Source organism: Bradysia coprophila, chromosome IV (genome assembly GCF_014529535.1).
Source record: "Bradysia coprophila strain Holo2 chromosome IV, BU_Bcop_v1, whole genome shotgun sequence".
Lineage (NCBI taxonomy): Eukaryota > Metazoa > Arthropoda > Insecta > Diptera > Sciaridae > Bradysia > Bradysia coprophila.
In genome coordinates, this window is record NC_050738.1 from 8,627,986 (window position 1) to 8,695,785 (window position 67,800).

A 67,800-nucleotide genomic window follows, 5' to 3' on the forward strand; every position below is an offset into this window, starting at 1 on the left:
TATCACTCATCGTTGTTATCGAAGCAAACAAACAGCGTTCTCTAGTCGGATTTCGTTAAAAGGGAAAACTTTGAGCAGATTTTTGGTCGGATGGTAATTAACGAATTAATGATGCTTCTGGTGCCGAAGGGAGGTTTCTTAAGAACCGTGCGAAAGTGTGCGGTCGAGGAGTTTTCAATTTAAGATGAACTGAAGTGTCGACCAAACATACAATCACAAATGACTGACTCGTAACAAATAACCCGTTTTTACAGCATTTCATTTTCGAGGAAGCATCACTTAAGCATCCACAAATAATCGAATTTAAATCATGTCCATCCTCCATCCTGTCGCTAGTTCAATTTTAACTTTTTCTCCGAATGCTATAGAAACGAGCGAAATATACGATTCGATTCTTTCATGATAGGGTATCTTTCGTCCAACGTTCGATTGTTTTATCGGTGTATGAGATGACAATCCGAAAGGAATCAAATCATAAGCAAGCACAGCCTTCAACACAATCCACTCTTTTCATACAATTGACTTAGTGCGTCTAAGTGCTTCTAAGTGGTTTCTACTAAGAGATGCTTTTTTACATGACTACACTTATAGTGCGTAATCATACATAAATTACGATTTGTGCATGCAATAAAACTTGAAGCGATTTCTTGTCATTTGGTCAATTCGTATGGTTGGTTATTAAGCGGTTTTTGAAATTGTAGAAACCAAAATTCGTGCTCACTTCGAAAAAGAGTGCAAGGGGGGATTGCTATTTTTTAATCATCCTAGAAAAAATGGTCTATCGAATATAATCACTAGCTAGAAATGGTGAAGAATGACGATGGCATTGTATTTTTTCATGGTTAGTCAAGTGTAACAGGGTGTTCAGGGTATTTAAGAAATTTCAAGAAATTAGAAAAATGTTAAGTTCCTATCAGTCCCGCCCCTATTTTGATGTATATTGACATTTAGAAGTAAGCAAAATTCCAAAGTAATATTCACTTAATCGTCAAGTTATCGAATATCTAACAATTAGATATATGGCTACAAACATTTGGACAATACAGAGTGGATCAGAATGTTTGTGAAAGACATAAGAAGATGAAGAAATGGCAGCATGTTAATGGAAAAAAGGTGATTGCATGTCCTGAGAACTTAATCCGAAGCTTAGCCTATTACGAAATGAGACAAGACATCCCGTGCACCTATCATAGAATCGGGCACTTCCATGGCTACTGCACTAGTAGCAAAAAACGTTTTTCTTTTCTTTTCAAATAAAATTTATTTTTGAAATGCCCGATTGACCACATTTTTGTTTACTCTTTTTTTTTGCCATCAAGCGTACATTCAAATTTTTTGTTTACTGTTTCTATCGTTAAAACAAAAATTGTATCCCTATCAATGCTAAAAAATAAAACGAACTTTTATTATAATATAAAAAGGAGAAACAATTTCTTAAAAAAACAGTTAATTCTAAACCTAAAAATGTTGTGAGTTTTCCTATAACGGTAGCTACAAATTTGTTTTCAATTTATCATTTCTATTTCATTAGTAATCTCAATTTATTTTTTATCTTTTCTTCAGTTTTAAAAATTATTTTAATTAGTTTGAACATTGATGTATAAATTATAACGCATTTCATTTAAAATATAATTAGAAAATGGCAAGTGGTTTATATCGTTTTGTAAAACTCATTTCTGGAATTAGTTTCTGGAAACTGCTATACAATATAGTTATATCAATTTTCAAGGCCATTTTCACCACTACGTTTTTACTGTTTTCTTAAATTTCCGTTCTTTACGAAGAACATTTCTAAAATAATTTTTTGTTTCTGTTTCATTAAAATAAATTTCTCGATTAAATTACGAACTGTTTTAACATTAAACGTTAATTTTTTATCACAAAGTTATAATATGTAATTAGTAGTGTAGTTTAAAATGTGTTGCATTCTCTATTTTGCAACTCTGCCGAGTTCTAATTTTCTTTCCTTATTTTTGCTTGACTTTTTCATAAATTTTTTATTTGTGTTTAGGTTTTGGAAACATAATAATAGGGAATGTATTGATGACTGTGTTCTGTAGTAGATATTATAAAATGACCCACTAACCATGCATCGTCGCTGTATTTTGACGAAAGTAAGACATCATATCAGAACGATAAAAATTGTCATATTCATCAGTCACTTAACATTCATATGCACACTGCACACGCACTGGTCACAAATCATTTGTTGTTATTTAGATCCATTTGTCATGAATAAATGTTTCGAATAAAAAAATACCGAGATTGTCCTATGACTAAGCGCTCATGCGCCCGTCATTAATCGTTGATAAGCGTTAGCTTACATTGAGTTCAATGAGATTTTGTCAGTATAATTTCATTAAATGGATTTCCATTAGTCATTACTTTCCAATTCGGTTAGTTAATTACGTAAAGTTGGTTATTGAACTCCAAAGGAATTTTTTTTTGAAATGAGCTTTAATGGTTGCAGTGGGTCAACACTGAACATCTAAAAATTGTGAACTGAATAAATCCTGAAGCTACACATGAAGAGCAAATAAGATATCAGAGAGCATTTTTCCTGCTGAAAACCAATGCCTGAACAAACGATCAAAAGTTTCCATTTTTTTCTTTTAAATATCCAACAAGAATAAGCAGAGTGATTTTAAGTGAGGAATGAGCAACATATACCTGGTAACTCTATGCCATAAGATGAAAGTAATTTTGTTTGAAGGATTCTCATTAGCGTACTGGCGTATGCATAAATGAATTGGACAAAATTAATTCATGGCTACCTAACCAATCAATTTTGAAACCGTCAAAAGTATTGGGCATATGTACTGAATGTATTCTTTGAATGCTTGTCTCCTGTCTTTCAAATAACGTACTTGAAAAATAATATTTATTTCGAACAAAAATGTTTCCTCACCTCCAATTTCTAATACACAAAATTAATTTATCGAAAAGTAAAGGCTTTCTAAGCGAACATCGATCATTCGTCACCAGAAAACACCAGACGAAGTTAGTCTTATTCCAAGGACAGTCTCCTCTTTCGTTGGAATTTTTCAATTCCATTCGATATTCGAGCCAGCAGCGGTAGTTCTCTCATCGATACATTCACACTGGGTAGCGGTTCTACCTTTTTGAACATCTTTATAGGACTTGGTGATTTCTTAACCGGTGTGCTTGGAAGGCTAATCGGATTTGTGATGGCACTCTCACGCATCATCATCAATCGATCCAATTTGTTCACAGTGTCATTCAGTTCACTCTCCCACACGTCCTGTGTTTGTTGTCCGTCACCGCCTTCGACAGGTCGTACCGCCAACACCTTTACTTTTTGTCGTAACAATTCCAGATCTAAATCGTCGTCACTATCATCACCTTTCTCGCTGACTGCTGAACTGGTCGCTACCGACGTATTGCCGTGTGACGCTACCTCACACTTCTCCAGTTCAGCTGCAAAGTCTAACATTGGAAGTACATTTACGTTTAGTATGTTTGATCGGCATTTCGTTGTTTCCGGCACATGTGTAACGGTCAGTTCGGCTCCGACGCCAGGCTCACGTGGACCAGACGGTGCTACTGCACTCAGATCGCCACGTTGTCGATGAATTTCTTCGCTGATTTGTTCGAGATTTTTCAATGACGTCGAATACATCGTTTTTGCACATTGAATCTGTGTTTGAAGCTCCTGGATACGTTCCTTTTGTGTTTGTAGTTGATCTTGACATATTTGTTTCTCGTCGAAGTAGGGTCGGGACTTTTGAATGCTGCGCCGCACACGGTCTTCCAATTGTTGTACCTGAAAGCACAGACAAAAAATTAGATCAGAATATGGTTCTTCTTAAATACAATTCCTTATATCAGGCTCGGTCACAGTAATCTCTTCTATCAATTTTACTGCTATTTATGCGCACGGCTATGAACGTTTTTGTAAACATACTTTTTGACTAAGTTTAAATACGTCTCAACGTATGCTTCATACAACACACGTCAAAGCTACAGTTAAGCGCAAAATTTTATCAATCTTGAGATATAACCATAATGAGCCAAAATGTTTTAGGTAAGATAAGATTCGGGAAATGTTATCAGATTTTTAGGATTAAGTTATTTCCATGACATCCAGTCAAAGGTCAAAGCAGACACGATACGTCTTGGTGTAACAGACCTGGTAAAGATGCTAGGTTCGCAATATTAATCGGTTTCGTGATCCTAAGGATCCAATAAATAAATTTGTTCACTGCTAGATGTGAATCCCAGAGATATCCGAATATTCAGTCGAATTTATAAGGTAAAAGACTCGATCCATTGATAATGTGTTTAAAAGCGCAATTCTATTAGGTACACCTAGGTTCAATTGTTGATTTTCATGTTCGAAAGTCACGATGCATAACCAATAAAAAAATATTCATGTTGATGAAACAACACGACCTCCGTAGTAGTAAACCGACATTCACACATAAATTAAAAGAATATGAAAACAAATGAATAAAAATGAGACAGTCGAACAGGTATCGTATACGTATCAACTGCACGCACCTTTTATTTTTATAAATTTTAATTGCAGTTTATTAATACCTCAATTGGCATATTCGGCGGGAACGGAATGGCAAAATGTAAATGAGTTTTTGTCATTCGACTAATAATTCAATAAATTCCCTGATTAGATCACAGGTTTAATCACATTTTAAGCTCATTCGAAAGTCCATCTGTTATTTGTTAACGACGACTAAAATAAGCAATGAGCTGTGGCTAGGTTTGTCTTATTATATGGGAACTATGATTTTGTATTGGAGAACACATAATAGTTTGAACAATGAAAGTACTAGATTTAATATAAGCTGTTTGTATAAGGATGTTACTGCAGCTGGTAAGTTTCGTTTGTATGAAATTATAAATAAATCAATGAGGTCGACATATAGATTGAATGTTGTTACCAAAATCGTTATGTGAGAGTCCCAACGAATAATAACTGAATTCCGCAAACAATCAGTGAAGGTTCATCTTCTCATTCATTTCTTTAGTTTATGAATAAATGTCACGCATTGAAATAGCTCTGAAATGTGTTGAACTACACCCTCTTTGAAAATGAGTTTTATCGATGAACGTTACTAAGGACTTTTGGTAAGGGAATGTTGATCGCAACTTATAAACCAAAATGTTCGGAATGATTCATTTACCGAAACAATTTTTTAATAACAACATTCCACGAGTGACGACCTTCGGATTAGACTTTTTTAAGTCGGTGTATTGAGTGTATTGCACGAAGACGTTCTGTATAATGTTCTGTTTTATAAAAACAAATTTCCGAAAAAATTTACCTTCATTTCAGCCGCACTAAAAATACTCGCTTTCAATTGATGTTCTGCATGGCAATCGGTTTTCTGTTTCTCAGCATCCATAACCTACGATTACATTTTTGAAATTTTATTATTATTGTCATTACGCGATGTACACGACACAAAAACCATAAGTCTCACACAAAAAAAAAAGATAAGAATTTGCTTTCAGTGGTACACACATCAACACAATAAAATACCTTAATAGTAGCATGATTGAGCATTTCCTGCCAAGCATTGTCGAATTGCCACTCATGTGAATTGCTCATGAATCTCTGTTCAGCTAAGGCGACCGTTTCCTTTGCGGCAGCATATATTTCTGTGATGTGAAAAATGACATCAAAAATTGAAAAAAAAAATTGTTTAATGACGGACAGGTTGGGATTGAACACGTTGCAATTATCGTGAAACATGTCAGGTTAATAAATTTGTGTCTATTTTTATCGCACAAGATTGATTAAGTATTTGGCGACGCGACGTTGCGGTGTTTGACGAATATGAAATCCACCAAACACTCTCAAAATCTTTGAATTATTGCCAAAACGAATAAAAACAAATTACAGGACCGACAACAATTTCTTGAAATTAATGTTTCTAATTACCGTTAGCTCGTTGAAATTTTACAGCAGCCGCCTGGCACTCAATTTGCGCTAGTCGGGACTTTTCTTGAGCCTCATGATAAGGTCTAGCCTTTTCGATGCAACTACCTAATTTCTTTGAAAGTAATTTCAAGCGCCTTGTCGATTCGTTTAATAGTATGCGAAATGTTGAATTGGCTTCCTGTGAAAGTAAAAACAAAACAAAAAGTTTTTTATTTGCATTCTATTATCGTTTCACTTTTAATTGCAGGTTGCAACACAAAACACTTTCTTCAACGAGCGGAAAGTTTTTTTTTTTCTTCTTTTTTTCTACCACTGACTGATTGGCTTCCTCTCTTCGCGTCATTTAATTTATTTTTTATTTTCGCAAAAAACAATAGCATCACGTAAATCAGATCGCTTGTGAACTGTGTTCGGTGTGTTATTGACTTTGGTTAACTGAATTTGCATAATTCGAGATCAAGGTAATGGAACATGAAAATGATTTAATTTTATCACTTTCAATTACAAATTTCTCGTGTGCACACAGTATGCAAGTGCAGACTGGTTTTATCGATTATAATTGAATGAAAATACACGGGCACATACCTCTAGTTCGATTTCCAATTTATTTATATCGTCCGTAGCTGTATTTAGATTCTCCAACTCAACCTGGAAAGAAATGAACATTTCAATTACTAATTCGCAATCCATTTCTGTTATAGTGATAGGAGAAACAAGTTTTACATTTTTGTCAGATGATTTGCGGATCGTTTAATGCATTCATCGTAAAATGTTTGTATTTTAGCGATTTCATTCAATGTTTTTAATAGCTATTGACACGCCATGTTATTGGTAATTGGAAAAGTGAGGGCGAGGTGGTAAAAAAATGTCGAACATCTAACATGGATGTCCTTGGTGGCAAACCCCTAAACAATCTCTCTCTCAATCTAGCTTTCAATATTACGACTATTATTATTTCATTTCCTCGAACAATGATTACCTCTTACTCAAACGACTCCCCCTTGTAACCCCATAACCGATAAAATTATCATTCACACGCTTTGTGTCAGCTCTTCGTATGTTTCTTTTGAACCATTGTACTGCATCTACAGTATGGATTCTACAATTTATGAACAGAACATGCACGTACAGTGACCCCAATTTAATGGGATTCTAAAGAAACCATGAAAATGAATGTACCGAACCGAGTCTTATTATTTGCTTTTCTGAAACAGAATGCATAAAATAAAGTCTGTCGTGTTGCATAACCCCTGTATATTATCCGAGATATATTCTTCACTTAATGTTATTAAATGAAATTTGTAAATTTATTTTTAAAAATTGTTATCATCCGAAGTGTGTGTACATAAACACGCATTTCGGATTATCAACAAAATTTGAATTTGGTTGGTTGAAGTTTGTCGATAAGACTTTTTCTTTAACTAAATTATCTCAAAGCATTTTATGTTGTGTTTAGTTGTTTATTCAGGTTTGAACTTAACTATGATGATTGTTACAACTGATGTGTTGGGCCGGTAAAACAGAATCGTAAAAGAAGATGCCCTAATATAATGAAATCCATAATTATACAGTTTGGCGAGAATAATTCTTTCATCAAAACATGTTCGATCCAAGTTAATTCTACCATTATTGTGCTTCGAAGCAGATTCTCATAGACCTAATTGCGATGTAAAGTTTGCAGATCAACTTTCCTAATCGTTACCTATATACTACTAGGTTTTAAGACCATTCACACCACAGCTAGGTCGGAGATCGATTTTCACAAAAAAAAGTTGTTTCCTGCTTGGTATGGCTAGCAGGCCTATTTATTGTTACATTTATTTACCGAACTTACTTAAATTTACCGACATTTTTCAGAAATTTACTGAAATTTACCGATAGATTCGGTAAATTTCAGTTAATGTTGGTAAGTTTTGGTAAATTCGGTTCATAAATTTTCCTATAACATGGACTCATGGTTAATCTAGCTTCACATAGCGACGCGAAGGAGACCTAATTAAAATTTTTCCTTTGTTGATCTGTCAAGTTAGACGTTATAACAAAACAAAAGCTTGAATTGGGTTGCTTCAGCGCTGCTATGTATACCTGCTGTTCGTATATAAATTAGTCCCATTGCCTGTTTTGGTAATTGCGAGGGTAATTGCTTTTGATTGTGCAAGTCTTTAGATTTAATCGTAACTCATCTACAAACAGAACTACAGTGATTAAATGATTGTGGAGTGCCGACCGCAACAGCTGGTTTTACATCAGCTGGTGAACATTGTTTACTTCGTGTTTATCTTGCTGTTGTCTTTATATGCGTGTATGTGTGACGGGTAACAAACGATCAATGCAAATCATACTAACAATGAAATACACTTAGCCAGGGCCTAATATTTGTCAAAAGTTTCACAAATTTTGACAAATGTTTCTCAAATGTTTAACAAATTTGTGAAACTTTCGACAAATATTAGGCCCTGGAACCAGCTGATACAAAACCAGCTGTTGTTAGATCGGCACACCGAAATTATTTAATCGCTGTATTACAATTTCAGATGAAATTAATCAAAATCGACCCCTTCGGCGTGGGTTAATTTGGCACACGGTGCAAAAAAATACCAAATTTTCAACTGCGTAAAATGTGAACTCGCACACAGATTTACTTCATTAAAATTTCGTAAAAGAGGTAATTAAGTTGATGACAGAGCTAACACATATTTAAAGCATTAAATTTGCGTGTGCGAGATTGTGAGAATGTCATATTTTAACATCTGCATGTAGCATTAAACAGACTATTCCGTTTCCGGAATCCTGATTCGCAATACAACTATCGGCATCATAAACCTTTAACATTGTACATTGTACAAAGTAGGAGACAAAGAATTAGTCATCAAGTTAACTAAATGCGGAAAACCATTAGGACGACCGGAACTCTTGAGAAATTTCTATAATTTCGCAGGTAAGAACAGAAGAATGTTAGCTCGAAAGGTGTTAGACGTAAAAATTATGTGTCTGCTACGGTCGTAGAGTATAGAGTTGAAAGCAGTTAAAAAATGTGAAAATATGATAACGAACGGATGTTTGTCATTCCATTGCTACAAAAATCTCACCTAAATTTTCGCAGCAAACAAAATTGCCATTTCTATTGACATGAGTTGTTAATGTAAATTTTACGAAATCAAATATCTACAATACACCGATCAAACAAAACGCAACCTAAAATTGTATTAAAACAAATTCCATTCACAATTCACCAGCAACAACATGTATACACCTAAAACTGGTTTACGGGCATCGCTTTCAACCATTTAAAACCGGAAATGTTGAACGTCGTAAATTAAAAATTGGTTTAAATCATATACGACCATAAAAGTCTCAATACGAACTTCGTATTACGAAGTGGAGAGGAAAAAGCTTAAATCTTAAAACTATTATTGCAATTGATTGAAGACGATTCGCTTTGAAGGTCATCTTCGTTTCATTGTGCGAACATTTTTCTAGTAATCTTTACCACTTGACTGGGACTATTGAGACTATAAAAGTAAATGGTTGGTAGAACAGGCAATTAAAGCTTATTCATACAGAAGGTGTACAGTGTGTACGTACATGGCAATTGATAAAATACGTCGATTAATACGTAAAACTCCAAAATAAGCTGGGTTTTTCGCAGTTGAAATACAAAGCACACAATCAATTACAACCTATGAATGAAGCTGATTATTTTATCAGCTCAATTACAACGTTCCTTATCTCTTTGTGCCTATAATGCATGCAAGCCACTCATCACTCGACATGGTAGACAAAGTTAATTTACTTTTTTGTTTTCGTTTTTTATTTCTTCAAATACAACGTAATGATTTCGAATACATTTTTTTTGGAATACCTGCGAGTACTAATGCTGGTTCTACCAGTTAAATCAAAATTCATGCTTTCATGCTTTGGTAAATTTTCTCCATGGGGTCTGCATCGGGCATGGCTAATACATTTTTTAAGGTTTATACTCAACCGACACTCATGTAAGAAAGGTGAAATAACGAGTTTAAAGACCTTTCGCATGATGTTGTTATTGTTTTACGATACAAAGAACAAGTAATGGTTTGCAATAACACACAAAGGTAAAAGCTACATTCACAGATGAGTACAACAGTGCAGGGAGAAAACGATACTTCTGCTTGAGTTAATATCTTATCAACCGTTCGCATCTAACTACTCGCAAATTCCATGAATAAATAATTAAATTTATTTATACTGAGCGTCGGCACTGACAATTCGATGACACAATGCATTTTATTGTTTTGTATCGTAATTTCCATATGTCGACAATCAAAACAACGAACAGAAAATTATAATAATTTTTTCCGAAACAAATGTATGCAAAAGTATGTCACTGTTAGGTACGGAATATCGCAATTTTTTTCGCTAAAAAAAACATACAACACAATGGCGTGTCGTCACTCAGTAAATAAAATTGAATGATATTCGGTTGTTATTGTAAAGGAAATACACATGGAAATTGAAAATTTGTGTGTACAATGTACGAATGACGAGTATTTGCTCTCAGTGACGATATGTATGCTGATGGATTGGCGAAGTCTGTACAGTTTGTTACGATGAGCAGATTCAGACGTCAAAAACTGGCGTCAAATACAGAAACCATAATAATAAATATTAGCGAAACATTTAAAAATGTATTAAATCCACACAGGTCGAGGTGTTCACGTACAAATATTTTGCTCGTAAATGGAAAAATTATTTTTCTAAGCAACCGATTGTGATGCTGAAGTACGACTCGTCTAATTAGTAAAATTGTCCATAATCGTAGGTAATTAGCACGCGTTTAATGGAATTACTGATAATGAATGATATAATCAAAAGCACGAGAACAACGAAAAAACGATTAGCGAAGTTGATTCGCACGAAATATTTTGATAAAAAATCGACTTTATCAAAGTTCATAACAAAATAAAAAATTCAATTCTCACCTGAATCCTTGGATCTAGTTCCTCGGAATCCATGTCTCACAAACCAATATTTACTGCAGCAGCACTAAAATTATTAATTCCTTATTTATTCGTCTCGGATAGTTCAAATTATCATTTTGAAAACATTGTCAACTTTGCATGAGGGCTTTAAACATGAACAACTTATAACACACAAAATGAAATCACAAAATTTTCACTGTGAAGAGATTTTGAAGGAAAAAAAAGTTCGCTTCATGAAACACTATTTTTGTAATTTAATTTATTTCTTGTTCTTAACAACACAATCAACACACAATATTTCTATTCACAAATCCGTTCTAGAACCGTAAATGAATAATTTTATGTTTGCGTCCAGTTCAATAAATTGTAAATGGAAATTTTTTGTCTAATTTTAATTCCTCATTTCCAAAAACACTATGCAGAACTGTCATTCGACTACAATTTTTATTTTGTCAGGTGGATGAGGCGTATGAAACAGAACAGCCAATGAACGTTATGACTATGTTGTTGATGGAGGTTTTTGTTAGAAAATTGGCGGTAAGTTTAAATTTACGGGCAATAGATGTGAGTTGTACAATGAGGCAACACTTTTATTATTTTTGTTTATCAATTGTACTTGGTATGCAGGGCATCTTGAAATTCTTGAAATTTCGTGAATTTCTTGAAATTTCTCGATTTTCTTGAATTTTCGCGAATTTCTTGAAATTTCTCGATTTTTTTGAATTTTCGCGAATTTCTTGACATCGTTTCTCAAAAGAAGGCCCTAGTATACTATCGCAATGAAAAACTTTGGGCCGTTATGTTCTTCAGTGTTAGTATTTTGAACATTTATCATTGAACCTTTTCCGTTAGAAACTTTAGTTCAAATGGAATTGATTTTCGTATAATTCAATTACATTCGGACTTTACTTAACATTACCAACGTCAGGGCTTCGATTCTCATAATTTTTTTAAATTTAAGAAATCGTCTAACAGTTCCTATGGGATTTTATACGTACATAATGTAACTGTCAACTTACGAATTCTAAAAGTTACGAACGGCATGAGAAGCTCAGGCCAGAATTATTTTCTTGTGAACCAACTTCACTGCTACGGCATGGATATTTTACTAAAGTGATCACCAGAAAATAGAGCGTAAAGAATGAAGTACTGAAAAAATTGCGTCTCACCAGGCCAACCGACTTCCCAAGGTTTCCAATTAGATGATGTTGCAGGTGATATAATGTCAACACGTAATGGGCGGACGACACCCAAGTTTCTAAATAACAATTCACATCTTCATATTGTAGGTGAATAGTTAATAAAAGCTGGATGTCAAACTAGAAATGGCTACCAACCGGAATGGCTAACAAGCGCCTTTTGGGGGGTCTTATGAAGAAAGTTTCCCATTCCTTCATTCATCCAAAAATAAAAAAAGCTTCGGGCATCACCCGAATCCCCATAAAAGCCGGCTCGGGCGTGTATTTCAGAAAATTGTTTTTTTTTAGCTTTTAAAGGCATAGGACTGGGTCATATAAAAGAGTCATTAACGAGTGCGTGCGCAAACGAGATCAACGTGTGGTTTTGGAATATTTTATATGAATGACCCAGTATCTATGGAAGAATCGATTCAAAAACAGTAGACGGGACAGAAATCAATAAAAATGAAGTCCGATTTAAATTGGTTCGAACCTACATTGCTTGTTGACTAGTAGTTGCTAGAACCTTTAACTGGATGATGATTTTTATGCTTCTAATCAGATCCTATTTTCGTGATTCACGAAATGCACGAAATTTTATAAAATTTCACTAAGTTTCAAGAGTTTCATCTCGTGTATGTTCGTGAAATCGATTTCACGAAAATGGGCCCGGCTTCTATTGCACTTTAGTTCGTAAAAACCATTTAAAATTGTTTACTTCAAATCCTTTTTTGTTTAAAATTTTTTTTGCGCCATCTTATAAATCAAGCGCTAAGGTGAGCGCTAATGCAAACTATCGAACCTCACACTGGATGGCGTTGCGTTGAGTAAGATGATGCTCGATATGAATCTGATGGTCGTGTCACATCTGTCAATGTAAAAAATTAAAAATTAAACCAACGTGCTGTGAAGGAGTTAGATGTTTCTGACGAAACGATTAATCGAAGGAACAATAAAGTATTCTCTGACAAACAATAAAATATTGAAAGGTAAATATGCAATCCATCATTGCCTGTCGTTGTCCGAAAGCAATAACTAACATTTTATTAAACTAATTGCAATGAAAATTTTTCCACTACACGCCATTTCGTTTCCAAAAGTTATTCTTTTTACTACGAAAAATACGTAAGAAATAATTGTGCCAAAACATGCTAACTTTAATGTATTTAGTGACCAAGGGTGAGTCGAAGACACACATTAATCAATCATTTATATTGATGTTTGCTTAAGACATTTTATTCGGTTAGTCCGTTTCTTTTGTTCGACGAAAAGAGAATTTAATTTTGTTTTGGTTAAAACGCATAACTTCCCTTTCTTCGCTGATATTATGAGTTCAGTAACTGAGCTTCAGTTCATTGATCAACTTTGTCATAGTAAGAACACGAACCGAAGCCGGTTATTTCATTGAGACGAATTCATTAAACGAAAAAAACAAAGAAAAATTATCTCAGAGAATCTTATGCAGGCGGAGAATCACTGCTGCTAAATGCGTAATTTCGATTCCTTTTATCATTGACTCTCATTGTGTTGTTTACATGTTTACTGGTTGCACGACTATAATGCCACCCATCCCATTTAATTTAAAATAATTTTTGATTTAGCGGTGTTCATTACTCGCGCGCGGTATACACGTAAATTGTGTTTATTATTGTCGTTACATTGCTATTTTTAGTAGAAACAGTTTTTTTTTTGTTTTCTTCTTACGTTAAAAGAGCAATTCTGATGTGAAAGAGCATACTATTCAGTTGTAGTTTGGTGTTGATTGGTAACGCTATTCTTAGTTCTAATTAAGTCATCGAGTTGATTCGGAACAATTTTGTGAACAGAATTTTTAAGTAGGTCAGTGATATTCGGTTGTTGATTTATTGCATTTTGCTAACATTATACGATTGCTCCTAATTCTGTGCTGCCCTACAAATGTCTCTTTTTCATACGAAATCCAATTTTATAGTTAATGCTGTTATAGGTTAGTGCATGCATAAATAAACGATAGTCTCTTAGTGCGGCGGTGTATAAATCATAATCACTTCAATTTAAGAACGTCGGGTTAAATGCCTTCATTTTAAACGTTTTTGGGATCCTATCCCAAAAGCATTGTGTCGTCAACTATGAATTGAAGCTAAAATTAATTTTTGATGAGGCCATTAAGATTGTACATATCATTATGTGACAACATGATTTACCGGCTCTATTCGTTATCGAAGGCCATACGTAATTATTAAGGTATTAGCTCTCACCATTGTCATTACATTTTCCTTAATGGCTCTCCACGTAACCAATACCAGCGTCCATTAATATTTTAAATAGAAACCAATTTCTATGGAGAGCAAAATCTTCGTTTAACAACCAGTCGAAAAGTGTCAAAAATTTGCTTATTCAACGAAAACTCTCTTCAAAGAAAAATTGTGAAATCAACACAATGTTTGGTTCCCGTTTTTCTCATACCCTCTGTTGGTATAGTTCTTCGGTCAGCATTTGTATTTTACTCTTCTTAGATTCTGGCATCATTGGTCTTGGTTTGTATGATTGTTGGAAGAAGTTTTTAGAGATACTGACGAAACTCTGCGCTGATGATGGAAAGAACTGTGTTTAAAAATAACAAAAGATGGGAGATAATGGTTTTCCAGTGAACCACGGCTTCCGACGCTGCGGGAAACGAAACACTTAAAAAAGAAATCAAAGAAAAATTGCATGAACTCACTTTTCACAAAGCCAAACGTATCGACACAAACAACGGTTGAATCTTTGTTTCAAATATCGCTTAGTATTAGATATCAATTTTTTAACTTCTTTAGTTGTACTATTAAGAGAACACTGGCCAGAGCACATTGCTTATTTTAGTCGTCGTTCTCGATAACCGATGGCTAGCCGTTTCTAAAGATCTAACTTTCCAATGCATTTTCGTAGCTTATTCTACAGTCATGGTGAAACAAGGACCACGTCCATTGGTTATTTGTGGGCCGTCTGGATCGGGAAAAAGTACACTCTTAAAGCAACTTTTTAAAGAATTACCAGAAACGTTTGGATTTAGGTTCGTAAAATTTTGCTTTTAGTACTCAAGATCTCAATTTTACTAACACAAAATCCATCCAATCCATCCAGTGTATCGCATACGACTCGCAAACCACGTCCCGGCGAGGAAAATGGCGTCCACTACCATTTTGTCAGTATTGAAGAAATGCAGGCTGCAATAGAAAGGGGTGACTTCTTGGAACATGCAACATTTAGTGGAAATATGTATGGAACAAGGTCGGTACATCAAATGATGCAAATGAAACTAGCGACGAAAATGCTGAAATTCTGTTCAATTTAGCAAGCAATCAGTTCGAAATGTTCAGAATATGGGCAAGGTGTGCGTCTTGGACATTGAAATCGAAGGTGTGAAACAAATACGAAACTCTGATCTGAATCCGATTTTGGTGTTCATCTATCCACCATCGCTACAGGAACTTGAGAATCGATTGAGAAATCGAAAAACAGAAACCGAAGAAAGTTTGCAAAAGCGTTTGAAAACAGCCAAAACTGAAATGGAATATGGTAATTGCAACCGTGTGAAATAAGAGTTCCCGATGAAGCGAGTTTTAATTTATTTTTCTTTTGTGCAGGTAAAGTGCCCGGCAATTTCCATATTGTCATACACAACTATGAATTGACGATGGCTTATCAAGCATTGCGCGATTTTGTCTTGAAAGAACTTGAGACGCAACGTGACGAAGGTATTAATGTGACGATGGATCGTGTGCAATTGATTGAGACGCCATAAACTGTGTTGTTATTTCGTGTGGGGTTCTGTTGGTTGTAAATGTGGACGATTTTAATTTTTTATTTAGACGAACGTTCGTTGCAAACGGATGAAACATCTTCCGACGAAACGTTTGATCAAATTAATTAATTTGTGGTTTTTTTGTTATACTAACCTCCTAGGACCCTATTTGTCCAAGTGCTATTGCTTGGACAATATTTTTATTCCATCCGAATATGTCGTTACGTTTTTTTGCATTTAGGTTACAGGCGCCGATGGAAAAACGTAAAAAAAATGTTGCAATACGTTTTGTATTAACCTAAGACGTCCTTACCCTAACTTTTTAATTAAAATAAACACAGCAAACAAATTGATGGATTATATGGAGACAGATACCTGTACTAAAATGTAGCTAGCCTAATTTTATGACTTATTTACAACCCAAACATCCTTACCTTATCAATAAAACATTAAAGTTCTTGTCAAGTCGCGCTCATCGAACCATCTATAGCATTTGAATCAATCGGCCCAACATTATCCATTTTGCAAGTCAAGCACTCAGCTCTTCATTGCGAATTAACAATGATCCGGAGTCACCGGAATCTTTTGCATCGAAGTTAAAACCACAAATCGAATGAAAGCCGTATACTAGAACAATGTTTAACTTGACTTAACTTAGAAACCGACAGAAATGATTTTGCGCAAACATTTCATGTCATAAAACACATCACATGTTTACATCACAAAAGCTCGGTAAACCTCGTAATAATAACTGGCATAACATCCGCCGCGGGTAACAGTGCTATAGATTTTTCACACTTTCACAATTTCTTGATGGCAACAAGTTTATAGCTTGTCTTCGAATGTCTTTGTCACCGTTGTCAGTAGCTAGAAATTTGTGTGGTTATTCACAGGCTGTTAATTCTCTCCCATAAAGCACCACAGTGCATGACACCTTTTTTTGTGTCTATCATTGATGGCACTTCTTTGGTACTAAACAGTCTCAATATTACCAGGCACCTGTGATGACAGTGGGCGACTATAAATTTGATATTTGATATAAAATGGGTTGCTGAAAAATTGTTAGTTAGTCTTCCGATGGTCATGCCCCAGAGATTTTAGTAAAGATAGAATTTATCACTTGCTTGACGGGGATACTGTTGGTCGTATAATGTGTTTTGATAATTGCTTACGCTGAGGCTGTTTAGTTAGATGCTAAACGTCGTCGTGAAATGCAAATTCCTGTGTTGAAGAATCAAAACGTTTTTTTAGAGCAATAGAAACGGTTGTTCGGATGTTGTAAAAATGGAACAAAAAATCGTGTAAACTAATTTGGCTTGGCTGTTTGTTCTGTGTTTTTTTTTTCTGTTCGACCGTTTATCACAATAATTATTTTAAGCAATTGAAAGTCTGGCGGATATATATTTAAGTCTTAGGTGAATTCAGTCCATTCCATTCAAAAACAAAATTTAATTTTAATTTCAAATTTTAACTATTAATTGCATGTGTAACTCTTGATTTACATACCAATGTACAAAGTTAACGACACATTTCTTTTGTTTTCAGCTCTTTTCGCATTGTCATAAAATGTCAAACTTCCATTTGCTAAATTTTATGAATTGAAATGAATCGATCAACGAAAATTGGTAGTAAATTGGTTGCGAAAAGAGCTCGAAACAAAAGAAATTTTTCGTTAAGTTTACATTGCTATGTAAATCAAGAGTAACTTGAGTCTTTCTTCGTTCTTTTTTTTGTTTGTTTTTATTTTGATTTATTTTTGTACTACTTGTAAACTGCGGTGTTTTATTAGTTAATTTAATTTATTTTTTTATTTTTCTTTTCTTTTTTAATTAGAACGAAATGCGAGTATAACTCCAGTCATAAGATACATAGAATTAAGTGAAAAAGACAAGTAAATATTATGAAGCATACCGATCTATTTCTATAGCAATGTCAAAGAGAAATATATATTAACTACGACAGTTTTTTTTGTAATGATAACGTTAATCTATTGTTACGCATAATCTCATCAAACATCAATGACAATTTATTGAAGAAGAAGAAAAAACCCGGTAAGGGTTTGACTATTTGAACAATTATTAATCTAACAATACGATTCATTGAATTTAACTTTGAATTTAACTTTTTTTTTCGTTTTCTTTAAGCATTTTTCCCTCCCCTAATTTTTCTCGTCTAAATCAAAATAGAAATAGAAAATGAGTATTGTGTAAAATGTTTGACGCGCTGAATTAGATGAAATAATAATTTTCGACGTATTTTAGTCGTTAGATTTTACGATTTATAATGTCATACAATTCCTGATTTTGAATGTATTTTTTATACTAATTTTTTTTTACAAAAAAAGGATTTCAAATTGTTGTATTCGATACGATTAGTAGGTAACACACACACTTAATAGAAATGTGAAATCAATAAAATGTTTGGTAGAATTTGATTGAATTGAAAATTCTTTTTTTTTATTTCGATAAGAAAGCCCTTCAGGCAATCAACCTCCGTCTGGACATCTCTTTCTTTCTGCGCGTTCCCTCCCGAAAATAGAAAAAAAGTTCAACCCAAAAAAGAGTCTGTTAAATTTTTCCCATTCCACATTCGAATGTAGGAACAAAAAGGCTGACTCCAGAAATGCTTAAAGAAAGCTACGACAACAAAATGAATATGTGCCCTATACCTAACGTCGTCTTATCTAGTAAAATACATGTCGAAACTAATAAAGTGAAAGATTGATATTCTATTGATATGTTTGCCGTCTATGAAAAGTACTGAGTTGCAACAGTTTGAGAGCTGTAATCCCTACCATCTAGGACAAAGCCATAAATCTTCGCAAACTCCAAATTTAAGTGTGATCTATCCTGCGATTAACGAAATTTCTTTAAATACGTTGAAACCTATAAGACTTTGTCAGTTTGTTTTTTACCTAATACCGAATCCAGAAGAATTCAAGGTGGGCTTAAAAAAGTCTGACGGATTAGGAGCTATTTTGATCTGAAGTTTCATTAGTCACAGGATGGGTCAAGAATGACTACATACATATATACTGTTGGAGACTACCATCACAGTTCACAAATCTTGGTCAAAATGCTGAATATATAGATACAACAGTCATAATGGCTTGGATACTAGGGTGGATCGATTTTACCAACTTTAAAAAGTCCACAACAAGTGACATGTTTAGCTTGAGAAAACTAAGCCTTTTGCATCTGAACTTTTTGTTTCCACCAAAACCAAATTTTTAATATGGAAAATCAATTCTTCGTACAAAGTTTGGTCATCCTATCCGTGGGGTACTCAAAAGTGCATAACAACAAAACAGTAATGTTTTTTCAAGCTACACAAACCACTGGGTTTTAATGTTAGTAAAATCTATCTACCCTATAAGATACTTATGTAAAACGTTTTAAGAACGGCAAGCATACCAAAACATGATCGCTAAATCTTTTACTTCAATTATTCAAACAATTTTCTAACGTTTGATACTTGAGTACCCCCTCCGCTAAATCGTCTAAACCAATGGCATAATTTGATTGAATTTTCTATGACTTCGTTGATGACAAAAATCTAGCATCGTCGAATTCCAATGTCCATTGTTGCAAAGAAAAACCGAATATTCTTTCAAATATTCGGGCATATGGTACTGTTTATCACAATAAACTCGACATATGCTACCACTCGGAGTTCTTGGCTCTGACTCGTATGTTTCGATCGTATTAACTTCACAGCTAAATCGACCATTTTTTGGTGGAGATGGTAAATTACAGGTCGACTTGTCGATAGTATCGTCTGAAAGCGAGAGATGGAAAGTTTGTTGGTATCCAAAACAAGTTTATTTTTTGTTGTATGTAGAATATACCTTTAAATGAGCAAACGGGTTCCTCACCGGACCAATTGAGATCATCGCCACAAATTACGGGTGTTTCGTGACTGAGTTCGCCACCATGCTTACAAGAGAAAGCGCACCTTGAACCCCAAATATTGTCTAAGTCACATTTGACCACTAAATCTCTTGTGTTGATCAGCTGGTATTTGGAACACTTTCGCACAATTACTTTATATTTAAGAGAACATCTCATCTCTTCCTTTCTAGTTTTTTTGTTAATAATTTTTCCAATCAGTTGATGCGTTCCCTGTGGCAATACGAACAAGAATTCTGGTCCGAATAACGTGTGTACCTCGAAAACACTTCTCGAAAACGGTTGATTTGTGACGCAGGACAGAGCCGGTGGAGGCTCAACTAAAACCCCATCTAATCGTTTCTGTGCAACCACCATACGGTCGAATGGGCATCTAACGCAATTCTTTTTTATCGATTGCTTAGAAACGATTTTGCTGTATCGTCTCGGATATAAAATCTAAATTTGGGTATAAAACTTGTAAAAATGGATGGGAGTGAAGAATAGCATTCCCAAATGGAAATCGATTAACTTACGGTTGTGTCAATTTTAGCCAAGTATGATTTCGTTTGATTATGGTCAGGTCCAACATATGTATGACTTCCTTCTCTGTATGGAACATCTACCGAGCCTGTTTGGACGGATTTGTATTTGTATTCCGTATGAGTTGACGGAAGTATTTGGTTGCTCCTATCGGTATGTATAACTCAGTCATATAATTAAGGTCAATAACAAATCTTCAAAGTGCCTTACTTCAGAACGTCATTATATTCGTCGATGTCTCTGAGGATGGAAAAAAGTTGAAGATTAGATTGGAAATTGAGATAACAGTTTTGTAACAAGACAATTGTAATTAAGAAAAGGAATAACTTTTCTCAAAAATCACTCAAAAAGTAATATCAAATCTAATCACCGTTCCAGTATGATCAGAGCGAGAGAACCGAAGACTATTAAATTATAACTTCCCTTGGGGTACTTGTCAAAATATTGCTTTCTCTTTCAACATGTTACGTTGAGAGCGAGAGGGCCGATGACCAGTTTATTATAAGTTGCCTTGGGGTATTTGTCAAAATATTTCTTGCTCTTTCATCATAACACTCTATTGAATCAAATGAACGTAGCCTGAGTAGTTAGGTATTTTTCATCAATTTGTTGTAATTTTTCTCTCTAGTTTAGGGTGCTCCAAAATGTTGTCGATGTTAGCAGACACCAAACAAAATGTATTTCAAAATTTTCGAATCCATACGTCTACGAAAACTCGTGGATGTATCCAAAAAGAGCGCGTTAGTTAGAGTGAACAAAGATGTCTCTATCACCCTCTTACCAAAGGGAAGAAAATCATTGAAAATCCTAAGAGGATTCACTTTTGAACGTTCCTTTGTCAATGAAGTTCTGGTACCACAGACAACATTTTATGGATCTTTAAACTAGAAAGACAATATACCAGCAGCAGCCCTAAGTGTTGCTTATATTATAATTTGATAAATTGAGAGGTGGTCATTCACCGTGATATAGAACAACCATATCATTACAGAGAACCTAAATTAGATAAAATTATTTGCGCACTTGTACACTCGCGGAATTTTGAAAACCGACACATTTTCTGTTTCGTGGTTTACTGGTTTTTAGTGAATTTTACATGTATTTTGATGTGGAGAAATCAGAAACAGAAACAAAAAATGTGTCGATTTTCAAAATTCCGCAAGTGTACTTCGTTCGGAGCTAATTTCAATTATTACAAGCTGTTTTTCACTCACTTTAACCTTTCAAAACAGCTAAGTAAATCGCGATACATAGAGTTACACTCTTTGTCGCGATATGATCAATAATTCCGGTACGTCTTCTGTTTGAACAAGGCAGCTCTCATTCATTACCTTACATTAGTCTACATTTTCATACTAAACTACATTTATCTGTCTAGAACGATAATCTCGAGCTTATCCCTCTAGGGAGTTTTTGTTTATCTCGATATATCTGTTCTCGACAGATAAAATATGATATGCACCTATTGCCAGACTGTTATTTTGACGTGTAGGCATTATGACCCACGCCTTCGGCTAAGGCAATAATGTCCTACACGTCAAAATACCAATCTTGGCAACAGGTGCATAATATATATTATCTCCTGCAAGCTGATATTTCATACATTACGCGTTTCTGCATATAAACACAAACATATACATAACCACAGCCTATACGATTGGATAATTCACACATAACCCACCTAGGGTAAATTTACTTTCCATCTACATATTTGAAAAAAAAAAAAAAACGCCGAACGGCGGAGGCGAACACGGGACTAGCAGCATATCAGCCAAACATGCTGACCACTACGCCAACAAATCACATAACGCGATGCAATTGGTGTCGGTAGTGGTTCGTTAGTCACTTCTACATCGATCAAATAATCAGAGTAGTCGGAATGCGATGTGATTTGAACGAAATGTTGAGGTGGATAGTATATGTGTGTGAGTAAGTAAATAAAGGATTCTCTGTATGATGTTTTTTTTGTTGTGAATGCGTTTTAAAACAACATGCTTAATTAATTAATTTTAAATCCAAATTTTTGTGGTTATTTCGCTAATGTATGAAATATCAGCTTGCAGGAGATAAAACATTGTTCTACCTTGGTGTATATTTCTCGAATCACTTCTTATGTACAATTGTATATACACTCGCTGGCGCTCGTTATATACAATTGTACATACGAAGTTATTCTCGAAATATACACCAAGGTAGAAAATGTACTATATTCATTCTTATACTTACTAAACCAGTCGCTTGTGCCGAATCAGCAACATCTGAACATCTTCAGCTGGTCGACAAAGACAATGCCTTTGTGTTGAAATCAAGTAAGCTATATGGAGTGATTGTGTATACATGCGACGAGGTCACATTTGTGCGCACATAACACGTATGACTGCAGTTAACACGTTGTTGAGTATGTGTTTTGATTGCATATAATAGAAGGAGAGTGTATTTGTTGATCATCTGGTGAAGTTCAGCTGTTGCTTATTCAGCACAAGTGGCTAGTTTAGCGATTGTAAAGTGTTTATCATATCGCTTTCTTTTGTGGTTGTGAACTCTAACAGAAAGTCTTTGCTCTCTAACAATTCACAACTTTCGAAGCACTCACCTGTGCTGTAATCTGCGTTTATTTGAACTCCAGACTTGGTCGCAAGATCCTGTACAAATCAAATTAAAAATTAGAAATAAACATCGACAATTTTATAGTCTCTTATGTAAGTTCCAACAAAAACATTAGCGTATGAACGATTCGTCAGTTAACACCATGCGATGTAACACAGACATGTCCTTGAGTATATATTGTATGCATTCTTGGACAAAAATAGATTACACAAGACAGACAAGCCAGAGTCATTAATAAGACGATGCAACTATACATTTATGGTGGAATCTGCTAATTGATTCTAGTTGAAAGCAATCCATTTTTTGCATTTTAATTTTCATTTTCTCGTAAGTATACTACCTAACATAAAGAAATTGATTTTATTTTAAATTTTCCACCAAAATTAAACCCATCCCAGACTTGAACATATTCGAATTGAACTTTTAGAGCGCGCATCGCGCGCATCATCGATGGAAAATTTTTAGTGTCACAGGTGTCACATCAGATGTATTCGATATCTGTGTAGCGCAGACGTTTTGAAAGATATAAACATTTAAAAAGAATCAAAACAGAGGTCATTTGTGAGTGCTGTTCCGGTTCAGCGTATATAAATCTTGTAAAAATTTTCATCGGTTTTCATTGACAAGGTGCAGAATTATGTCACAAAATTTTGATAAAGTTACCCACTGCCTATTCGATATGGACGGGCTATTGCTTAATACAGAACACTTGTACACAAAACTCATACAGCAAACGATTGAAGAATTCGGCTCGACGGGGCGTTATACCTCTGAGATGAAAGTGTCTATGATGGGTTGCCAGAGTATGGAGCTCTCCAGACGCATCATTGAAATATTTCAACTGAATGTAACTCCTGAAGAATATCATGAAAAACACAATCAATTGGGCGAGAAAATCATGCCTACGGCTGAATTACTACCAGGGGTCGAACGCTTATTGCGTCATCTGCACAAACATGATATTCCAATTGCATTGGCGACTAGCTCCAGCAAGGAGTTGTATGATATGAAAACGGAAAAACACGGCGAAGTATTCGATCTATTCAATCACAAAGTGTACGGTTCTAGTGATGCGGAAGTGGTAAATGGTAAACCGTCACCCGATATATTCATCGTTGCGGCTAGCCGTTTTCCTGACCAACCAGATCCGAAACAATGTTTGGTATTTGAAGATGCACCGAATGGTGTGAAGGCAGCAATAGCTGCTAATTGTCAGTGTGTTATGGTGCCGGAAGACTACGTTACGGCCGATTTACGCAAGGAAGCAACATTGGTGCTGGATTCGTTGGAAGAGTTTCGGCCAGAATTGTTTGGACTACCACCGTTCGACGATTGAAGGAGGATACTAAATGAGAGATTCAAGTACAAAAATAATATCCGGAAGCATAGCTCAACAGGTGTTACGTTGGAAGACATGTTACTATGCCGTAAATATCATTTTATTTTTCTAACTATATCCTCCAGGCCAAGCTTAAGTCACTAGATATTGATTATTGTTTGTTGATATTCTAGAAATAGTTGTTAGAATAAACGAACCATTTAGGAAAAAAATGTTGAATAAAAATCTTTTTGTTAGTGATATTTTACGGATCTTCTTTTCTCACTAATGTAAGGAGTCTCTGTCGACGGGTACGATTTCACCAAAACCTCGACCAAAACAGAAAAAATTCGAGACGTTTCCAAAGAAAATACCACTTAGACCTCACCAGAGATTCGAAGTTTCGATGTAGACAGTCGACACTGTTTGGTTTCATATGGGCATCGTAGCCCGTAACCTTCTTAGGAATTGGAAACTAGAAGTAAAGCTACTTCTCGAATAATTATACCGGCAGCCATAGCACTCTACATATGCACTACTTTATGAAAAAGAGGTGATCCGTACTAATAGTGTCAGCAATATAGATAATTGTCAATAAAAGTCATATATCTTGGAACAACACTGCTACATTGAACGTTTAAATCTCTCCAGTTATAAAGATAAGTATAGAGATATCCCATTAAAATTTCTTACACAATTGTAAGACAGCCTTGAACGAAGTCGAATTTAATATATGACTATTTGAACAGCTAGATTTATAGAGTTACGGATTCCATAAATAGGATGCCTGAAACACACCCAACAAGAACAAATTACTTCACTGTTTACAACAACGCTATAGTATCATTTTTACCTGCCTGGGTCTCAGGTGAATCACATAAAAAATTTTAATTCGTTTTTTAACCTGTTACAGACGGCTGTCATCTGTTATCGACAACGACAGTAATAATAAACGACAAGCTCTGACTAAAGTGGTCTTATATAGCAAAAAGAATGTTCAAAACAAATGATGTAAAAGATTTCTGAAATCAATCTATGAAAATTTTTGATCAAATGAAGTAATAGATCAGATACTAAAACTGTTATTATGCTTTCCGTTTGTGACAGGGTAAAACAATTTCAACTTTAATTTACTCAAAACGAAACCGGAAATGGGAGAATGGAGTTTAGGGTAAAATCAATTACAATTTAGTAGTTTTCTTCATCAATATAGTCTGCTGTCACTGAATTCTTTTTTCATGAACAAACTTCACTGCAGTGACATTTCATAGGAATGAATCAATGTGAAGTTGTAACACAAAAAAATAGTACAGTGAGAATGAAGTACTATAAAAAATGTGGCGCCTCTACACTGTAGAGTCTACAGGCCAACCGACTAGGCGAATAGTGTAACGACTCCAACTATTCTTATTTATGTACTGTGGTGCGCATATATATTATTTTCGCGTGCGTAAATATTCATTCAATGAAAGTTTAAAATTGCCACAGTACATAAAATCTTGTTGCTGACTTATGCCTAAACTGGAATTTTGCGCATACGATGTGTGGCCAACCTCGGCTTTGCCTCGGGTTGACACATTTCACATCTATATTCGATGATCTGTTGTGCAAAATTTTTATTAAGTTGTACAGTTGCTCAATTTGTAAATTCTAATGTCTTAGCTATGGCTGATTGTCCTATCTTTTATTTCAACTTTAATTACTTACCATTTAAGTTTTTTTTTAGTTTTTTATTAGACCAATAAAACTGTGGTTCCTATCATAGCGAAATGTATAACCGTCTGCTGTTTTTTCTACGGTTTATTAAACTAGATAAACTTTAATTACATTTTAAACATAAAGTGGTCGACTGAAGAATTTTTTGAATTTTATGACGATTAGTCAAACACCTTTATATTATCGAGTTGTTCATTAATTCTTTTAACTGGAGTGATTTAATGGACTAAACAAAGAGAAATGTTTTTGATGGAATTTGATGTGCTTGCATTATAAGCGCTTCACATTTGACACCTTGCACAAACAACTGGTCATTTCTTATTTTTTTTATGCGTCTCCCAGTGCATAGAAATTTGTTTAGGTCTTTTTTCTTTTAGAAAAAAACCCTATTGTGGACACTTCATCTGTCCGTCCATGTGTCTGTGTCACAAATCAAAAATGAGACGATAACAGAATTGTTTTAAAATTGCAATGCTACTATGAGCAAATCAACACCAGGCAAATAATAATTATTTGTTATCTGATAACCAATCGCTCATAGTTGCCATTGTAATTCGAAAATTTGGTAGTTGGTAGCTAAGAGCTAACTACTAAAATATTATAATTTACTACCAAACGTAATTTTCGGCAGAGATGTTTACTATTCGAGAACGGCGCACTGACTGACGAAATTATTCTGCCTGCTTGCCTATTTAGAGCTTGATTTTTTGGTAGTAAACTACCAAAACTGGTAGTTGACTACTATGCTGATAGAGAGGTGGTAGAGATGTTAACTGTTTGAGAGCTGCACACCGACAAATGAAATTATTTAGGCTGCTTGCCCATTCGATAATTTGGTAGTTGACTACCAAACTGGTAGTTTAATACTGAATTGGTAGTTGAATACTAAATTGGTAGTTGACTACGAAGCTAATAGAAAGTTGGTGGAGATGTTTACTGTTCAACAGCTAAATATCGACTGATGAAACTATTCTTCCTGCTTGCCTCACTCAACAACTCACTTATTTGGTAGTTGGTAGCTCCAGAATTGAGAAAATTGAGAGAAAGAAAAAAGACCTCACTAGGCTTATAGCAGGTCTATTCTTGTTTGACTCTGTGGCCTAATGTTGCTACTTTTTGTCCTTTTTCGGCAGATTTGTTAAGTTTGTCAATAATTTTGTTAGGAATTTTAATAAATCGACTAAATCTTGGTAATTGATTGATTGGTCATAATTATAGATGTAAATGATTTTGTTACGAATATCAGACGACACTTTTAACAAAAGATGTAGTAGATTCAATAATTAAATTGTGATAGTTTGCCGTATGCAAGAGACACTGAATATTATTGCACTAAACAAAGGCGTACATAGTAGGAGATCCATGCATAACATACCAAAATAATTGAGCGATCCAATAGCGAATATCACCGCAAATTTAAGAAGGAACATAATGGGATAACGTTATGTTTCTAAGATTATGTCAAACAATTTGGTAATTTTTTTTTTTGTTTTATGATTATTACATAAACACTTTCCATCAACACAATAAAAATAAAACACCGAAAACCGTCAGCAATCGCGGTCGAAGAAAAACTGAAGATTCTCTGGTTTTCAAACAGACAAGTTTTTTTTTGCTTCTATGAAGTTATTTATAATAAAATCACTTATTCACTATACGGCTGATTATATGTACTCATGTGCAATATATCTGCGTACGTAAGTTACAATTAACGATATAATAGTTAATTTAACGTTTTAGTTTGCAAATATTTTGGTCAAATATTTTTTTTTTCTATTTTTTAATGTTTATTTGTTTAAACGTAAGTTTCGTATATGTTTTCGCGGTTCTATTAAAACTAAATGAAATGTAAAAATAACTCTCCAGTCCAAATCGATGTTGTTATGGGATATAGATCAATGTCAACATTTGATTTTTGAGTGTTGAAATGCTTTTAAATCACGTGTAGTAACAAATTACGATCGATCAAATTCTAAGGCAATATTTTTGAGATGTTGAATTTGAAATGATAATTGGATGGCATTAATCTGAACATGCTAACTAAACGTCTTATTAGTTAGAATGAATATGTGCATGAGTAAAACATGTACAAAAATTTAAATCAGCCTCTTGGGTTTGAGATTTCCAAACTGAGTACCTACCAGTATCCAAAAAGCTGTAGTCAAAATTGTAGACCTACCTTTGGAAATAGGCTTCGAGTTGACTGTATTTAATGTGCGTTATTAGTTATTTATGCAACCAGAATTGTAAAATGGCATCTTGGAGTAATCATCAGGTCTTGTCATAGTCCGAACTCTCCAAATTCATTCTGAGACTCCAAACGTCTTTTTTTTTCGTATCGTATTTACCAAAGAAACCAAAGAAATGTTAAATTACAGCTCTAACTACCAAGACCATACGAAATTTGAAATGAAACTACAGAGTTTTGTGATGTTGAAGGTTTAGGTAGCCTTTTTAATCGACTAGGAATAAAATTCCTGGTGTTAAGTTCTAAGATAGGCTATAACGGACAAGTGATCTCTGTGATATTCCCAAGAGGATTTTGTCTCTAGGCTTGATAACACGACAACTCGAGTAATTCTTAACAGATTTCTAAAAACATTTTTGTTCGGCGACGACTGAAACTTCTGAGGCTGGTGAAAAGTATCGATATAATAATCTAGGAGTTAATTTTTGAGACTGAGGAGAATTTTTTGAGTTATATCGTGGTAGTTGTTCGTATTAAAAAAATTAAGCGAGTGTGAACTTTGCGATCAGAGCGAAGCGAGGACAGACAATGGGAAATGGGAAATTCGTTTGAAAATTTTTGTTCTGTTTAATCTGAAAATTTGTCTTCAATAAAATAAATTGAATGGGTTTAATGATATTTTTGTAAAATCAGTCAGTCAAGGGCCCTTCCCACACAAAAGGTGGACCTAGTTTAGGTACTTAAGTCTGAAGCAAAACCTTCAACTGGAAAAAATGTTTCACTCCAAAAATTTCCATTTTTTGGAAGCACCTCTGTGTGCGAATTTTACTTATGCATACAAGTTATCAACGGTGCAATGGAACCCCGACTATGAGGACAGTGATGTAGAACTGATTGAGACTGTAATAGGTAAGGGATGGAATGCTTATGATAATGGTACACAAAATTGGTCCCATGGGTGCAAGGGAAGCTGGTAGAGAATCGTTAAAATTTAAAAGTGGAGATTTTTGCAAACGGACGATTTTTCATAGTAAATAGTTACTGTAGTAGAGAGACAGTATCCGTCTCACTTAAACTCATTTGCCTAATGTAAAATCAATATTTAGTCAGGGGTTCTGATGTAAGCTATTTGACAATACAGTCAAGAGAATAATCTACTGATCTACTAAAGAAGTCTGTTCCGATCACTTTTTTCCGAGTGTCTTTTTCATCTCACCAAAGCCATTTTCACTTTTCAGCAGCCAGGCCATTTTTGTCTGATAAACTAATGAAGCGACTCGAAGAAATTCAAAGCAAAACTCTGACGGATTGCAACGGAAATGTATTTCAAAATATTGTATCCAAATTAACGAAACCCGAAAATGTATAAATGCTTAGCCAATTCCAATTCCGACTGATTCATTGTTCTGATAGTCGAATGAATTATTTTAATCAAAATTATAGCGAACGTTAAACGTAATCTCCAATCTTCTTTTCTACACAATTAATCTGCTGTTGCATCTGGATGTCTTTCTAGTACCATGGCAACACCTTGTCCACCCTGAAAATATCAAAAACAAAAAAGTGAGTTGGTTGCTCGTCTACATTTCATTGTCATTTAGTCATACCGCTGCACAAGCCGCAATAACACCAATGTGACCATTTTCTCGTACCAATCGATTAGCCTGAAAAAGAGTGCTGTGAGATGTTTTCCATTAATAAAAATGCCAAATCAATTTTACCGTATGCATTGCCAAACGAACGCCAGTAGCAGCGAATGGATGTCCAATAGATAACGATCCACCCCAATTGTTCCATTTATTCAAATCGGGAGTGCCGACCTTTTCCTTTAGGCCAATATGAGTCTTACAGAACCAATCAGAGTCCATGGCTTTCAGATTGGCAACGATTTGACCCTGGAATAGGAAACAAGTTTGAGTAAAAGTGCGAAATTTCCCAGAGTTTTCACGGGTATCTTACAGCGAATGCTTCGTGAATCTCCCATGAATCGACATCGGATAGTTGGAGACCAGCTTTGCCGAGAATTTTCGGGATTCCATAGGCTGGACCTGAAATTGGTTTATTTTATCACAATTCGTTCTCCAATTCCGTAATGACTTTGATAGTGTACCTAACAGCAACTGATCAACGGGATCCTGGGACACATAAGTGAAATCTCTTAGGTATGCTTTTGGTTTTAGTCCCAGTTCTTTTGCCTTTGCTTCGGACATGATAAGACAAGCAGATGCACCGTCAGTCAAAAATGATGCATTGGCTGCTGTTACGGTTCCATGGGGTTTCACAAAGGCTGGTTTCAATTTAGCAAGTTGCTCTTTCGTCGATACTCGAATACCGTTGTCCCTTTCGACAGTCTTATCAACACCGGTGACTTTAAATGGAAAATTGTATTGAGAAACGGCATGACGCTTCCAGTGTTTTGAATCAAACCTTTGAATGGGACGAGATCAGTGAAATAGCCCTTTTCTTCGGCTTGTTTAGCACACGTATGCGAACGTAGAGCGTAATCGTCTTGCTCTTGACGTGATACATTGAAAGCTGCCGACAAGCGATCAGCAGAATGTCCCATTGTCTCGCCGCTGGAAAATTCAGCAACAGCTGGGAGCTAATGGATGTAGTTATGTCAAAATTAAATTAACGACCAAAACGTGACGTCTAAACATTTACCTCTGGTGCCAAGAAATCGGGTCTGATTGTGGACAGCAACGACAATCTTTGACCCAACGATTTGGCCTTGTTTGCCTTCAACATCAAAGCTCTCATTTTGCGACTGTGACGTATGGGGACATCAGACCTGTAAAATTTTCACATTTCGATGATGAGATGGTAACATTCCCCTGACAAAAAAAAACTCACATAAATTCAACACCACCAGCAACAATAATGTCATATGTTCCTGTCGCGATCAGACCAATACCAGTCGTAATTGCCTTCAAAAATATTGAATTTCTTAGTTTTTCTTTTTAATTTGATTAGAACCATCGTTTTACCTGATTCGAACTGATGCATGCCATGGTAACAGTATGTGCAGGTGTTTTATTACTGAAACCTGCACTCAAGGCAGCCTCCCTGGCAATGTTCGAGGTTTTGACTTCCTGAATTACCGTGCCATAAACAATGTAATCGATCAATTCCTTATCAATGTTTGTCTTTCGTAAAAGGCTCCTACAACGAAATGAGTCTTCGTTATAACACCTCAATCGATGTTCTTCGATTATTTTAATACGTACAAAAGAGAATGTCTAGCTAATTCGTGGGGCATCAATTTTGCATAATCAGTTCCGGACATCAAAAATGGAGTTCTCACACCATCTACGAGAACGATGTTTTTGCCAGTTTTGTCAGCAATTGTACTCTTTTTCTGTAGCGTAATACTGGTTGATAAGCTCCGATATCCTGGAAGTTAAAGGAAAAACAAACTGAATTCGCAACCCAAGGTCAATTTCAATAAGTCTAGACCGGTACAAAACAGATAACTTTTTAACCTTTAACACGCAGACAGTAATGTTTCACTAGGATTTTTATAGCCTTCTTTCGATGTAACTATTTTTCACAACACAGGCGAGAAAATATTCATTTTCTCACCTCAGCTGAAACTTAAGGAGTCTTTGTTCTGAGAAACTTTGTGTTGACTTCGGGAAAATAGTAAGAAATTTCATGTTCTAGGGTGACTTGTTGCTCTTGCTACGCTCTGGCCACAAACAACACTCTCGAAATGAAATTTCCTACTTTTTTCCCCTTGGTGAACAAAATACTTCATTAGTTTCGGCATAAATTTTACCGCAACAGACACAGCTCATAACTTATTTTTGTCATCATAACAAAATGATGCAGCCAACATGCATGACATCAAGTTTGGACTTTGATCATGAAATTTCAAAAGAGAAACCTTTGATCGCACCTGTACTTTTGCATTACGTCAAATTTTATTGGACGTATTCTAAGCTACCAATTTGAATTATCGTCTTTTTACTTTAAATTTTCCATATTAACATTTAGTGTAAATAGAGTCAGCTGTGCATATTGTCCTTAAATTTATCAGTCGAACATTGCGACATAACAATTACACTCGATTAACAGTAAAAAAAAGTGGATGGAAAAAGTCTCACCATTTTTTGACAAACCATTCAGGAATGTCGACGACACTCTCGACAAGTTTTGATAGATTGCCATTATTAAATTTAATTAACAAAAAATGTTTCTAATAGATAATTCGTGGACAAACTTTTACAGCAACTAGTCTCTAACTTTTTCGGTACCAAATTGACAGATTGATGAGCGCTAGAAAAGAGAATTTACGTATCGGAACGCCATCTCTACGATCTGATCTAGCATTAATAGAAGTTATAATTTAGCGCACGTATTTAAAGTTTGTGGCTAAAATTATCTATTATTGACAATGTTTTCTTACTCTAACTGTATTTTTCATCAAATGACTCAAATGATTTTGCATCAGCTCTCTGACGATATTAAGGTCAAAGGAATTATTTATTTTACCGGATACGACAGGTAAAGCAAGAAGAACAAAAATAGAAAATTCTATTTCTAGTGTTTAAGTCTAGATTCCGGAGTGTGGTAACGTGTTGTGTCAGAGTAACTCTGCGAAATTTCTGTAAAATTGGTTGAAGAATGAAGAACAAAAAATCACAGCTGTATAATTTGAGATGTAACACCAAAGTATATAAACACTGAAGGTAATGCAAATGCGTAGTTACGCACGGATCCCTACTTTAAGGTGAATATAGTTTCGTTATGTTGCATATACATTGAACTCGTTTGTGTCCACTTTGTTTAAACTGGTCTCGGTGTCACACGTCAAAATCATAATAAATTTAAACTGGGCTCAACTCTCAATTTCTTTTTTCATATTGATGAATATTTGACAGCTGACCCCGAGACCAATTAAATTTAACTGGTTTTCGCTCTCCTTAAACAGATTGCTAGGAATCTCGCGCCGCGTCATTCACAATGATTCACATTTTGACATATTTTGTATAAGGAAGATGCCAATTTGTGAATTATTGTGAATGACGCGGCGCGAGATTCCTTAACACCCCTTAAACACTGTATAGTGAATTCGATTCCATACAAACCAGGTATGGTGTGTCAATATAAGCCGGAGGAAATAGCGATTTCATATTTTAAAAAAACTCATCTTTCAATGATATTCCTCCGCTCCATACAAATGGGTTGTGATTTTCGCCGTTTTAAGAAGACGAAGAATGACGTTTCAGGTCTATGACGCTCAGTAAATACACAATTTGTGAAACTATTTATGTTTCAGGCATGTAGTATACGTTGAATAAATTGGTTTATCGAGTCTATATCTAAATTTCAATAGATCATTGAAGTGAAAAATCAAAAAGAAAATGTTGACATTGGCGCTGGCGATCAGTTTCGACGGTCAAACCATGAACTTTCATCACATCCCATTTTGATATTAGACCATACATGTAGGCTGCCCTAATTTGTAACAAAAACGTTTAAACCGGTTTTAACAAAAGAATTCTTTTGTTAAAACCGGTTTAAAAGTTTTTGTTACAAATTAGGGCAGTAGAGTAAACTTTCATTGATAAAAACTTAGCAGGTGCAGCAACATTAGTCACCAGAAACGTAAGAATGACAATACTACAAAAATGAATTCACCTGAAAGTCGGTATCCAAAACTCTGATCAGCTTTACCTTCAGTGTTTATATACTTTGGGGACTTTGGGTAACACGAACTCGAGTTCGTTTGCGTCAAGTTGCAGCTGTTGCAGCTGTTGCAGTTGGATGAGGTGAATTCCATAGCCATACAAATTTAGCAGGTACACAAAACATTATTCGCAAGAAAATAAAATGTAATGATGACAACATTACAAAATTGAATTCACCTGCAATTAGGGACTTAAAATAACTCTGATCCACTGAGGGTTTATATTACTTCCAGTGTTTGTATACTTCGTGTGACACACCACGTTTCATACTAAAAATTCACCACGTCATGCAAATTTGATTTTGGTGAATTTGTTTGTATGGAAAAGGTGTGTTCCTGCGTATCTAATAAAATGGTGATGTGCGTGACCAAAGTTTACAGCCTTTTGCACAAGATCGAAGACATTGTGACATTTGCAAATTTTAGTAAAGAGAGTTGTAAGTTTTTGCAAATAACCGAACCATGACGATATAAAGTAGCTATTTATTATTTAAGTAAATTGTAGCTATTTCCTAATGGATATTTAGTTTAAAAGTATATTAAGTTATGATAAAACGAACACTTCCTGGTCGGAATCAGATTATCGCTCACAAAATTGACACTCTATGGTATTTCATGATTGGATGATGGGATTGGATGGATGATAATCGAGTAGAAGGTTGACTAAACAGATTTCCCATTCAGTTCACCATACAATCATCTTTTCAATACGATAATTTTAAACCTCAGTTAATCAAACTCATTAGAAAATCCATTTTACGATAAAAACAAGGAAAACCGTTTTTTAATTTTTCCCGCTGAAAAGATTACTTCCAAACATTATCAGAAAGAATACATTCGTGTCACTGTCACTGTCAAACGTGTCAAACGCTGTCAAACGAGTCAAACGTCAAAGTGGACTATCAACAATTGCAGCAAAACTGTGTTTTCTCACAACAAATACTCGAAAATAATATTATTTACTCATCAAGTGATCAAAAAATTATGTCGAATCGACAAAGTTACGATGTAACAGTAAAATAGTTACGGTTGTACGCGCGAAAGCCCAAAATTTTCCAGTGGAAAATCATAATAAAAGGACAATGTTTTACCTAACCTCAAACGTTCTGAAAAGTCTTTGGCGTGGTCCATCATATACCTAAATAGCAAACAGTTGAAGTTATATTCCGAAAGTTACGAACTATTTTAACATTTACGAGAGAAAATGTCCACACATTTGGACTACTCGGCACAAATGAACACCCTACGGAGTGTCGTCACCACATTAGGTGATCCAAACACAAAAGATGACATTAAATTGAAAGCAGCACAGGAGTTGAGTGAACACTTCGAAGTTATCACTCAATGTCCAGGATATCAAACATTCTTGGAACATTCCATGAAGATTTTCATCAAAATATTAAAGGAAGGCGATCCGCATTTCATCACAGAGTCACACATACAACAGGCAAGCTAATAATTTTTGATCTGATTTTATCGAGGCATCATTTATAATGGAATTGTTTGTCCGTCACAGGTGCGCAAACTAATTTTAGAAATGATACACCGACTGCCTACATCGGAAATCCTTCGTCCATATGTCAAACACATTCTAACGTTAATGTTGACCCTGCTAAAAATCGACAACGAGGAAAATGTTCTCGTCTGTTTGAGAATCATTATCGAATTGCACAAACAGTATCGGCCGGAATTCAATCCAGAGGTTTGTTCTATGGCAACTTTGCCATCCAAATGGAATGTAATTTTGATGATTTTTCCCTCTCGATTTATTCAGATCCAGGATTTTTTGTCATTCGTCAAAGCGATTTATTCGGATCTGCCGAAACATTTGACAAAAATATTCGAACCGCGGGCACCCATCCGGGTTAAGGATTTGAGTGAGTTGAACATCAGCGATCTGCTAAATGAAACATACACAACGACACCAATCCAAGCGGATAAGAAAACGGCGGATGGAGCAGTGGTTACGGTAAATTTCAATCAATCAATGGATTAATCTCGCTCAGCGTTCCTAACCGACATTCATAATATATTTTTCAGTACAATCTGATTCCCAAAGGTGTACTATCGCTTAAAGTGCTCCAAGAACTTCCCATTATTGTCGTTCTGATGTATCAAATCTACAAACAGTACGTTCATCTAGAAGTCGCCGAATTTGTCCCGTTGATCATGACCACAATAACATTGCAGCCGTTACCAGTGCATCGGTAAATTGATATTCTTAAAGTGGCGATGACTGTGAATCGATCAATTTTTTCGTTTTCAGCAATTCACCGTCATTCAACAAAGAAGTTTTTGTCGATTTCATGGGTGCACAGATCAAAACTTTGTCCTTCCTAGCGTACATCATTCGATTGTTTCAGGTATGCTAAACAGAAATTAAAATTGTTTCTCTCTGCGGATGTGCTAATCATTGAAATTGTCTAGGATGTCATTGTTAATCATGCAACATCGATGGTGAAAGGAATGTTAAGTTTGTTGCAGTCATGCCCGAAAGAAGTTGCCCATTTAAGAAAAGAACTATTGATAGCAGCCCGTCATATCTTAGCTACCGATTTGAGGAACAGTAAGTCGAGCGTTTTTCCATGAATCGTATTCGATTTTCACATTCTGATTTCATTGATTCAATTTGCATTTTCGAATCTTAGAATTTGTCCCATCGATGGATAAGCTATTCGACGAGGATTTGCTTCTTGGACGTGGATACACAACACACGAATCATTGCGACCACTTGCTTACTCAACTCTTGCCGATTTAGTACATCATGTGCGTCAGCACTTGAACATGACTGTCTTAGCCAAGGCAGTTCATTTGTTTTCGAAAAATGTACACGACGAGTCCTTACCCACAAGCATTCAGGTTTGATTATTGCGATCATTACGATTCGATTCATTGTCTTAAACCAAATTTTCCCAATTTTTTTGTGTGCAGACAATGTCATGCAAGCTGCTGTTGAATTTGGTCGATTGCATTCGACAACGAAGTGATTCGGAAACAACCACAGCTCGAGACTTGCTGATCATTATGTTGAAAGTGTTCACGAAGAAGTTCCACACGATTGCCAAATTACAGCTTCCACTTATAATGCAGAAATGGTAAGTCATCACTGTGCTGTACGCCGGAATTTCTTAATTAATTTCAATTTAAAAAAAGGAAAACCTTGAAGCCTGAAGCTCCAAGCACACCGACTGGTGGTGCACCAACTTCAATAACAACGGTCGCCACAGTCAACACTGGCACAGAGAATGCTCGAGAAATGCTGGTAATTACTTAAATTAACACACGGTGAATGAGTCACTGATCTAACCTTATTTGTCAATAGGATATAGCCGCATCCGAACAAGCGTCAAAGCTAAGTAGCATCGGATTTCCTCCACCGAACAATCTAAATGTGAGTGATTATCGCAGTTTGGTGAAGACACTCGTGTGTGGCGTGAAGACAATAACGTGGGGATGCGCTAGTTGCAAGGTAAGTAATCTCAAAAACGAGTTTTATGAATCAGCAAGTCAGGAAAATCCAAATATTTATTTACAGTCACCGGCAAACGAGGCGAACTATAATGGCGCCCTGTCGAAAATGTTCCAACCACCAGAGATACTCATATTTATCGATCTGGTACATTGGGCGCTCGAAGCATTAGACATTTATACTATAAACATACCGGCTAACGGCCTTGCTGGACAAATGGCCAAACCGTCAGGACAATTGCCACGTTCGAAGGAAGAGAAAGAAGTGTTGGAGCATTTCAGTGGAGTGGTAGGACATTTTCTTCTTAATAGTTTGCTACGATCCTTGGTGTTAACTCAATCCTTCGTCCACAGTTCCTCCTGATGAACAATCAAAATTTCCAAGAAATCTTCGCCTCAACAATCGATTACATGGTCGAGAGAATCTACAAAAATTCGGCTCTGCAAATCATTGCCAATTCCTTCCTGGCCAATCCAGCCACTTCACCGCTGTTCGCTACAGTTCTAGTTGAATATCTTCTAGAACGAATGGAAGAAATGGGCTCAAACATCGATCGTTCGAATTTGTATTTGAGACTGTTCAAGTTGGTGTTTGGATCGGTGAGCTTGTTTCCAGCCGAAAATGAACAAATGCTCAGACCGCATCTGCACAACATTGTGAACCGGTCCATGGAACTTGCGATGACCGCAAAGGAGCCGTACAATTACTTCTTGCTTCTTCGAGCTCTGTTTCGTTCGATTGGAGGCGGAAGTCATGACCTGCTGTATCAAGGTAGGTCAAATCAAGACTTGTCAAATACGCAGTTCCGTTAAACCCATGGGGGTCATACCTTACTTCAATGTAATCGCCAATTTTTGTTTGATAATTTCCAGAGTTCTTGCCTTTATTGCCAAACCTGCTGGAAGGTTTAAATCGACTTCAAAGTGGCTTCCACAAGCAACACATGAAAGATTTATTCGTTGAACTGTGCCTCACAGTACCAGTACGTTTATCGTCGCTCTTACCGTACCTGCCAATGCTAATGGATCCACTAGTTTCGGCATTAAATGGATCGCACACATTGATCAGTCAAGGTCTTCGTACACTTGAGCTTTGCGTAGACAATCTGCAACCGGACTTTTTGTACGATCACATTCAACCGGTCCGTGCCGATCTTATGCAAGCTTTATGGCGAACGTTGCGGAATCAGGATAGTGCTGCTCAAGTGGCGTTCAGAGTTCTGGGAAAGTTTGGTGGTGGTAACAGAAAAATGATGATCGAACCACAGCATCTTGAGTATAACGAGAAAGATACCCCTGCATCGGCGATCGTAGCCTACTTCCAGGACCATCAGAGACCAATCGATTTTCCGATTGATCAAGTAATCGAAACTGCATTCAACGCACTAAAATCGAGTACAACCGATCCGTTCTACTGGCGACAGAGTTGGGATGTCATTCGTTGTTACTTAGGTAAGTTATTGAGTGCGTTTTGTTTTGACCACTTGCTGTAATCTTACATCTTTTCAGCCTCATCGATATGTGTGGATGATCAAAAGCACACGTTACAAAAGCTTTTCATGCATCCGACCTTCTTGGATGGACCAATCCATATCATTCCCGGCAGGCAATACAAATGTCAAGATTCGCAAGCTCGCAAAACACATCAGACTGCACTGACTGCAATGTTTGTGGCAGCAGCAACCAAGGATGTACGACAATCGGTCCTTCCAACAATGGTTGCCGTCGTGCGCCATTACACTATGGTTGCGATAGCACAACAAGCTGGTCCATTCCACTTAAAATACCGAATGACAACAGGGCTAGATCCTCTAGTTCTGATTGATGCTCTGGCCACAATTATGGGGCATGAAGAGAAAGAGTTGTGTAAACCCGGCCATCTGGCAATGGTGTTGATCTTGCAAACTGCCACTCACATTATGGGTACCAAAGAACGCGCATGTCGTCTACCAATGATGCAATATTTGGCTGAACGAATGTCAGGTCTATGTTACGAACGGCCATGGTATGCTAAAATGGGCGGCTGTACGGCGTTGAAATTTCTGTACCAACACATGGCTATGCGATGGTTGTATCAGCATTTGTTCGAGTTTTTGAAAGCATTCATGTTTGTCATCATGGATCTGGCTGGGGAGGTATCCAGCGGAGCAATTGATATGGCCAAAACATATTTGGAGAAAATGTTACGGACGTGTATGGTGCCACTTGACAAAGACTGTAAAAATGAGGAATTGATTACTACCCAAAGCAAAGCTATGTCCGACGTGGTGCGTGAACTAGTGCGTCAAGTAACCAGTTCGAATACACTGGTTCGTGAACAGGCAATGTCTTCGTTGAAATTAATCGCAGAGCTACAGAACAAGACCGTCACTGATGTTATGGATCCACATCGTGAAGTGTTGGCCGACATTATTCCGCCGAAAAAACATGTTTTGTGTCAACAACCGGCCAGTGCCCAAATCGGTTTGATGGACGGAAATACATTTTGTACCACATTGAATCCAAGACTGTTCACAATTGATCTGAGCAATCAGTACCACAACTACTTTTTCAAAGAAGTTTCGAATTTGTGTGAAGCAGAAGATCAATATCTCAACAAATTGGACTGTTATAAGAACGTAACCAACTTGGTTCCACTGCGAACTAGTGCATTGCGAGCGTTAGCTGCTTGTCACTACATAACTGACGTTGATCCGGATGGTTCGACAAGGCGTGACAAGATTTTGGCAATTTTACTCAGAGCACTGGAGAAAAACAACACGGAGATTCAGGAAACGGCTTTCGAATGCCTGAAAAAATTCATTGTGGGATATCAAGTGGACAAAGAAACCATTCACAATGCAATGAGACCGTTACTGTTAACATTGGGCGACTACAGAAATCTTACATTGAATGGAACAAAACGGTTGTCGTACCTGACACAACTATTTCCGTCCATGTTCAACGAAAAGCTATGCGAACAACTGCTACAGCACATTAAGAAAATGCTGGAGAATTCAATTGCAGCCAACAAAGGACAAAATTTCTTAACACTAGCGAAGACTGGCGACACCGAACAGAAAATCACAACAATTATGGGAATTTTCCATCAGATTCCAGCCGCTTCAGCAAAGTTTATCGAAAGCTTGTGTCGAATGATCCTGCAAATGGAAAAGAGTTTGATGGTAAGCGAGGACATTCATTTGATTTTGACTAAAGTTTGTGATTTGAAATCGTTTTCCGTTTAGATCGAACCATCGTGCCCATTCCGGGAACCGCTAGTCAAATTTTTATTGCGTTATCCTAAAGAGACACTGGAACTGTTTCTCAACGACAATAATATCAAAGACCAGCAATTGAACCGATTCATGATTTATTTGCTCAAACACAAAGACGGCGGACCATTCCGAGCCATTATGCAAACCAAATCAGCTCGACTGATTCAACTGATTTATTGCAATCCGGCCGACGGTGTGGCTACACTCCAGAGGTAAAAACCATTTTAAGAATTCACCATTGAAATTTGCTTAAAAATTCCTTTTTCTCCACCAGTCAACAAGTGATACTTGTGTCACTTGAAGATCGCTACGAGGCTCAACACCAAGCTATGTTGATCATACAAACGTTGATTGAATTTGATGACCAGTGGCTGGCTTCGGAAAATGAAATCATCAATGCGTTGAAACAAATTTGGGAAACGGATCTATACAAATCGTGCGAAGCGAATGTGTCGTGTGATCTGTGGCATTTGGTGGCCAAGATTTTGTTGCACTATTTCTCGCATCACACCAACGACATCAATTTGTTGTTCCTCTTGTTGAAAGCATTGTGCATGAGATTCATTCCCGATTTCCAGGTAAGGGTAACTTTTCTTCACGAGTTTTAACAAGACAGGAGCTAACAAGGAGTCTTTTCCTCATATACAGTTCCTTCGAGATTTTCTCCAGAACACAGTCGCACAAAGCTACACCTGCGAATGGAAACGCAAAGCATTTTTCCAGTTCGTCGATGATTTTAACAACGCCAACATGTCACAAGAATTGAAAGCAAAGGTATGCGTACTACACTGACACATCATAGCAAAATGATCCGACGAAACAAAAATCGATTTTCTTTTCAGATCCTAACATCGGTTTTGATTCCATCGTTTGCCGTTAGTTTTGAGAAAGGCGAAGGAAACAAACTGGTCGGTGCACCACCAGCCCCATATCTCGAAGATGACAACAACGTGGTGTCGGTTTTCATCGGAAAAGTTATCGACCCGGAGAAACCATTCGCTAACGCCGATGCTGTGCGTATCGCACTTTTGCAATTTGCTTGTTTGCTGGTCGAAAGAGCTGCTCCACATATTCATGACGGCGATGCGAATAACAAACGACAAGGGAACAAATTGCGTCGTTTAATGACATTCGCATGGCCTTGTCTTCTTCTAAAAAATTGCGTTGATCCGGCTGCTCGATATCATGGACATCTACTTCTCAGTCACATCATAGCACGGTTGGCCATCCACAAGAGAATTGTGATTCAGGTTTTCTATTCCTTATTGAAGGGTCATGCCATCGAGGCTCGGTCAGTTGTACGTCAAGCGCTTGAAGTGCTAACGCCAGCATTGCCGTTACGCATGGAAGACGGCAATACCATGTTGGTACATTGGACCAAAAAAATCATTGTTGAAGAAGGACATTCGATGCAACAACTCTTCCACATCTTGCAGCTAGTTGTTCGCCATTACAAAGTATATTACCCGGTGCGACATCATCTGGTTCAACACATGATTAATTCGATACAAAGGCTTGGTTTCTCAGCCACAGCAACAATGGACTATCGCAAACTGGCTGTTGAATTGGCTGAAGTAATTATCAAATGGGAATTGCAACGAATCAAAGAAGAGACTGATCCGATCGATGAAAGCGAGTCAAATATTGAAATGAAATTCACTCCAAGTGGTGCGGTTGCCAGGACCGCTCCAGATGACAATGAGAATCGGAAAAAATTAGCTACTGATGGGAATGAGCCAACAGCTGGACCATCGTCGGCTGTAGCGAAAGTTGAAGGAGCCGGAAAACCCATCGAAAAAGTGCATTGTGATACTGTGTTAAATTTCCTAATGCGGCTTGCCTGTCAGGTTAATGAAGCAACAACGGCAGTAGGTACAATTTCACCCGGAGAAAGCTTGTCTCGCCGATGTGTTACGCTCATCAAAATGGCAATGAAACCGGAAGTGTGGCCTCAGGCCTGTGACTTAAAATTAAGCTGGATGGACAAACTGTTTGCCAGTGTGCATAGTCAACAACAAAATTTCGGAAATATTTGCACGGCACTGGAGCTGTTGACATTCCTATTGGGTGTTATGAAGAAAGATCAAATTCTGGCGACATTCAAACCAATGAAAACTGGACTGTCAGCCTGTGTAACCTGCACCAATACTCGCGTTACTAAATTGATGCATGGTCTGTTATCACGGTTAATGGCGATTTTCCCCACCGATTCACATCATAAGCAGGAAGAACTGGAAACATTGTACGCCACCGTATCGAAAATGATTTTTGAAGGACTGGCCGCCTATGATAAAGATCCTCAAGCGAATCCATCATCACTGTTCGGCACACTGATGATTCTGAAAGCTGCTTGCATGAACAATCCCAGCTACATCGATCGAATTATAATGCCATTCATGCGACTCTTGCATCGTTTGACCAATAAGGAACATTTGCAAAGCAGCAGTGCTGCAGCCACGACGCCACAGGCTGATGGTACAAATACGAGTACAGTAGCGATTGAATTGTTACTGCTGTCATTAGAATTGGTTAAGAATCGTGTTGTTGTTATGGGTGTGGAGATGCGAAAATTGTTCATCGGAAACATTCTGGTTGGTCTGATCGAGAAAAGTCCGGATGTGAAAGTGATGAAGGCGATTGTGAAAATAATTGAGGATTGGATGAAGAACAAAAACAATCCAGTTACGGTTAACCAGGCACCAACGCTCCGTGAAAAGTCCATACTTTTAGTGAAATTGATGCAGTATGTTGAGAAGCGATTCCCCGAAGACCTTGAGCTGAATGCCCAGTTTCTGGAATTGATCAACTACATTTATCGTGATGAACAGCTGAAACAGTCGGAACTGACATCAAAACTAGAAGCAGCATTTTTGGCTGGATTACGCTGCAATCAGCCACACATCAGAGCAAAATTCTTCGAAATATTCGATGGTTCAATGAGACGACGACTTCACGATCGGTTCTTGTATGTCATCTGTTCACAAGCATGGGATTCAATCGGTCAACACTATTGGATAAAGCAATGCATTGAACTGCTGATTCTTACAGCCAACACAACTACACCCATCCAAAATTCCCACGATAATCATCTTCTGCCGAGCATATCGTCGGTTATCAATTTTGCCGACTCGGAAGAAAAAAACAATTTTGTAATTTACACGTCCAAGATGCAGAATGACTCAACCGACTCGTTGGACTCCATTGAAGATAAAGAGGACGCATTCGATATGGACATGAGTGTGGACTCGAATATTTCACGACGTGAAGAAAGTGAGAGACCGGTCAGCAATCGTCCAGCTACACTAACAAAATTGATAGCTCGCCAGGCCGAGTTTTTGGAATCAAATCGAAAAATTCGTACCGAACAATTGCTGATAGCAACATCCCAGCTGTGCCACATGGACACTCAACTGGCCGAAAAAGTTTGGTTAGATATTTTCCCCCGCCTGTGGTCGATCTTAGACGAGGGACAACAGCAATCACTCATTCGTGAAATAATTCCGTTCCTGGCATCTGGTACGCATGTCATTCAGAAGGACTGTCATCCGAGCGCGTTAAATACATTCGTGGAAGCATTGTCGCATTGCCAGCCTCCAGTCTACTTGCCACCGAATTTGATGACATATTTAGGCAAGGCACATAATCTGTGGCACCGAATGACCTTGATGTTGGAGAATATGGCTTTGGAATGGCCACAAAAAAAGGATTCTCAGAGCGAGTACAGCGATCCGGATGTTGGTGACTACTCTCCAAATGATGCCGATCAATCGTCCGTGTTTGATCCATTATCCACAATGTATTCGGCTCTACATGAAGAGGACTTGTGGGCTGGATTGTGGCTAAAGTATGCGAAATATCCCGAAACCAACAATGCCATTGCGTATGAACAAATGGGATTTTTCGAAGAAGCACAAGGTGCTTATGATTTGGTCATGACGAAATTCAAACAGGAAACTGCAAATGGACCGGCACCACTTGAATTGAACAGTGAGTTATTGCTGTGGGAGAAGCACTGGATTCGTTGCGCTACCGAACTGAACCAATGGGATATTCTGTTGGATTATGCACAATCGAGCAAAGAGAAAAATTCATTTTTGATCATGGAAAGTGCGTGGAGAGTTCCCGATTGGGCTCTGATGAAACAGGCTTTATTGAAGGTGGAACAAGCGTGTCCCAAACAGGTATAGAACATTATCTTGATAATCGAGAATGATTTCTTAAGTCAGACTTTTGTTTGTAACCTTTCAGGAAGGGTATAAAGTCAACTTGTACCGTGGATTCTTAGCTATTTTGAACAAGGATGACCCTCATTTGTCAGCTGTTGAACGATATGTGGAAGTAGCATCAGTTCTATGTATGAGAGAATGGAGACGACTGCCGCCAATTGTGTCACATATCCATTTACCGATCTTACAAGCAGCTCAACAAATCATGGAACTGCAAGAGGTATGTCTGCTTCAAAGAATAATAAAAAGGAATTTCCTAAAATTTCAACTGAATTTCTCCCTACCAGGCATGTCAGATACACCAGGGACTCACTCAGAGCCGAACGTCAATTCACGATATGAAAGCAATAGTCAAAACTTGGCGTAACCGCTTACCAGTTGTGGCTGACGATCTGTCACATTGGGGTGATATATTTACCTGGCGACAACATCACTATCAAATCATCACGTCGTATCTGGAGGAACAGAAGACCGAAGTCCTAAAGACCAATTTAATGATGGGTGCTCATGCGTCGGCTCAAGCAATTATCCATTTCGGGAAAATGGCCAGAAAGCATAATCTGACCGGCGTTTGTCAGGATTCACTGTCACGCATTTACACGATACCATCCGTTCCGATCATCGACTGCTTCCAAAAAATACGACAGCAAATTAAATGTTTCCTCCAAAAGGCGTCCACAAGCAGCGGACGAGTGGAATTGGCACAGGCTCTCGAAGTGATTGAGTCAACAAATCTGAGCTTCTTTGAGAACCCAATGATTGGTGAATTTTTCGGAATGAAGGGCTTACTATTCGCGCAGAGTGGTAATTCGGAAGAAGCCAACAAGGCATTTAGTGCAGCCGTACAAGTGAACGATGCAAATGCTAGAGGATGGGCTTTATGGGGTGACTATTTAGAGCACATTTTCACGCGGGAATCTCGACAGATGAATATAGGCGTAAACGCAGTTATAGCTTTCCTACATGCGTGTCGCCAGCAAAGCGAAAGCAAATCTAGAAAGCATTTGGCCAAAGTGTTGTGGCTGCTGTGCTACGATGATGACAAGTCTTCGTTGATGGAGGCGCTTGATAAATACGCGAATTGCGTTCCACCACTTCATTGGCTACCGTGGATTCCTCAGCTATTATGCTGTTTGGTCCAATATGAGTCCAGAGTGATATTGAACCTATTGAGTCAGGTAAGCGATTTTTGGTGTTCCTTTTTTCGACACATGAACTAAATGCTTTCGTCGCATAGGTCGGAAGAATGTTCCCTCAGGCCGTGTATTTCCCGATTCGAACGCTGTATTTGACTCTGAAAATTGAGCAAAGAGAAAAACACAAAAGTGCCGAGCAAGCGTCACTTGCCAGTAAACTGCAATCAGCCGCTAATCAGGTAAGAATTTTTTGCTGCTTAAGTCGATGACAAAAGACAAAATTTTACCGGCAATTTTACAGGGTTCGGGTGAAAATACAATTGTCAACGTACAGCCACCACCCAGTCCAATCGTCATTTCGACAACACCTGCCACACGGACTCCATCTGGTCAACCTCAAGCATCGTCAATAGCATCAGCTGGACCAATTAAAGCAACACAAGCAATGTGGAGATGCTCGAAGGTGATGCACGTTCAACGGGAAATTCATCCAACCATTTTGAATTCATTGGAAGGCATCGTCGATCAAATGGTGTGGTTCCGTGAAAATTGGCGAGAAGAAGTTCTTCGTCAATTGCGACAAGGACTGATCAAATGCTATGCCATTGCTTTTGAAAATCGGAGTTCAGTCAATGATGCCACGATCACTCCACACACATTGAATTTCGTGCGCAAATTGGTGTCAACGTTCGGCATTGGCGTGGAAAATATTTCACCAGCTGCACCGGCTACATATGGATCGGCAGCATCAGAGTCGTTAGCTAAACAAGCTCAAGCGACGGTGTCCGATCCAGCATTCCAGAAAATGAAAGGACAATTCACTAGTGACTTTGATTTCTCCCAGCCCAATGCAATGAAGTTGCACAATCTGATTGGTGAATTGACCAAATGGATCATAATACTCGAATCGAACACGAAGCAAATGTCGAAATCATTTTTGATCGAAGAGAAATGCCGATTCTTATCGAATTTCAGCCAAAAGACGGCAGAAGTTGAACTGCCCGGCGAATTACTGTTACCACGACCGTCTCACTATCATATTCGTATCGCTCGATTTATGCCACGCGTAACAATCGTCCAGAAACACAACACAGCCGCAAGACGGCTGTATATTCGTGGAACGAATGGCAAGATCTATCCGTATTTGGTGGTCAACGATTCTGGATTGGGCGATGCTCGGCGTGAAGAGCGTGTCCTTCAACTGTTGCGAATGTTAAATCATTATTTGGCGAAACAGAAGGAAACTTCAAGACGCTTTTTGCACATAACTGTACCGAGAGTTGTGGCCGTATCGCCACAGATGAGATTAGTCGAGGACAATCCATCCAGTATTTCCTTGCTGGACATTTTCAAGAATGGCTGCGGCAAACTGAGTATTGATCATCATGATTTACCGATTAAAAGGTGAGAGACTTTGGTCACGATTGATTTTCGATAAAATTTACAAAATTCTGTTGATTGCTTCAGGTATTACGAACGCCTAGCAGATGTCCAGGCTAGGGGTTCACAAACCACGCACAATGTTCTACGGGACATACTGCGAGAAATTCAGTCGTCGATGGTTCCGAAAACTCTGCTGAAAGACTGGGCAACTCGTAACTTCAGATCAGCCACCGATTACTGGCAATTCCGTAAAATGGTTTGTTCCCTGCAATCGCCTCGGTGTGATGGAAGTCCTAATCGTTTGTCTGTTATTTCAGTTTACATTGCAACTTTCACTAGCATGTTTGTGCGAACATGCTCTTCACCTAACAAGACTGAATGCCGACATGATGTACCTACATCAAGATTCCGGTTTGGTCAATATTTCGTATTTTAAATTTGACGTCGATGATGCAACCGGTGAATTAGACGCTAATCGTCCGGTACCGTTCAGGCTTACACCGAATATCGTTGAGTAAGTATCACTACATTTAGATTGAGTTTTTTGTTGCACACAATATCGTATGAATCACGAGCTTTCATGCAAATCTCTCGACGAAAACTTTAAAACATTCTTTCGTTTCAGGTTTCTATCGACAATTGGTATCACAGGACCATTGACAGCATCTGCAATAGCTACCGCTAGATGCTTGGTTCAGCCTAACTTTAGGGTAAGAAAACTTGTTCATTCTCTAGCGATGTCCAAACGAATCAATTTTTATTGTCTCTTCCATCAGCTGTCTACCATATTACGCGCCATACTGCGCGATGAAATATTTTCCATTCACAAGAAACGACTCAAAGATGAGAAACCAATATTGGATGCGAACGGTGAAATTGCCCAAGAACCGGAAGTGGATATGGAGAAAATCATTTCGCTGGTCAACAAAGCCGTTGATGCTATTATGCAGAGACTGAACAGCATTTCCTACTTCGATAATGTCGAATCGAACAAGATGAGTACACTGGTACAGGCAGCTCACAATCCGGACAATTTGTGCCGCATGGATCCGGCCTGGCATCCATGGGTGTAAATCGAATGAAGGACTTTACTCAGTCGATATGCTTACCGTTTGCTGTGTTTATTGTGAGTTATCGAACGGGACTGAGTAATTGAAGGTCTAATAGCATTGAAACGTAATTTTAATCGTACACATGTCGTAACCTAATTTTAGATGAAAAATAAACATTTCACTTATGGAGCAACCGGTACTTGTATTGACCCTGGTCTGTATAAAAATATCCAGAAATTCGTTTGAGCCATTGACGAATTTCTGAAGAGAAAATTCACTGCTTTCGATTTACTAGATCTAAGTAAAGCGGCTTAAAAGCGACGACGACCTGCTGTCCCGGTTTATATTGTAAATTGGTATCTTCACGCATCTTCACTTCAAAATTACGTACTAAATGAATGAACAACAACTTCAGCGATTCGTAGGCGAAACGAATACCAATACAAGCTCGTTGGCCAAGTCCGAAGGGAACAAACGCGTATTGGTTCATTCTATCCTTGTTTTCCGGCAAAAATCTTTCCGGTTTAAACTCATCCGGATCGTCAAAATAAGACTCGTCCCGATGCAATGCCCAAAGGCACAGAAAAATCGTTGTGGTTCGTTTAATTTTAATGTTTCCGTAGCTCCAGTTCTTGGTGCAAACTCTTTCCGGACGGTAGAGTGGCGGTCCCAAGCGTAGCGATTCGTTGATGCATGCTGTTAGATATGGTGTTTCTTCCTCTCGTATTGCATCGTGATCGATGTTACCTTTCGTTTTCTCGTAAATTGAATCGATTTCAAGTTGTAAATTTCGTTGAACATTTGGATTCCGAGCGAGATAGTAAAGCAGTACCGTTGATGTGGTACCGGACGTTTCATAGCCACCAAGAAAAAAGTTTACCGCCTGAGAGATGATTGTATCTTCAGTAATTTGCAGCTCTTTGTATTCGTTGGTTTTCGTTCGGTCGATCAGCTCATTCAGGATATCTACAAAATCGGAGTTTTTCTTTTCACCGGTTGAACGACGACTATGAAGAATCTGACGGAAAATTCGCTCTATAAAATTCGTTGGTTCGTTGTCGAACGTTGGAGCAAATTTGGTGAGGAATGGAAAAGTCACTGAAACATTTGATTTGTGAAAGAAAAAGCCAACGGAACTTTAGTCCAATAATTACACGACAAACTGTAGATCCAATCAAAAACGGTATCTTCACCCATAAACGTACGAAATGCAACGGCAAATTCATTTTCGGGATCCTTAGCATTTCCCATTTGGACGCCCAGCGTTGCCCGAGTAAACATATCTATCAACCATGTTGTCATGCGTCTGTAAATTTTTATAAGTGAGACTTAAAGTACAGCCAATCGGTACAGCTAATTCAGACCTTCTACAGTCAATTTTGACTTTCCCATCGACACATTCGTTTTTTAAATCTTCTGCGAATTCTGTTGCAGATTCATTGATTACTTGACTCATCAGCTTAAGCTTTGATGTAGTCAGCATAGGAGTCAGCATTTGTCGAACAGTTTTCCATTTTCTGCCTGAAATGAACACCAAATCGTTATCGCAGAGAGTAGTAAATTGGTGGTAAATTGGTATTTCCAACAGATTGAAGCTAAATCTTCCACTTCATTGACTTTAACATTGTTCGGCGAATGAGGAATTTGTGGAATTCGTCACTCGTTTCTGTGACTTTAACATATATTATACTAAAATACAGTCCAGAACGGCCAGAATGGCCAGAGCTTGTTTTTCGGTAACAGACGACACAGCTTAAGCTGTAATCGCACCTACTTCAATTAGCTCTCCGTTTACTTTTTAACAATGAATGGGATGAGCTTCCATTGTTCCGTCGTAAGGGCTGAGCTAAATGCCCGGGTGAAAATTAAGGTCTCAGTGAGACTGTAAAATGAGCATGATCAACGGTCTCATTTCAGTCTCATTACGTTTTCAGTCTCATTTCATTCTCAATATTTTATTTCTTTGATGATTGTTGAACTTTGGCTGAACGAGACTGACCGAGTGGTCTCTTTTTCAATATTTTATGAGATTTTTGAGACCGACCGAGTGGTCTTCCTTGGATTATTTTTCGTAGGACTTTAGGAGACTGACCGAGAAGTCTCGTTTTGAATATTTTACGAGAATGTAAGAGAGCGACCGAGTGGTCTTTCCTGGATTATTTTTCGTTGGACTTTGGGAGACTGACCGAGTGGTCTCGTTTTGAATATTTTACGAGAATGTAAGAGACCGACCGAGTGGAATTTCTTGGATTATTTTTCGTTGGACTTTGGGAGACTGACCGAGTGGTCTCGTTTTGAATATTTTACGAGAATGTAAGAGAGTGACCGAGTGGTCTTTCTTGGATTATTTTTCGTTGGACTTTGGGAGACTGACCGAGAAGTCTCGTTTTGAATATTTTACGAGAATGTAAGAGACCGACCGAGTGGTCTTTCCTGGATTATTTTTCGTTGGACTTTGGGAGACTGACCGAGAAGTCTCGTTTATGAACATTTTACGAGAATGTAAGAGACCGACCGAGTGGTCTTTCTTGGATTATTTTCGTTGGACTTGAGGAGACTGACCGAGAAGTCTCGTTTTGAATATTTTACGAGAATGTAAGAGACCGACCGAGTGGTCTTTCCTGGATTATTTTTCGTTGGACTTTGGGAGACTGACCGAGAAGTCTCGTTTATGAACATTTTACGAGAATGTAAGAGACCGACCGAGTGGTCTTTCTTGGATTATTTTCGTTGGACTTGAGGAGACTGACCGAGAAGTCTCGTTTTGAATATTTTACGAGAATGAAAGAGAGCGACCGAGTGGTCTTTCTTGGATTATTTTTCGTTGGACTTTAAGAGACTGACCGAGTAGTCTCGTTTTGAATATTTTACGAGAATGTAAGAGACCGACCGAGTGGTCTTTCTTGGATTATTTTTCGTTGGACTTTGGGAGACTGACCGAGTGGTCTCGTTTTGAATATTTTACGAGAATGTAAGAGACCGACCGAGTGGTCTTTCCTGGATTATTTTTCGTTGGACTTTGGGAGACTGACCGAGAAGTCTCGTTTATGAACATTTTACGAGAATGTAAGAGACCGACCGAGTGGTCTTTCTTGGATTATTTTCGTTGGACTTGAGGAGACTGACCGAGAAGTCTCGTTTTGAATATTTTACGAGAATGAAAGAGACCGACCGAGTGGTCTTTCCTGGATTATTTTTCGTTGGACTTTAGGAGACTGACCGAGAAGTCTAGTTTTTGAAAATTTTACGCGAATGAAAGAGACCGACCGAGTGGTCTTTCCTGGATTATTTTTCGTTGGACTTTGGGAGACTGACCGAGTGGTCTCACTTCAAGAAATTTTTTTTTTGAAATACAGAGACCAAATCAGCAGTCTCATTTTTTTGAAATAGAAAACAACTGAGCGGTCTTTTTTTCAATATTTGAACTTAACTTTTAATTATAAACGCAATTTTGTTTCTATCAAGTTTTGCTGCTGTGTTTGCATCGAGTTCTGTGAACAAGTAGCCATTTCGACGGCGTATTTATTTTGATCAGCTGGTATTGGTTTCGTAACTATTTTCTAAAAAACTTTATTACTCACATCATTACTGTATCATTAGTCTCATAAATAATTTAAATAATTAGGTAAAATAAAAGTTTAGTTCTAAAGAGAACTCTCAAAGGTCTCTACAATGGATCAGAGTCAAAGTATGTCAAAAATTGAAACAGTTGGCCTCTGCATTTAAAAAAAATATGTTCTTAAAATGAGACCACTCAGTTGGTCTCTACATTTCGAAAAAAATATGTTCTTGAAATGAGACCACTCAGTTGGTCTCTGCATTTCGAAAAAATATGTTCTTGAAATGAGACCACTCGGTCAGTCTCATAAAGTCCAACGAAAAAAAAATCCGAAAAGACTACTCGTTCGGTCTCTTACATTCTCGTAAAATGTTCAAAAACGAGACTACTCGGCCGGTCTCATAAAGTCCAATGAAAAATAATCCGAAAAGACTACTCGTTCGGTCTCTTATTATCTCGTAAATGTTCAAAAACGAGACTTCTCGGTCAGTCTCCCAAAGTCCAACGAAAAATAATCCGAGAAAGACCACTCGTTCAGTCTCTTACATTCTCGTAAAATATTCAAAACGAGACTTCTCGGTCAGTCTCCTCAAGTCCAACGAAAATAATCCAAGAAAGACCACTCGGTCGGTCTCTTACATTCTCGTAAAATATTCAAAACGAGACTTCTCGGTCAGTCTCCTAAAGTCCTACGAAAAATAATCCAAGAAAGACCACTCGGTCGGTCTCTTACATTCTCGTAAAATATTCAAAACGAGACTTCTCGGTCAGTCTCCCAAAGTCCAACGAAAAATAATCCAAGAAAGACCACTCGGTCGGTCTCTTACATTCTCGTAAAATATTCAAAACGAGACTACTCGGTCAGTCTCCCAAAGTCCAACGAAAAATAATCCAAGAAAGACCACTCGGTCGCTCTCTTACATTCTCGTAAAATATTCAAAACGAGACTTCTCGGTCAGTCTCCCAAAGTCCAACGAAAAATAATCCAAGGAAGACCACTCAGTCGGCCTCAAAGTTTTTGTAACAACGGTTCGAAATAAGACTTATACGAAGATATATCCAATTTAGCAACACGCGTAAGGTGGATGGCAGTCCAATCCTAAAGTTAAGCATCATTCGGCGCGGTTAGTACTTGGAGTGGTGACCGGAAAATACATTACGAAATAAAAAAAGGTAAAAAAAAAATCAAATATCACTAAAATTTCTATCATTTCAGCGAATTATAAAAAAAAATAAAAAACTGTGCCATCTGTGAATGCGGGAAGAAACTACAGCCTAAAGACAATGAAATATCTCACAGATGGAAAATGGAAATGGGAGTTCTCAGATGGTCTCAGAAAATGTCGAAAAGAAAGTGATAGTTCTCAGATGGCCTCAAAAGGATCTCGAAAAAAAATTAAAATGAGACTTCTCAAATAACCTCAAGAAATATCGAAAAGAAAGTGAGAGTTCTCAGATAGTCTCAAAAGACGTCGAAAAGAAAGTGAGAGTTCTCAGATGGCCTCTAAAAGGATCTAGAAAAAACTGAAATGAGACTTCTCAAAGAGTCTCAAAAATATTTTGAGTCTCAAACATGGTCAAATCTAAAAAAGAGACCACTCAGTCGGTCTCGTAAACTATTTTGAAAAGAGACAACTCAGTCGGTCTCGCAAATTATTAAAAAAGAGACCACTCGGTCGGTCTCGTAAAATACAGAAGAAGAGACTACTCGGACAGTCTCGTAAAATACAGAAGAAGAGACCACTCGGTCAGTCTCGTAAAATAGAGAAGAAGAGACCACTCGGTCAGTCTCGTAAAATACAGGAGAAGAGACCACTCGGTCAGTCTCGTAAAATACAGGAGAAGAGACCACTCGGTCAGTCTCGTAAAATACAGAAGAAGAGACCACTCGGTCGGTCTCGTAAAATACAGAAGAAGAGACCACTCGGTCGGTCTCGTAAAATACAGAAGAAGAGACCACTCGGTCGGTCTCGTAAAATACAGGAGTAGAGACCACTCGGTCAGTCTCGTAAAATACAGAAGAAAAGACCACTCGGTCGGTCTCGTAAAATACAGGAGAAGAGACCACTCGGTCAGTCTCGTAAAATACAGAAGAAGAGACCACTCAGTCAGTCTCATACAGTCTATTAAAACATTTAAAACGAGACTTCTCATCGGTTTCGCAATCATCATCATCATCAATTCATCAGTATATGAGAAGAAACCAGTCTCAAAGGTTCGAAAAGAGACGTCTCACCTCCATACAAAAAAAACGGTCTCAAAAGGGGTCTCACATTCACTTTTTTTTTTACCCGGGTGGCGACACTATACCTGGCAAATAATCGAGTATTTCGTTGAATACATTCGAACCAAAATCCATAGATCTTCTATCGTGGAAATAATCGAAGTCCTTGACAAATATCAAACGAGCCAGATCCGGATCGGCTATATGAATCTGAGGATCCTGTCCCTCGTATACCTTTCGAAAAAATGGAAGTTACTGTGTGCCACTCTTTCAAAATAGAAAAATCTAACCCCCCAAATCGGTCCGTACTTTTTGAATCTTTTTATGTCTTCAATTTGATGGATCTTGGAATGAAAATCGGGAACACTGCCCAAAAATAGTGTCGGCTGTACAACTGGTATTCCACATTTCTCCAAGATTCCGTAATTTTTTCTACCGTACAATAACAGTGAAACACAACAAATTAACACAAATATTAGTACCGCTAAGACGATCATATTCTCGTGACGAATTAGATAAAATGAATCGAAAATTAAACTTTCGTTGATATAATAATTTGTTGGCTCGCATAATCTACCAATTAATCATGTTCGTGATGTTAACTCTACCCACCCATTATCTACCTGTTCGATAGATACTAATATATAGTAGATTGCGGAGATTCGAATCGGCGAGCGATTTTGTTCATCTGAATTCACCATTACATCCAACTCAGTCGTGTAAACCCGCCGACAACTTCTGTGTGCATGTATTTTCGAAACGAAACGTTGACAACGTTGACAAATGAACTTGAACAAAAGAGTAAGCAAAAGAGTGAATTTTTCACGACAATCTTGTTAATTTGCTGAAATTAGTGTTCCCAGTAGTCTTTATTTGAATTGAAATGGATCTTTAACCACATTTCCTGCCATCAAAATCGTTTTCGTTATTGTTTGTTTGCCGTAAAATGTCCAGTCGTGTAGATTTACCCCATAAAATGGGACCCATAAAGGCTACAATTCCAATTTCGTCGCTACTTCGTGGACCGATTTCCAGTGGCACAAGTGGCTCCAATTTGTTTATGGCTTTATCTCCGCCAATGAGGCACATTTCTCCCGAATATAGTGGACATCGCAGTCCAGGTGCACTGAATACTAAAGGTTTGTGTGGAAATTTGCCTCGATTGTCGCTGACAAACTTTCAAACATGTTCTGTCTTGCCTAACCAAAGGAAAACCGAAGAGTATCGATTCGTGTATGCGACGCACAGCATCATTGGATGCCCTTTATCTGAGACCATCGTGGAGCATATCAGCGTCATGTACAATTCTGCAAGTCGACAAATCGACACAGACAGAGGAATCGTTTCTGGATCGATCGAAGGGAATCGGTGGCCATTTGGATGTTTCCACTGATCTTAAAATCGAAAAAGTTATCAGACAGAGGCTGCAAAAAACCCAGCGTGGAGAGCATTCCGTTAGTTCACAAACACTTAGCCCCATTCACGGTAAGACTCACGGTAAAAATCAATGTCAATTCGTTCAGACGAATTAATTTTGATTTGAAAATTTTTTGCTTGTCTTTTTCTCTGTGCATAAACAGCAACACCTGTTCTAATACCACCACGTCAGATACCACCACATACTAGGCCAATGCGCAGTTCCGTAGAAGGTTTAAATCAAGAAATCGAAAAATTAGTGCTGAATCCTTGCCAACAACATACGTGTCGACCGGAAACTAATTTGGCAAGTTTATTAGACGATAAAGTTGTGCCGTTCAAGTTTGTAATGAAATCCATTTCAGTTTTCGCGAGGTACTCCTGAAGGGCATCGTGCACCAATTGCAGATTTGTTACACGGCGACGCGACGCGGTCGGTTAACACTCAGACACCAAATAGAGACTTGTTATCGGGTGAGTTAACTTTTCTTTTCTTTTTACAAGAAAAATGTCTGTGTGTAGTGCCAACGGTTGTTCTTTATTCAAAGTGGAAGTGATTTATCTGAGGGTCTCTTCTGGTGAAACATTAAATTCAACACCAAAGTCAGTATCATTCCAAAGACGGAAAAACTTCCCAACAATATGAAGGCCGTTCCAATAAATTCAAACCAACAAGTCATTTCGTTGAAATATGTGACAATAACACCATAACAGCCTCTATCGTGAGGAAGCGGACGGGTGATAGTATTTTCCCAAAACAACCAGTTTGATTGACTTTGGTAGCATGCCATTGGTACATTCGGTTCCCAGTCCATGTTCCCATTCACTCCACAACATTTATACGTGGATTGCAATGTGTTCCAAAAGTGTGCGCTAGATTCACGGTCATGCCAGTATTTTGTTAGAATCGATTCAATTTTCGCATTTCGATAGGGGCTTCCTGTTGCCAGTGAATTTTCGACACATACCAGGATAGCGGTCAGTATCGAAAGTATGAAAATTTGAATTAAAGCAGTGCGGACTTTCAGGCGTTTTTCGTCGCGATAGAATTTAGCGAAATTGGACAAACATGCGGTGAAACATAACAGAATTGCTGGAAATGTAAAATTTCGTAAGAAATACTTCTGTATTTGAATGCTTGAAGGTAATTCAGTATACCGATTGATATCACAGTAATTAATGAGGCCTGCGACACTAGCTCAATTTCGTTCCAGTAATTTATTTGCATTGAAATGCCGATGCACTTATCTCCAAAGGGGAAAAGAAATAGAAATTTCAAAATAGAATTTGATTGGTTCGGCCTGCTTGGTTCGCTTTCTATTGGAACGTGTAAAAACGCCGAGAAGGAGAACTTATTATTTTTGTTATCCTTGTATAAGACTTCTATTATAGCAAAGGAAACGCCACTGTTCTTTTCTGTCTTTGCTGTTGATTACGAATGACGGGATAGCTGTTTCTATATATGGATATATTTTGCAAAATTCCTAGTCCTAACATTTTATTACGGTTTTTTTTTTCAGATGACAGTCAAAGCACATCACCGGAAGATGGTTCCACTGGAGCGTCACCAAGAATAAATCGATTCCTTGCACGTGAGCCCCCAGATGGTTGTGAGAAAGTAAGTGCTAAACATTGTCCCCACTTCTTAGCAATTAGTTAGAGGTGAGTGGGCATACCTAATTTTTATGCCCGCCCTGCCCAAAGCCCAATAATTTAAAAAAAAACATGCCCACAGCGCAGCCAATGCCCAAGAATTTTAAAAAGCATGCCCACTGCCCAGCCCATGCCCAAGGCCCACATCGGAAATTTTCGCAAAAAATTTGAAAATTGTCAATCTGAGGCGAAACTGAGGTTGACAGCACATCGTTCGTGCAAAATTCTAGTAAATTGATGAGTTGGAAACACGATTTTATGTGCGAAAGCCGTTTTAAAATTTCTTGATGAATATTACATCGTACGGAAAATCTTGACTACACATTTTTGAAAAGTGCCCATTCTGCGCCCTATGTCCACGAAATTGAAAAATGCCCATGTCCATGTCCCGTGGGCATGCCCATGGGCGTGTGCATCCCACTTTTATGGGCAGCCCACTCACCTCTACAATTAGTCGTATTATTTGTAGATACCTAGTAGGGTGGATCGATTTAAAAAATTTTGAACGTTTTCTAAAAAAATTTGTTGCAAGGGTCCGAGCAATTTTTAATAAAATACAGATTTCTTGACATTTTCCTTTCAAATTTCAAAAACTCTTTTGAATTCCTCATGAAATTGTGAGTTAAATAACGCTTTCTTTGACCTAGGTCATGATGCAATATCTGTCTGAAATTTCATTGATTTGAAAATTTCTACTTCTGTTTACAAATATGACTATTTTTCAAATTTCACATGTAGAACAGGGGACTCTGACTGCTATGGAACACTGTGATTTTTGGATAGAAATCAAAATTTTTTTAATCGATCCACCCTAATACCGAGGGATGTGAAGTACCCCAAAACATATTTCCTTGAAATTTAGAAGGTTGTCTTCGAGAACTTATGCTATCGTTCCTTCCGCAAAGCCGTTTTTTTTGGCACCAATGGCTTCATTTTTGTGTAACTATTTGGATTTTCTATGTCCACTTCCTTATGATATATGATCTCTCGGTCTATACTTACTTAATAATTTACGAAAATCGTCATAACCTTGGTTCCTTTATCAATTGTCTTACTTGTCCAATCTTAAACGGCTGTTCTGATCAAAAACATTTTTTTTACAAAAAAAGGTCTGTCTAAAGCCAACTGATGCTGATCCAACATCAACCAAGATGTTTAAACCGTGTGTTGGATTCCTTTTGCGACCATCACTCGGTTCGGCATTCCAACCGATTGCAGCAATGTCACCAATTGCTATTGATAGTGGAGAGGAAGACAACAGCATTGAGACTCAATAAAATAAAAATAAAGGAAGTTTAAGACCCGGTTAATGGTAAAAATGAGAAGAGAATAAAATTTCTTCGAACATAGCAATGAGTACTATGCTCCGAATTTATGTATTTACGGAATATATTCGGTGGACAAACATGATATGATATGAATACAAAAAGCAACAACAACAACAAAAATATGATTGTGATGCATTGATTAAGGACTAAGGATTTAAGAAAAAAATTGTTTTTGGGATAAATTCTATTTTTGTTTCTATTTTCGTTAAATTCAAATTAAAAATTTATGAAATTATTAAAAATCGACTGTCACAAAATGTAAATTGTGACGAAAAAAAACCTTAAAAATGAAAAGAAGGACTGAGCAAAATAAATGCACTGAACAGAAAATTTTAAAATGAAAAATAAGAAGAAATTCTAGTATTCGTACGTAAATTGTGATTTAAAAAAAACTAATTCGTTAACAAAATGATGAAAAAAATTAATTTTTTCCGTTTGTAAATAAGGTTCAATGTGGTAGTTTGTACAAACAAAAACAAAAAATGAGTAGAAAGGAGGAAGAAGTCGTTCAGTGTTAAGGAAATTTTTATTTTTTCAATTTTTCCTTTTTTTAAATTCATTTGAAATAATTATTGTAGAGATTGTATCATATTTTTACTATTGCATGTACTAGAACACAAAAGAACAAAATTATAATTATTAAAAGAAGAAAATAATTAAATATGCTGCAATGAACCGCTCTATATAAACATATAGAACCGTTTCAATCCGACAAAGAGAATCAATTCACTGTAAAATTGTGTACAACTCGAACAGAAAGAAATATTTACAAATAAAATTTAATGGAATCGAGAACAATTTTCATACAAATTGAATATGAAATGAAAGATGGATATCTATAAGCGTTTTGAAACATTGTTCAATTTCGACGCTTCGAGAAGTTGACAGCTGCCAAATAGAGTACTATTTTATATGAAATAGTTTCTTTTACAGTCTTTTATAGTTGTGTTACACACTCCCAAGTTTTGGTACACTCTATTTAAAGTACCACTCATGCTTGAAGTGAATCCATAAGGTTTGTTCCAAGGCCATATGAATTGTCAAGTGTCATCCACAGAACCATAACCTTGATAATATCTCGGTGTAAATCGCGTAGGCGACGTTGCTCGATTTATCACGTGAGCGACGTTGCTATGGATGAAATTGTCGTTGTTCGGGTTGTCAAAGTTCGTGTTTACAGTTACTTGGAACAAGCCAAGGCGTTTAATAAAAACAGCCACTGGCAACATAACCATTTAAGCCGTGTGGTAAATAATCGTAAAATTTTAGGGAATTTCCTGAGGATTTTCTACAAGAAAACCGTCAAAGGATTTTACGGCCCTTTTTTTGACAAACGTTTTAGCAAAACTTTTACTACTACTAATATATGAATTTGTGTCAACACAACGCACTTCAAGCAAAAGTCCTATTAATGACAGCTGCCAAATAGAGCGTTGGTCAACACAATTTTTTTTTGTGTCTCGTGTCCGTATGTAAAATCACAAAAATTATTTGTGTCAGGAAATTTGTACATTTTTTGTGTAGAAATATTAAGTGGAGGTTTTACAAAGCAGCATGTATGAGTTGGAAATAGTTGAAAATGAGTTCAATGAATTTCTCGAGGAATTTCTGCTATGATCTTCAAGAGAAAATAAGATAGCAAATAAGGATACAAAATGTTGCTCTACTTTTTTTAGTGATAACTGCCTTTAAGATATAAATGCATCTGTTAATTGAAACAAATCTTGATATATGGTTCTGCAGTCTACGACAAAAAAAAATTTTTAAAATTTTTTGTAGTAATAGGACTTGCGTCACGGGCGCTATGCTAACGCGCGCCCATGATTTTATGTTGTGAATAACTAGTAGGAACTACTTACAGTCAAAGGCAGTCAATTTTCAGCATAAATTTGCTTCAGCTGTTTTTCAGCTGATCCACACATACAATCAAAACTGGGTTTCCTTGTTCATACGGTTGATGCTGCTACACGCACGCGCATGATAGTGGTAAAACCGTTAAACGGTTGTGATTGTTTGTGTGGATCAGCTGAAAAACAGCTGAAAATAATTTATGCTGAAAATTGACTGCCTTTGACTGTAACATCAGATTTGAATTTGTATCTTTATTGCCTCAAAAAAAAAAAGATTTGAAACATTTATTAATTCGAACTTACACAGTTTCGACGTTCCAAACTTTTCTCAATTAACAGATGCATTTATATATTAAAGGCAGTTATCACTAAAAACAAGTAGAGCAAAATTTTGTATCTTTATTTTCTATCTTATTTTCTCTTGAAAATCATAGCAGAAATTCATTCATTTTCAACTATTTCCAACTCTTACATGCTGCTTTGTAAAAGCTCCACACAATCAATAATATTTCTACACAAAAAATTTACAAATTTCCGAACACAAATAATTTTTGTGTTGACACAAATTCATACATTAGTGGTAGTGAAAGTTTTGCTAAAAGTTTTGCCAACAAAAACGCGTGAAGGATTTTTCAAGGACTTTTCAAAAATTTTAGGGGATTTTTTGAGGATTTTAATAACAAAGGATTTTCTTTTGAATGCAAAAGGATTTTCTAAAAGAAAATCTTCAAAGGATTTTACATAATTTTCAAGGATTTTCTTGCAATTTAAGGGGATTTTATGAGGATTTTCATAGCGAAGGATTTTCTAAAAGAAAATCCTCATAGGATTTTCCATTGATTTAAAATTTACGAGATTTTTTTCAAGGACCAAGTACCTGTCTCCTAGTGTTTGATAACAAATACTTCTATATGATTTGCTTAATGAAACAACCAACATTCTTTGATGCCGTTTATAAAAAGGCTAATTATATTTTATTGTGATGATCTCAGACATAATAGATACTTCAAATATTTGTTTCCCAAGATTTTTCTACTTTTATCTAGTAATGTTTCAATAAGAGCGATGATAAATTAATTAAAACTTAAATTTTGTCCAAAAAAACAGTCACAAAACGATCAATTTTCTGTTGTGAGTCAAAGCACTGTAGAAATATTTTTAAAACTTACATTAGAGATTAGACACCATATACAAATATATTTCTATTGTCTGTGTCTGTTGGCGTAGTGCCAGGTGTCAGGTACAGAACTCAGAACAACTTCAAAAATCAATTGTACAGGAACAATCAAATTTCAGCCGAAATTTGTAAGCTGATTTTCAGATGATTCTAGCACATTTTGGCTGGATTTTGATCGTCCTTTCCCGTACACTAAGTTTCCTCTGTGTTTTTTTTATAATATCCTATTTCTGTTAAGACCAAAAAGATAACAATATTCTAAGTTGGTCGATTACTTTTACCGTATCTCTTATCATCAAACTATGGCCAACAATATTCTTCGCATTTATACTAAAACTCTTTCCTTCACTTACCTATAAGTATTCGTTCATCGTTTCCGACTACATATGACTAGCAAATTTTCTAAATAATTCCGTTATACCTTCCGCCTTTTATACTGTTACATCTCTCCTATTTGTTGAAAGGATCTTGACAGAATTCACAAATTCAGTCCACATTAAATTTGATGCATGTATGCTGAATGGCCACCGATTCATTTTTTTTTCTAATTCCATTCCAATTACAAGGCGTAATTTTCCATCATATATGTAAGCAGTGTCTGACTCTATTATCCTCATCTTGTCTGTAACTTCTAAATTTATAATTCATTAAAATACAATGACTTCATTATCATTAATTCACTTTTATGTAAGTATTAATCTGTCATATCGCATCACATACATTATTTGCTCATCGCTAATTTTTGCCTTTTTTTCTCCTTCGATCTTGTTTACGTTTACTTATGCGTGAACATCATGTTCAAATTAGCTGGCTTTTTACACATAATTTAACATTAGAAACGTATTCGTATAACGTATACGTGGAAATATTCCATATTTTAGTTCAAGGTTCACGTTTTTTTTCATCATTGCTCGCATATACAGTACGATTTAGAAAAGTCAATGTAAAAAAAATGCAGAGCGGCAAAATTTCCTTCGTTTCAGACTGAGAGAAGAAAGAATTTTTTTGTCAATTTTTTTCTGTAGGTCCAAACGAAAACAACATGTGACTCCAAATGTAACTGAATGAAGAAAACGAGACGCCTTAACAAATATTTTGTTGGAAAGGTTGTGCTCTGGGTTCAGGGTTAACCATTATATTAGTTAAAGAGTGGAACAAGAACCGATGACTAGCGAATGTGTAATAATGACTAAGTCATTTAGGGAGTACAAAGACTCCAACCTTCTTCCCCCCATTTTTTGTATTATATGTTAACTACTAGGGATGTTCGAAAAATTGAGGCAGGTCGTTTTTCATTCGGATAAGCTTTCGATCAAACTTTAGGATATTTTATGTTGGAACCAATTTAATTCAACCAAAATTGACCAAAAATTGCCCAATGTGTTGAAAGGTCCGAACTTTCGAAATTGAAAAATGTTCAAGAAACTTGAGACTTTTAACGTTTAATTTTAGAAGAAAATTAAACAAAACAAAAATTAATTTCAGTGAAATATTATTGCGGACAAGAAATTTGATGATTTTTTATTTGAATCAGGTAAAAGCTAATTTTAATCTAATTATTAAAACCGTATGTAATTTGGTAAAGCAATAAATCATAAAGCGTAACATTTTTATTTGTATAGTAATGTAACTAGGAAACAGAGTCAGCCATTTTGACCAAGAAAAATATCAATGTACAAATAGAATTTAACAATTAAAACAAAAATGGAAAATTATTACAAAATACGTAGATTTATGATGATGATGATATATTAGTAATGCGAACCATTTAAAGTCATACCAAGCACACTTTTTATAATTTTGCTTTAAGTTCCTTTACTTGAATTCTATTCCCTAAGAATCGACGAAACGCTGAGAGTCGTCGTCTTGGGATGATTTTTTTTTGTTAGATTTATAAAAGATTAAGAAACTTTTTCTTTCCTTAGTTCTCTGAATTTAAAAGTTTAATTTGTTCTAACCAAAAACTTACTTTAAATCTTCTCAAATATTGTGCTTGGTAAACTTGACAAATAAACGGCACATCAAAACGCTTCTAGGCGCCAGAACAAATGAATTCATAAAAATTCCAAATTTACTTAATCTTTTTTGTCTGTTAACTGTTAAACTACTGCAATGTCAACAGCAATTAGCTAATATAGAGACTTAATATAAAATTGACCGTTAAAACTTTTGATAGATTTTTTGTAATTTAGTTGCGAAATCGCCGTATTTCGTATGTACGAATATATCTAGAGTACAATTCGGCACTAGTGCCTTCTTCTTCTTCTTTTTCAACACCCTACATCAATCAAGACACTAGCCGTGCGAAGGTCAAAGATATATTCAGATAATCCAAAAACCACTTACAGTGGAAGTGTGACGCAAGTCCCTTTACGAAGTACAAAGGTATATTCACATTCAGTGAACATTCACATAAATATTTCATCTAACAGAGTAAGTAAATGGGGACGATTCTATCGCATGACTAAATTACAAAAAGATCTTGTTCGATACACGCTCAAAGAAGCCCTTCAGGCTTTGTATGATGAAGATTTGTAAAAGGCTCCTAATTGCCAGTCCGGCCTGGATACATATAACGAAATGGATGGTTATTTTCGTCGACATAAAAGTTAGTAAAATATCTTAACTTTAATGACATTGCTGCTTGGCATTACTTACAGTGAATTTTAGCGTTGTATCTTTATCCGACTCTATTGTTGGCTTACCTTTACCTATGAGATAAATTCAGTAAATTTTTACAGCCATGCACATCATGCCCGCACGTTAGGGCGTGACGCAAGTCCACTACCAAAAATGTTTTACAAAAAATTTGTGGACGCCGGAGCATATTTACAGCAACTTTTTGACTTCTTTTCTTTGGTTTAAAGGTACCGTAGTCATGATTATAAATTCCTTATTTCTCGTATTTTGCTTACTTCTCTCATTTCTCCATAAACTTGTTATGGAGAAATGAGAGAAGATGGAGAAATAAGAGAATTAAGAAATTTATAATCATGACGGTACTTTTAAATGTACATGGCTGTAGAATCAGGAACGTTTCGGTAAATTTCATAACCTTTCAGTAATTTCTGTGAATGAATCTACCAATAAACCCTGATCGAAATCGTTGTATCGGTAGTGTGATTTCAAAAACAATTTTAAAATTTTCATATGAGCAACAAATCGTGTGCGAAAAGCGACGATAAAATATTTTCAGCAAACTTTTTCTTTCGTCAATATTTTTAGATCCCATAAAGTGAGAAAACCAATACCATTTCGTGATTTGTATCGAAAATTGTTAATCTATTGAAAATACATAAATTAAAAGCAGTCATCGATTCGACAATTATACTTCTGGTAATAATGCTTGCTGTCTGTGAAAAGTTAACAGATTAGAAAATGTAAACCTATTCGTTAAAGAAATTATTGAGGGGTAGATGAATGTCGATAATTTCTACCATACAATCCCAAAATTACAATTAATTTTGAGCGTCTGACTGGTATGATGCGAATCAGATGCGATTCTACGACTAGACTACCCCTCACAAAACAAAATCCATTGCTTACAAATGTTTAGAAAGTTTGTGCCTCGTTTTAGCATATTTTGAGCCGATGAAATTGTAGACATTTCGCAATCAATAAATTTGGATTTTTTGTTGGATGTTAAAAAAAACTCGATAAATTGATCTTGTAAAAATTAGAACGGAAAGACGGAAGGACTTTCCAGACAAAAAAGAAAAATATAAACAAAACAAAAAATTATTTGGAGAAACAAAAAAGGAAAATTTAAAAAAACGTTTTAAATTCACGTTGGATATTTAGGCAACAAATTTCAAAAAACAAAACAAAAAAATATATTTTTTTACGAAAAAGAAAGAAAAAAATGATTTATCAAAATGAAATGAAATGTAAAAACAAAAAATATTACCTAGTGTGTTAATGTGATAACAACCGTTCTTAATTAGACATTTTAGTAGTTTCGAACCGATAAGCGAAGAAAAGGAACAAAGCAAATAAAAAAAACTCAATTTATCATTTGGGTTCGTTTGAATTGAAAGAAAAGAAAATGAAATTAGGCAAAAAACTTGAAATTGATATTGAAATTAAATTTATCAAAATGCAAGAATCAAGATTCATATTTTCGTAAAGCGTACGCGTCCTGACGCATGTTTAGTGTACCAAGTTGTTTTTTTGGGACATAACGCAATAAAATACAATTATTGAAAATACAATTTGAGTTTCAATCATCTTCAATCACCATCAACAATAACACCGTTCAAGTTAACCGCAGATGGCAGAGGGCTTATTATTCAGGATATCAAAAATTCTCAAAATTTATTTCAGAATTTTAAGCATTTGTTAGAAACCTTTTTAAGAATTTTTAGGAGTTTATGAGCCCTGAGTGGGCATGTCTATGGATACTTACCAAATACCGTTGCCTTAGTCCTATAACGATAGCTACCGCGTCTATGTAGGAGATTGCATAATCCACTTATGTTGAGGTATTTGTACGAGTATGTGAAATCGGTATTACTTACAGGAAAAATTAGCAAAAAGACCTTCTCTAGTTTGGAAATTATTCGAAGCTTTCTAACGATTCTAAAATCCATTGAATTCTTTCAAATACTTACTTCCTGTGCGTGCTGATCAGAATAACGTCTATAACAACTTTTAACACAGTTTCACTCACGGTTGTCCTCATCGAAAACAAAGTTCTATGAAAATGTACCCGCAAAATAACTCCTAAACTAAGTTCTGGGATCTAAAACGAGGTCAAAACGACTTCACGTCCCAGAACTCGGATCAGAAGTCATTTTGTGGGTACATTTAACACTTTATTTTCATTGAGGACAACCATGACTCTTAAGATTGTACTGATGATTGAGAAATTACCTTTAGAATTTATGTTCGGTGTTATTAGGAAATACCTCCTTGCCTTTAAATTACAATTTCAACGTTTGGGTTCGCAACTTCTATCATCGTTGAACGAAATAAAACGCTAGATTTAACTTTTTCATCAGTTCGGCGCGAATAACTTTACTTTCGGTAAGAAGATGGCGTTTTTTTACACTCTCTCTGATGACAGTTCAGGTGAGCAAATTTTGAAGGTGTGAGAAGTTTCCAAACAGAGCCGAAGGCGAGGTCTGGAATCAAATACACTAAAAAAGAATTTTAGTCCGTGGTACGAATAGTATTTTTCATATTGGATGGATTCGGGTCCTAGGTATGAAAAAAGTTTTTTCTCTTTGCAGCTGTCACTTTGTTTTGATTTTGAAATGAGTATATAGAGGAGAAACGGGCAAGATAGGTTTAGTCCCATATGTACCATGAAACAAATTGATGTGTTGTTTTGTAAATTAAACCGGTTATTCTATTCAAGCCACTCACTGATGAAAAATTATGTGTTCTCCTCGGGGAGAAATTGGAACTTCCAACCCGACCGAATTGCTCAAACTTTCACTCTTGTTGAAATTCCCTATTTTCTTTCCTTTTTAAACAAATAACCATTTTTATTTATGACATTTCATTTATTTCAAATATAACGGAAACATTTCAGTATGTTTAGTGCATAGTGCATGGATACTAAAACTGAAACAAATTCTCTGTCTAATGCACTAACATTTAAAAAAAAAGGAATCAACGAAATCATTTAACTGGAAACCCATTTGGAACATTTATTTTTCGTACAATGGCCACGCTGTTGGGACCTCGCATCTGTACTGCCAGAAACCCAAATACCAGCTCTTTTTGTAGCGAAGGCATCTCTTTCTCCCATAGCAAGAGCAACTATTGAGAAGATTCCAATTGAAACAGTTTTTTTTTTGCAGAAAGTGACATACGCCAACTCGACTTACGCATTTCGCATATAGTATAAAATGTCCCAGTTGTTTGTTCTATTGAACGCGGCAATACCACAGTTAAAGCCCTGCTGATCACAATCTCTGGTGAGTAGGTTCGGTTCGAGGTTTCCGGTCGTAACATTTCTTGGAAACAGAAAAGGGTATATGCCATAGTCCATGGTGTCGTAAAATTCATACTGGAAGGAAATGGTTTCGTGCTGTCAATTCAACAATTGCGAAAATGAACATATAACACACACAACACAATATTAATTCCGTAACCCAATATCGTTTCGATGGAAAAAGTTTCGTGGAGATTTTTCGATATTCATATTGAGATGGGAGGTGCGAATTTCTTTTGCCAAGTTCTGCGTTATTTAACAGAGCTTCGAAAAAGTTTGTAGAAAGAGAGATGAAAAATGGTAAAATTTAAAGCAATCGTTTGAGGCAACAGCTAATTGAGGCCCTCAGTTCG

General features: G+C 36.7%; 9 protein-coding genes and 2 long non-coding RNA genes across 17 annotated transcripts in view; 4 read left to right on the forward strand and 7 right to left on the reverse strand.

Annotated features, from left to right (window-relative positions):
- Nucleotides 1-2,616: 2,616 nt before the first annotated feature.
- On the reverse strand, nucleotides 2,617-11,316 carry LOC119066916 (SH3 domain-binding protein 5 homolog). Its single transcript, XM_037169617.1, has 6 exons — nucleotides 10,885-11,316; nucleotides 6,509-6,571; nucleotides 5,924-6,101; nucleotides 5,522-5,640; nucleotides 5,304-5,387; nucleotides 2,617-3,784 (listed from the first exon to the last, which is right to left on the reverse strand). Exons 1-6 carry the CDS (start codon nucleotides 10,915-10,917, stop codon nucleotides 3,008-3,010), a joined length of 1,254 nt encoding a protein of 417 aa, XP_037025512.1. The 5' UTR covers nucleotides 10,918-11,316; the 3' UTR covers nucleotides 2,617-3,007.
- LOC119066923 lies at nucleotides 2,995-17,349 on the reverse strand. The gene is made up of 3 exons (XR_005085825.1): nucleotides 17,067-17,349; nucleotides 16,549-16,553; nucleotides 2,995-3,006 (listed from the first exon to the last, which is right to left on the reverse strand). It is a non-coding gene; the product is annotated as an uncharacterized LOC119066923 (long non-coding RNA).
- Nucleotides 12,897-18,168, forward strand: LOC119066920 (guanylate kinase). Of its 3 annotated transcripts, XM_037169622.1 has the most exons (7): nucleotides 12,951-13,051; nucleotides 13,163-13,241; nucleotides 14,970-15,093; nucleotides 15,165-15,311; nucleotides 15,376-15,599; nucleotides 15,668-15,778; nucleotides 17,659-18,168. In XM_037169622.1, exons 2-7 carry the CDS (start codon nucleotides 13,211-13,213, stop codon nucleotides 17,718-17,720), a joined length of 699 nt encoding a protein of 232 aa, XP_037025517.1. In that variant the 5' UTR covers nucleotides 12,951-13,051; nucleotides 13,163-13,210; the 3' UTR covers nucleotides 17,721-18,168. The 3 variants fall into 3 exon arrangements, with proteins under 3 accessions (XP_037025516.1, XP_037025517.1, XP_037025518.1); XM_037169621.1 differs by lacking the exon at nucleotides 13,163-13,241 and having other exon boundaries at nucleotides 12,897-13,051; XM_037169623.1 differs by lacking the exons at nucleotides 12,951-13,051; nucleotides 13,163-13,241 and adding an exon at nucleotides 13,603-13,901.
- LOC119066917 lies at nucleotides 17,988-27,479 on the reverse strand. The gene is made up of 6 exons (XM_037169618.1): nucleotides 27,272-27,479; nucleotides 22,849-22,897; nucleotides 20,466-20,495; nucleotides 20,249-20,402; nucleotides 19,673-20,171; nucleotides 17,988-19,602 (listed from the first exon to the last, which is right to left on the reverse strand). Exons 1-6 carry the CDS (start codon nucleotides 27,324-27,326, stop codon nucleotides 19,325-19,327), a joined length of 1,065 nt encoding a protein of 354 aa, XP_037025513.1. The 5' UTR covers nucleotides 27,327-27,479; the 3' UTR covers nucleotides 17,988-19,324.
- Nucleotides 23,327-24,410, forward strand: LOC119066921 (probable pseudouridine-5'-phosphatase). The gene has a single exon (XM_037169624.1). The coding sequence runs from the start codon at nucleotides 23,500-23,502 to the stop codon at nucleotides 24,196-24,198; it is 699 nt and encodes a 232-aa protein (XP_037025519.1). The 5' UTR covers nucleotides 23,327-23,499; the 3' UTR covers nucleotides 24,199-24,410.
- A 1,904-nt stretch (nucleotides 27,480-29,383) lies between the features above and the next one.
- LOC119066915 (trifunctional enzyme subunit beta, mitochondrial) lies at nucleotides 29,384-32,368 on the reverse strand. Its single transcript, XM_037169615.1, has 11 exons — nucleotides 32,191-32,368; nucleotides 31,312-31,477; nucleotides 31,072-31,246; nucleotides 30,938-31,011; nucleotides 30,749-30,875; nucleotides 30,512-30,686; nucleotides 30,195-30,452; nucleotides 30,044-30,132; nucleotides 29,806-29,979; nucleotides 29,692-29,748; nucleotides 29,384-29,624 (listed from the first exon to the last, which is right to left on the reverse strand). The coding sequence occupies exons 1-11, from the start codon at nucleotides 32,252-32,254 to the stop codon at nucleotides 29,568-29,570; spliced, it is 1,416 nt and encodes a 471-aa protein (XP_037025510.1). The 5' UTR covers nucleotides 32,255-32,368; the 3' UTR covers nucleotides 29,384-29,567.
- A 2,294-nt stretch (nucleotides 32,369-34,662) lies between these two features.
- Nucleotides 34,663-48,492, forward strand: LOC119066910 (transcription-associated protein 1). The gene is made up of 26 exons (XM_037169610.1): nucleotides 34,663-35,223; nucleotides 35,293-35,478; nucleotides 35,551-35,745; nucleotides 35,817-35,983; nucleotides 36,043-36,139; nucleotides 36,204-36,342; nucleotides 36,425-36,636; nucleotides 36,709-36,872; nucleotides 36,931-37,039; nucleotides 37,100-37,246; nucleotides 37,313-37,534; nucleotides 37,600-38,017; nucleotides 38,119-38,697; nucleotides 38,755-40,409; nucleotides 40,473-40,714; nucleotides 40,777-41,080; nucleotides 41,151-41,276; nucleotides 41,345-44,683; nucleotides 44,751-44,948; nucleotides 45,016-45,906; nucleotides 45,966-46,103; nucleotides 46,166-47,268; nucleotides 47,332-47,503; nucleotides 47,565-47,761; nucleotides 47,873-47,957; nucleotides 48,024-48,492. Exons 1-26 carry the CDS (start codon nucleotides 34,981-34,983, stop codon nucleotides 48,318-48,320), a joined length of 11,625 nt encoding a protein of 3,874 aa, XP_037025505.1. The 5' UTR covers nucleotides 34,663-34,980; the 3' UTR covers nucleotides 48,321-48,492.
- LOC119066914 (cytochrome P450 3A6-like) lies at nucleotides 48,412-54,709 on the reverse strand. 2 transcript variants are annotated; one of them, XM_037169613.1, is made up of 5 exons: nucleotides 54,373-54,709; nucleotides 54,169-54,316; nucleotides 49,664-49,820; nucleotides 49,454-49,605; nucleotides 48,412-49,397 (listed from the first exon to the last, which is right to left on the reverse strand). In XM_037169613.1, exons 1-5 carry the CDS (start codon nucleotides 54,577-54,579, stop codon nucleotides 48,574-48,576), a joined length of 1,488 nt encoding a protein of 495 aa, XP_037025508.1. In that variant the 5' UTR covers nucleotides 54,580-54,709; the 3' UTR covers nucleotides 48,412-48,573. The 2 variants fall into 2 exon arrangements, with proteins under 2 accessions (XP_037025508.1, XP_037025509.1); XM_037169614.1 differs by having other exon boundaries at nucleotides 54,392-54,647.
- Nucleotides 54,710-54,840: 131 nt separating this feature from the next.
- On the forward strand, nucleotides 54,841-59,269 carry LOC119066918 (protein FAM117B-like). Of its 2 annotated transcripts, none has more exons than XM_037169620.1 (6): nucleotides 54,841-55,221; nucleotides 55,292-55,579; nucleotides 55,663-55,805; nucleotides 55,864-55,972; nucleotides 57,019-57,116; nucleotides 58,261-59,269. In XM_037169620.1, exons 1-6 carry the CDS (start codon nucleotides 55,029-55,031, stop codon nucleotides 58,426-58,428), a joined length of 999 nt encoding a protein of 332 aa, XP_037025515.1. In that variant the 5' UTR covers nucleotides 54,841-55,028; the 3' UTR covers nucleotides 58,429-59,269. The 2 variants fall into 2 exon arrangements, with proteins under 2 accessions (XP_037025515.1, XP_037025514.1); XM_037169619.1 differs by having other exon boundaries at nucleotides 54,844-55,221; nucleotides 55,292-55,567.
- LOC119066922 lies at nucleotides 55,863-56,815 on the reverse strand. The gene is made up of 2 exons (XR_005085824.1): nucleotides 56,657-56,815; nucleotides 55,863-56,591 (listed from the first exon to the last, which is right to left on the reverse strand). It is a non-coding gene; the product is annotated as an uncharacterized LOC119066922 (long non-coding RNA).
- Nucleotides 59,270-67,002: 7,733 nt separating the features above from the next.
- The window catches only part of LOC119066924, a 10,696-nt gene continuing 9,898 nt past the window's right edge, over nucleotides 67,003-67,800 (reverse strand). For 2 of the 3 annotated variants that reach the window (XM_037169631.1, XM_037169629.1), the window contains exon 3: nucleotides 67,003-67,272. In XM_037169631.1, coding sequence (XP_037025526.1) covers nucleotides 67,161-67,272 — 112 coding nt within the window. In that variant the 3' untranslated portion in view covers nucleotides 67,003-67,160. Of the gene's footprint in view, nucleotides 67,273-67,340; nucleotides 67,523-67,800 lie in introns of all 3 variants that reach the window. The other variant, XM_037169627.1, reaches the window with a different exon arrangement.

Excerpts from the sequence above, each read along its gene's own strand:
- LOC119066916 (XM_037169617.1), bottom strand. The coding sequence starts at position 10,917 with ATGGATTCCGAGGAACTAGATCCAAGGATTCAG. Across the intron at positions 6,572-10,884 it reads AACTAGATCCAAGGATTCAG|GTTGAGTTGGAGAATCTAAA; the intron begins GTGAGAATTGAA and ends ATTTCTTTCCAG. Across the intron at positions 6,102-6,508 it reads AATTGGAAATCGAACTAGAG|GAAGCCAATTCAACATTTCG; the intron begins GTATGTGCCCGT and ends TTACTTTCACAG.
- LOC119066920 (XM_037169621.1), top strand. The coding sequence starts at position 12,982 with ATGTTTCTGACGAAACGATTAATCGAAGGAACAATAAAGTATTCTCTG. Across the intron at positions 15,094-15,164 it reads CCAGAAACGTTTGGATTTAG|TGTATCGCATACGACTCGCA; the intron begins GTTCGTAAAATT and ends CAATCCATCCAG. Across the intron at positions 15,600-15,667 it reads CAAAACTGAAATGGAATATG|GTAAAGTGCCCGGCAATTTC; the intron begins GTAATTGCAACC and ends TCTTTTGTGCAG.
- LOC119066921 (XM_037169624.1), top strand. The coding sequence starts at position 23,500 with ATGTCACAAAATTTTGATAAAGTTACCCACTGCCTATTCGATATGGAC.
- LOC119066917 (XM_037169618.1), bottom strand. The coding sequence starts at position 27,326 with ATGTTCCTTCTTAAATTTGCGGTGATATTCGCTATTGGATCGCTCAAT. Across the intron at positions 20,172-20,248 it reads TGGCTAAAATTGACACAACC|ATTTTATATCCGAGACGATA; the intron begins GTAAGTTAATCG and ends ACCCAAATTTAG. Across the intron at positions 19,603-19,672 it reads ACCCGTTTGCTCATTTAAAG|ACGATACTATCGACAAGTCG; the intron begins GTATATTCTACA and ends TCTCGCTTTCAG.
- LOC119066915 (XM_037169615.1), bottom strand. The coding sequence starts at position 32,254 with ATGGCAATCTATCAAAACTTGTCGAGAGTGTCGTCGACATTCCTGAAT. Across the intron at positions 30,453-30,511 it reads TGATCTCGTCCCATTCAAAG|TCACCGGTGTTGATAAGACT; the intron begins GTTTGATTCAAA and ends TTCCATTTAAAG. Across the intron at positions 29,749-29,805 it reads TTCGTTTGGCAATGCATACG|GCTAATCGATTGGTACGAGA; the intron begins GTAAAATTGATT and ends ACTCTTTTTCAG.
- LOC119066910 (XM_037169610.1), top strand. The coding sequence starts at position 34,981 with ATGTCCACACATTTGGACTACTCGGCACAAATGAACACCCTACGGAGT. Across the intron at positions 35,984-36,042 it reads CAGCCGTTACCAGTGCATCG|CAATTCACCGTCATTCAACA; the intron begins GTAAATTGATAT and ends TTTCGTTTTCAG. Across the intron at positions 38,018-38,118 it reads TCATGACCTGCTGTATCAAG|AGTTCTTGCCTTTATTGCCA; the intron begins GTAGGTCAAATC and ends GATAATTTCCAG.
- LOC119066914 (XM_037169613.1), bottom strand. The coding sequence starts at position 54,579 with ATGATCGTCTTAGCGGTACTAATATTTGTGTTAATTTGTTGTGTTTCA. Across the intron at positions 49,821-54,168 it reads AATACTCGATTATTTGCCAG|GCAGAAAATGGAAAACTGTT; the intron begins GTATAGTGTCGC and ends TGTTCATTTCAG. Across the intron at positions 49,606-49,663 it reads GTCAAAATTGACTGTAGAAG|ACGCATGACAACATGGTTGA; the intron begins GTCTGAATTAGC and ends AAAAATTTACAG.
- LOC119066918 (XM_037169620.1), top strand. The coding sequence starts at position 55,029 with ATGTCCAGTCGTGTAGATTTACCCCATAAAATGGGACCCATAAAGGCT. Across the intron at positions 55,580-55,662 it reads CATTCACGGTAAGACTCACG|CAACACCTGTTCTAATACCA; the intron begins GTAAAAATCAAT and ends GTGCATAAACAG. Across the intron at positions 57,117-58,260 it reads CCCCAGATGGTTGTGAGAAA|GTCTGTCTAAAGCCAACTGA; the intron begins GTAAGTGCTAAA and ends TTACAAAAAAAG.